Below are 72089 nucleotides of genomic sequence, written 5' to 3' on the forward strand. Positions count from 1 at the left end.
AGACATTAACTACCTCCCCTTAACCATATATTATTGTACTCCAGGGCACTTCTTCATTCAATCCTATTTTTATTTTCATTTTACCATTATATTGTGGGGCAACCCAAAATTGAATGAACCTCTCCTCTGTCTGGGTGCCGGGGCCTAAATATATGACAATGGACTGTTCCAGTGTTGGGTGACGTGAAGCCTGATTCTCTGCTATGACATGAAGACTGATTCTCTGCTGACATGAAGCCAGATTCTCTGTTACTGGACCTCTCTCCTCTGCCTGGGTGCCGGGGCCTAAATATCTGAGAATGGACTGTTCCAGTGGTGGGTGACGTGAAGCCAGATTCTCTGCTATGGGACCTCTCTCCAATTGATATTGGTTAATTTTTATTTATTTTATTTTTATTTTTATTCATTTCCCTATCCACATTTGTTTGCAGGGGATTTACCTACATGTTGCTGCCTTTTGAAGCCCTCTAGCCCTTTCCTGGGCTGTTTTACAGCCTTTTTAGTACCGAAAAGTTCGGGTCCCCATTGACTTCAATGGGGTTCGGGTTCGGGACGAAGTTCGAGTCGGGTTCGGATCCCGAACCCGAACATTTCCGGGAAGTTCGGCCGAACTTCTCGAACCCGAACATCCAGGTGTTCGCTCAACTCTACTGGTTAGAACTTAGATGGGAATGTATACTTAATATGGTTTACCATGTTGCTTAAATTAGTATCATATCCTTAATATCCCGCCAAAGTGTTCTTATTTATGGACAGAGGTGATTCAACTACTGTACGGGCTGATGTGCTTTGTATTCTGGAGTCGTTTGTCATTCAGAAGGCGCACATAAAATCAAATATCCCCATTTGCCATGTCATACAGTCCCACTTCCAATAAAAACAATGGGGTGTCATGTTAGCATTTAGGAACTCAGTGGTCTTCATGCCTATTATGACTTTTATGACATTTATCCAAATAGGAGGTATATTATTCAAGTTTGCACAATTAATAACATCAGTTACACCATATTAGCACTCTACGCATAATTTCTGTCAATCAAGTTTTATTTTTCCAGACTCTAGAATAAAGTTTTAAGAGTGAAACAAGGCCATCTAATTCTGTGTGGAGACTTCAATACTGTGCCTAATGCCTCAATAGACTCCACTGCATCCATTGACATCTAGAGACTACACCACGATACCGAACAAGACTACTCCTTCTTTCCATAGTACTTACTCCCACATTAATTTGTTCCAAAGAGTAGAGCTTGTAAAATGGTCTGATCATGCTGCTATTTCCCTCTCATTAGCAGAGACCTTCAATGTCAGAGATACTCTCTGTAAATGTAACCCCCTTCCTCCTCTCAAACCCTACATCTCTGAATGTTTGGGGTACTCCATTGCCGGACTATTTTTTATACAACGTCACTTCGGGGACCAGGCCATACAGTTTATGGAATTCTCATAAAGCATGCATTGGGGTTATATTCATCCAATAGGATAACAGCGTGAAGAGAGACAGGGAACAAAAGATACAAGCTATCTTTTCCCAACTTACTACCCTGGAATAACTTAATAAAATTAAAATTGAGTTTTCAATGCTTTTATATACAAAAAAGTGTAACAAAAGACATACAGAAATATTATGTACAACAGTTTATTAAAATAAAAGGAAATAAAGCAGAAACCTAACACTCACATAGATGGCATCATTTTCGGTGCTGGGACATAAATCCAGGACAAATCTTAACTATTTTGGTGAGCCACAAGAAATGACACCCAGCCCTGGTTTTTCATACCTTATGAACCTTTCTCTTGCTATATTCATAAACCCAATTTTTATTTCACTGTGGAGGATCTGAGTATAGCTAGATTCTTGAGGTTTATGATTGCCAGCCCTGTGTTATCAAAGACCCTAGATGACCAGACACAGATCTGCACACAAAAACATATTTACAAGACTCACCAGGGAGGGGAAAGAGCTGGACCTTCTTTATCTCAACAACAATACAACCAAGTTTCCCTCTCTTTGTCACAGATGGAATTGTCCAAGATTATTCAGTCATTGACTCTACAAAAATCCCCTGGCTCAGATGGCTTATCCAACACCTATGATAAGACATTCCAGGATATGCTCCTTCCTTTTTTGCTTACAGTTCTCAACCAGGCTTTTCATGATGGTACGTTTCCTAAGGAGATGTTGTCCACCACTATAGTTGCCTTCCCCAATCTGAGAAACCTCCTGTTAGTCTGCAAAACTTTAGTCCCATTTTGCTTCTGAATACTCATCCTATTCATGCTAAAGCTTTAGCTCTTAGACTGTTGACTATGCTTCCATATCTTATAGGTTCGGGCCATCGTTAAAATTTCAAAAAGTAGCAAAACTTTTGTGCGAGTGCAAAAAGTAGCAAAAGCCTTACTTTGCGACTTTTTAAAGCCAGAATTCTGGAGTGAAGACATGATAAATTTGCCCTAATGAGACTAAGAGGGAGATTTATCATTCCCTTTATGCCTAGAAAGTGATGTTAAAATGTTGTAGTCACATCTCCCCTACTTCGCTCTGAGCTGTTCTAGATTTATGGTTAGGCGCATGTAGTGCAGCGCTCCCAGAGGATGCACCTGATTTATGACAAGGCGGATCTTCTGGGAGCGCAGGTTTTAAAAAATCTCCCCCCAAATTTCAGGTTCTTACATTTAATTTGTCAGCCTAGTTCACGCCATGCTATCACAATTCCCATTAGATTGGCAAACTACCCAAATTAAATGTTTAGCTATTGATATTAAAGATGACAACTATTTTTCAGACGGCAGCCAAATCTGAATCTTTCTGGATTAGTTTTGGACAAATCCACAAAAATGCAATTTTCGTTGACATGTTGGTGGGAAAAAAACACTAGGTAGGAAGAATAAGGGTTCTCACATAAGCCTGAGATGAAGTGTTTTTCTGGGGGGCGAGGGCTTGCCCTGATTGGTTCCCAGGCTGACAGACAGCCTGGATGAACCAATCAGTGCTGCAGCAGGCAGGGAGGTGCCTCAGCAAAGGGAGCAGAACGTCATTTTGTGCTGGGCATTAAAAGAGGGTGGTTGGCTGTGACAGAGTCTGCCAGTAAAAGGATCTTAGGAAATCAGTGAAAGGCATAAATGAATAAATAAAGCGTGTGTGTATATATATATATATATACAGGACAAATGACGAGGCAGCACTTCCAGCTTTGAGTGATAGGGTGAAGACCCCAAAATAAACTTTAATCCCACAGCAACGTTTCGGCCTGCTCAATGAGGTCTTTATCAAGCTTGATAAAGGCCTCATTGAGCAGGCCGAAACGTTGCTGTGGGATTAAAGTTTATTTTGGGGTCTTCACCCTATCACTCAAAGCTGGAAGTGCTGCCTCGTCATTTGTCCTGTATATATCTTGGAGGAAGGGCCGGCCTCTGTGAGGACTTGCACCCAGTGCACAACGTCTGACTGTGCTGCTGCATTTTTTGCAATTTTATATATATATATATATATATATATATATATATATATATACACTGAACAAAAATATAAACTTAACACTTTCAGTTTTGCTCCCATTTTACATGAGCTGAACTCAAAGATCTGAAACATTTTCTACAGACACAAAAGACCCATTACTCTCAAATATTGTTCACAAATCTGTCTAAATTTGTGTTACTGAGCACTTTGCCGAGATAATCCATCCCACCTCACAGGTGTGACATATCAAAGTGCTGATTAGACAGCATGAATATTGCACAGGTGTGCCTTAGACTTCCCACAATAAAAAGCCACTGGGTGAAGAGGTTCAGAAAACCACTCAGTATCTGGTGTGGCCACCATTTGACTCATGCATTTCAACACATCTCTGTCGCATGTCGGAGTTGATTGTGGCCTGTGGATTATTGTTCCACTCCTCTTCAATAGCTGTGCGAAGTTGCAGAATATTGGCCGGAACTAGAACACGCTGTCGTATACGCAAATCCAGAGCATCCCAAACCTGCTCAGTGGGTGACATGTCCGGTGAGTATGCTGGCTATGCAAGAACTGGGATGTTTTCAGCTTCCAGGAATTGTGTACAGATCCTTGCAATATGCGGCCGTGCATTATCATGCTGCAACATGAGGTGATGGTCGTGGATGAATGGCTCAACAATGGGCCTCAGGATCTCGTCACGGTATCTCTGTGCATTCAAAATGCCATCAATAAAATGCACCTGTGTTCGTTGTCCATAACATACACCTGCCCATACCATAACCCCACCGCCACCATGGGCCACTCGATCCACAACGTTGACGTCAGCAAACGCTGTCTGCCATCTGTCCTGAACAGTAAAAACTGGGACTCATCCGTGAACAGAACACCTCTCTAACGTGCTAGATGCCATCCAATGTGAGCATTTGCCCACTCAAGTTTGTTACGACGACAAACTGCAGTCAGGTCCAGACCCCGATCAGGATGACGAGCATACAGATGAGCTTCCCTGAGACGGTTTCTGACAGTTTGTGCAGAAATTCTTTGGTTATGCAAACCGATTGTTGCTGCAGCTGTCCTGTAACGGTTGCGTACACAAACACAGGGGGAAGGGAAGTGACCACTGCGCTCCACCCTCACCCCTGGCCCTGCCTACTTGCCTCTCGAGTCCTAATGATAAGGGACAGCTGGACTGCAAACCCTAGCTTGGAATAAGTGCAGGGAGGACAGACCAGATAAACAACAGAATGTGAACGAACCAAGTCTATACCAGAAAAGCTACGAAGTACAAATGGAGCAAGCAGAGAATAGTCAGGAGAAGCCGGGGTCATAAATACCAGGAGAGTCGTGAAGTACCAAAGGAGTCAGCAGAGGATCGGCAGGAGGAAGCCAGGGTCAGAATACCAGGAGAGCAGCAAAGTACACAAGGGGCAGGCAGAGGATCGTCAGGAATTCAGCAGGAGGTCAGTACGCCAGGAAAGACAAAGTCGCAGGTGGAACCTAAATAACAGGCAATCTGTGGCCAGCAGACTGCCTGTTTAAATAGGGAGCCAGAGGGGTCATGTGACGTGGCCAGTGTCACATGACTCCACACAGACTGCACAGCCGAGCGATCAGCTCGGCCCTCAGCCCTAAAACCATTCTCATGAATGTGCATAGACGCGCGGGAGGCGTGCATAGCATTATCAGTAGCGCGGGCGACGCTGGACGTGCTGATGATGCGTGTGCGCTCCGGACATGCCCGCCTCCTAGACCGCGTTGTGACAGTACCCCCCCTTTTACGCGGTGCCACCGGACCCAAGGACTCAGGTGACAGCTTCTTGGGATGATCCTCATGAAATTTCTTAACCAGTCTAGGGGCATGAACCTCCCTAGCTGGTACCCAAGACCTTTCCACGGGTCCATAGCCCTTCCAGTGCACCAGATACTACAAGGAATTACACACTTTTCTGACATCCACACTTTTAGATACCACATACTCCACAGAATCCTTAACCAGAACAGGCAGAGGCGCGGCTTGTGACGGTACAACAGGTTTGATGTATTTTTTTTGTAGGGACTTGTGAAATACATTGTGAATGTGGAACGAGTCGGGCAATTCTAACCTAAATGATACAGGATTAATCACCTCTATGATTTCGTATGGCCCTATAAAGCGAGGAGCAAACTTTTTTGAAGTAACTTTAAGTATTTTGAGCTTTTTCCAGGTTCGATTGAACCCGAGCCCATACTGTGGGGGGGCGTGGCTAACTGCCGAACAGGGAGGAAGCGTCTTCACAGAGCTCCTGAGCTTGAATATCTATCTAGAGACATCCAGTGGATATAACAGCTGGAAACTGCTTAAGATCCATCCTGCTGGACGACAAACTTCAGGCGGATTATTTTAAGCCCTCTCTTGGGAGTGTAGGACCGATAACAGCCGGTTGCCATTTGCGGCCTAGCTACAAAGCCGGAGCCTCGGATCCATTTTGCAGCACTACCTACTCGGCTATCTACACAGCAGCTAACCCGATAACAGGGTCCCGCAAGCAGCGCTCGGTGATCTACCGGTAAGAGGAGTTTATTAAGCTACTCTGATATAAGCGCTACACAATCCCCGGGCCCTGGGGTTATTATCCCGCCATATAGCAGCACTCGTCTGTTACCAGCATACTACAGCCGATCGGCGCGAATCGAACAAGCGCCTTACCTTGCAGTGAGCACGAAAGAACCTGGCTCACAAGAGAGAACCGCTGTGATACAGCAGTGTCCGGAGTACCGCGCTTCCATTCACATACCCTGTGCACACCACCGCAAAGTATCAGGACTGAATATCGCACTGTCACTGGTTAACCCCAGTTTAAACAAGACCAGCGATCTTTCCTTCTTTGCCCCCCCCCCACCTACACATCTACACTTCCCCGCTACTAAGTTTCTGACATTTAAAGGGAAAATAAGAAGATCTGCCTCAATTGACATTTAAAGGCACAGTGACCCCTTTAGTGGTGAAGCATTATCAGAGGTGATACCGCATAGCTATTCTGATAGATCAACCGGAATACACCTTTAACAGCAAACTGTACCACCCACAGTCTATATAACATCTCTCTCCATCCACAAGTTTTAATTATACTAGCACCCTCATCTGGTGACATTTTTCAGCAACCTGCAATAAAGGACAGAGGATGTATTAACCGACAAGCCTTTCAGATACAGGCATAGGCGACTACTTTCACAAGTGGTTCCATTAAGAAGCCCATATGGTAAAGTTGGGAAGATTCAGAGGCACCAGCCAAGACTCCCTTGTCCCAGCAAAACCTCCACATCTATCCCAATCAGGTCTAGACAAGTACATGATGAAAAAATCGTAAACCTCCTCTGGGGCACAAGTCTCAACTCCTAAAGGAGCCACACAGAAACTCATAATACGACCCACAGAAGGAGATAGTGAAGATGAAGAAGTCTCAGAACCTGTTACTGAATTACCTTTATCCAGATCCTTCATATCTAAGGCTCTATCTGACGCCTTAAATCCAGTGCTTGAAGAACTATCCGAAATAAAAAGAGAAATGAGGCAGATTGGCAATAGAGTCGAAACACTGGAAACCACGCAGACTGCTATTACTAACTACACTAAACAGGCCTCAGAAGCCTTTTCTAAATATCAACAACATATCAACCACCTACATGATTATATTGAAGATCAAGATAACAGAGGTAGGAGGAATAATATTCGCTTTAGGGGAATCCCTGAATCAGTTGCAAATGAAGCAATTCCCAAAGCAGTGGAAGAAATATGCAAATCCCTGTTAGCAGAAGACCCTCCTAATCCCGTTGTCATAGAAAGAGCCCACAGGGCCCTACGTCCCAAGCCAAAGCCAGGTGACCCTCCCAGAGACATTATTTGCTAATTATTGAACTTTGCTCAAAAAGAAGCAATAATGAAAAAAGCCAGAGAAATGGAAAGCATTGAATACGAAGAAGCTACAATTCAATTATTCCAAGATATTGCACCAGTAACATTGAACAAGAGACGTATGTTGAAACCTCTAACAGATTACCTACGATACAAAAGGATCGCTTTCAGATGGCTGTTTCCCTTTGGGATACTAATCACATGGAGGGAAAGAAGATACACCATAAGAACACCCAAAGATCTACCAGATGTCTTAGCTGCATTGGAAATTACAGACATTGATATTCCTGATTGATCTATCACAACAGACGTCCTTATACCATCTGAAGTTCCACCCCCATCTTCATGGGAAACCGTCCTTTCCAGCAAAGCCCTGAAGAATAAAAGAAGACAAGGGAAAATGACCCCCAGACGTCTTATGGCAGATGAAGATTGAAGACATGATAGTTAGATTCACTGCAATTGTTCAGTTACATAGAGGTTGCTGACCGAGCTCTCTTAACCTTTCCACTGTTAATTTATGAGGGAGACGTACTCCCGTTTTTGGTCCCACTGTGCAGTGCGAGGTCGTCTTTCCACTCTTCCCCTACCATTAGGGGAGGCCACCTTGCGCTGCAGATTGGGATCAGGACCCAGAGCCGCTCAGTAAATCCTCTCCACCACATATGTTACCATTATACCACTGTATAATTGTTGATATCAGATTTATTAGTAGTTAGATTACTACGTATCACCGCCTATGCCGTACATGATACGTTTTTGAGAGTTTGTTTCTAAACATGTTATACCACCTTTTCTTAGGTCTTCTTAAGACCTATATTCTACGTGTTCCAACTGATTCTCCTATCCGAAATATAATTTCGGGAAAATTTTCTAAATGTTTGTTTACATTTAACCCTTATTTTAGTTTTATTTTCTATGTCCTTAGAAAAGCTTTATCCCTTCCCCTGTACCTATCCTCTCCCCCACACGTACCCAAAGTACCAATGAATGTCCTTGGAAGACATGAACATCCAGCGGAGGCTGAATGGAGTACCGCATCAGTGAGTAAATTATATGCACAAAACACCACACTTACTTCTCCCCATGGCGGAACTTAGAGTTGCTACCTACAATGTTAGAGGCTTTAAGTCTCCTGTGAAGAGAAGTCAAATCATTAACCAACTAAATAGGGAAAAGGCCAATATAATATTTCTACAAGAAACACACTATAAACACAACAAAATACCTGAACTATCCAAGACTAAATACAATCTCTGGTTTCACAACGCATCATCAACCTCCAACAAATCCGGAATTAGCATAAGAATACATAGAAATACAGATTTCCTCCATAAATCTACCAATTTAGATGACGAAGGGAGGTATCTGATTATCAAAGGCGAAATTAACTCCCAATTATTCACCTTGGTCAACATATACGCCCCTAACACTACCCAAAGAAAATGGTTAGACAATTTCTGGCCTGAATTTGAGGCTTTCCGTGAGGGTTTAACTATAGTGGCCGGAGATTTTAATCTGACAATCAATCCTCATATTGACTCTTCAACAGGTAAATCAGCTCTTTCAAACAGATCCCTGAGACTCATAAAAAGATCCTTACACAAAAACTCCCTGGTTGATGTCTGGAGAACTCTTAACCCAAAAGAAAGAGATTTCACTCATTTCTCAGCTCCACACAATTCCTATCAAAGGCTTGATTACATCTTCATACCAACTAACATCCTCCAGTTCTGTACAGAAACCAAAATAGGCTCTATTATACACTCAGATCACGCACCAGTTTTCCTCACCTTCAAAATACCAAACTCTTTACCAAAATATTTCAATTGGCACCTGAATGAAACCTTACTCAGCTCCACTGATATACATGATGCTATAAACAAAAAACTAAAGGATTACTTCATAGACAATACAGATGGAGAAACACCCACACAATTTATATGGGAAGCTCATAAAGCAGTAATTAGAGGAGAGTTCATTTCTCTTGCTTCAAACCTAAACAAAACTAGACAGAAAAAGACAAATTAACTGCTCTCTAAAATATCCAAACTAGAGTGCTACCATAAACGCCTTAAGAAAAATGATACCCTCGATAAACTTAACAAAGCTAGAGAAGAGTTAAAAATTCATCTTAATGCACAATCGGCAAAATTATACTTAGCCTTAAAACAGAAATTCTTTGCACACGGTAACAGATCCTCTAAATTTATGATCGCTATGCTACGCCAACAGAAACGCAAATCCAGGATTTCAAGTATTAAAACATGTGACAAGACATTACATAAGGATGACCCCGCAATTGCACAGGCTTTCCATGACTTCTACTCCGAATTATACAATATTAATACAGCAGATCCTGAAAGAACTAAACAAGACAAAAGTAAACTTACCTCTGACTTCCTAGGTAAACTTAACCTTCCCAATATCAGTGAAGACCACAAGCTAAGACTATGTGCCCCTATTTCTGAAGGAGAGGTAACGGAGGTTCTAAAGTCAATTGCCAAAGGGAAATCCCCAGGACCTGACGTCCTACCAGCCCTATATTATGTAACGTTCAAAGATACCCTTGTCCCCCATATGGTACAGGTATACAATGCAGCTCTAAAAGGTTCACCCTTCACTCCTCAAACTTTAAGTGCTCATATTACATTAATACCTAAACCCCAAAAAGATCATACCCTCTGTTCAAGCTACAGACCCATCTCCCTATTAAATTTAGATCTGAAAATATATGCTAGAATCTTAGCAGCTAGAATAAAACCTTTACTCCAAGATTTGATTAATCCTGACCAAACCGGCTTTGTTATGGGCAGAGAGGGCAAAGACGGTATGTACAAAATTATCAATACTATTTCCCTAGCTAAAAAGAATAAAACTCTTATTGTACTGCTCGGGACAGATGCTGAGAAGGCCTTTGATAGAGTGGCCTGGCCCTTTATCAATAGCACTCTGGAGAAATTTAGATTCCCTATTACATTTATCAAAGCCATTTTCTCTATGTATGCATCCCCTTGTGCGTACATAAAAGTAAATGATACTCTGTCCCGAGCAGTACTTATTAATAACGGAACTAGACAGGGATGCCCCCTATCTCCCTTATTATTTATTTTATCAATGGAACCCCTGTTACAAGCCATAAGACAGAACCCTGACATAAAAGGCTTAAGATGTGGTACCTTGGAAATAAAACAAGCTGCATATGCAGATGATTTACTGCTAGTTATTTCAAACCCAAAACAAGCTTTCCCTCTTATAATTGATACGCTAGATAGATTTGGAGAAATATCCAACTTCAAAATTAATATCTCCAAGTCACAAGCAATGGGCATTTTACACTCCCACAACGCCCTCAAACGTCTAGAAAAAGACTCGCCTTTCCAATGGACCCGAAACTCCTTGAAATTCTTAGGGGTTAATATTCCTCCTGACCTTAACAAATTATTCACCTTAAACTACACCCCACTTATTAAAACCATTCCAAACATATTGAGCTCCTGGAAACCTACTTTTATATCCTGGCTAGGACGAAAAAATATGTTTAATACTCTAGTTCTACCCAAACTCACATATCTTATACAGGTACTCCCAATTAAACTCCCAAAGCACTTCTTGACTTCCTTCAAGAAAATTTGCTCCAACTACATATGGGGTAATATAAGACCAAGGATCTCACATGACATTTTAAAACTACCCATAACTAAAGGAGGGATTGGCGCCCCTTCTTTAGACAAGTATATTAACGCTGTTCACTTGGGCAGAATCATAGATTGGATGAGACACCCTGAACATAAAACTTGAATCTCACTAGAGAATGAACTAACCAAATTCCCCTTAAAAGGTCTAGCGCTCTCAGACCCACGGAAACCCCCCCCCTATAAATAAGGACAATATACTAGTTCAAGCCAAACTATCAATCTGGAAAACAAAATACATAAGAGACATTTGCTCAAAATTCCTCTCTCACTTAAGTAATCTTAGTGACCTCCTCATCACAACTGGTGAAGGATATACAACACTACCAGCTCAAATACGTAATAGCAATGTGGCGCCAGCTGATCTCCTAGACTCGGATGGAGCGATACTGAACCTGCAAGCTATGAGAGAACATTTCGACACACCTAAATTGAGCTACCTCCAACATAACATCATACTAAAATCCCTGAAAATAGCTCTATCTCAAGATCATCCGAACAGAGAACCCTCTTGGTTTGAAAAATTAATTTCTCAAACACAGACCCCAAGGAAACTCACACATGATAAGCAAAAACTTGCTCCTATGCGGTACTCCAAAATCCCTCTACTTTTTAAAAGAATGGGAAAGAGACTTAAATACCTCATTCACGAAGGAAGAAACTAAAGAAATATTACTCTCACCCAAACTTTCCTCAAGATGTACTAATATACAGGAAAACACGTACAAGGTGATATCCAGATGGTATCTCACACCCGTCAGACTGAGCCAGATGTATAGCACTACCTCAGACTTGTGCTGGAGATGCCTAAAAGAGAGAGGCACCTTTTTGCACATATGGTGGTCCTGTCCACATATACAAACATTCTGGAACCGGGTGTTTAGTCACATTAACTGCATTTTAGACAAAAAAGATTCAAAGAGGATCATCAGTTGCCCCAAGAACGCCTTATTGAACATCATGCCAAGCTCAATATCCTTTTTAGAGAAAAGTCTTTTAAGACCACTTATTGCTGCAGACAGAATTATCATAGCTACAAATTGGAAATCACATGGCCCTATACCTGAGACACTCTGGTTTCTCAAAGTCGCCTCAATTTCCAGACTTGAAGAACTGTCACACTGGGAATTGAGATCACATCATAAATACAAAAAAATCTGGTCCCCTTGGCACAATTGGAGATCCTCATTACCTCAATCCCTATTATAAGGTCCCGGACTCAAAAGATCACAAACACTAACTTTAGATAAACAGACATTCCCCTTTGGACTACGAAGACATAGTTTACCCCCTCTCCTCCATCAGATACTTGCATATCTTGCTCTTTAAAAGGTACTCCCCCCCCTCCCCCTCCCCTTCCCTACCTCCCACCTGTTAAGTTTTTGTTCTTATCAATGTCAACTTGCTATTGATGTTACTGTCTCCTATCGGCTATTAACTCTATTGCCTCCTAATATAAGTTAACAGACTAATTACCCTTGCTTAACTACTCACTACGGGCGTAAAAGTCCCATGTATCTATCCTTGATAACTAGGGTTTATTACTATTATTCTTTGTATGTACACTACAATACCTCTGTTACTATTCAAAGATACTATGGAATGTGACTATTGATAGCTTGATTTACAGACTGTTTGTAACCCCTATATGTTTATCTTTGAAACCAATAAAAAGATATTAAAAAGAAAAAAAAGAACCCGAGCCCATACTGTGCACAGTTTTGAGGAGATCTCATCCGCCTCGGGATTACACGAGGAGACGTATGACCCAGAAAGAAAATGAGGATGAAAGCCATAGTTACAAAAAAAAAGGAGAGACCACAGCAGAGGAATTAACACGGTTATTCAGAGCAAACTCGGCTAACGGAAGGTATTTCACCCACAACTGTTGATCATCTGCAACATATGCCCTGAGAAATTGTTCCACCTACTGATTGAGGGGCTCAGTCTGTCCATTACTTTCAGGGTGATAAGCAGATGAAAAGGACAGAGAAATCTGGCATCTTGGACAGAAGGCCCTCCAAAACTTAGACACAAAATGCACACCCCGTCAGATACAACATTTTCTGGAATGACATGAAAAAGTACAATTTGTTCCACAAACAAAGATGCTAGGGTCTTCGCACTTGGGAGTTTAGGCAGGGGAATAAAGTGAGCCATCTTGCTGAATCTATCAACCACTAACCAAACCACAGTCTTACCCTCCGCAGGTGGCAGATCAGTGATAAAATCCATCAAGATATCAGACCAGGGTCTACTGGGAATGGGTAAGGGTCGTAGGTAGGGATGAGCGAACCCGAACTGTATAGTTCGGGTTCGTACCAAATTTTGGGGTGTCCGTGACACGGACTCGAACCCGAACATTTCCGTAAAAATGTCCGGGTTCGGGTTTGGCGCTTTCTTGGCGCTTTATGAAAGGCTGCAAAGCAGCCAATCAACAAGCGTCATACTACTTGCCCCAAGAGGCCATCACAGCCATACCTACTATTAGCATGGCTGTGATTGGCCAGTGCAGCATGTGACCCAGCCTCTATTTAAGCTGGAGTCACGTAGCGCCGCACGTCACTCGGCTCTGATTAGCGTAGGGAGAGGATGCAGCTGCTGCTGTTAGGGCGAGATTAGGCACTAGACAGGGATTTACTTAGCAAAAACACTTAATGAAGTGATCGATCTACAGCTGTGAATCATTCATCTTCTGTTATTCAATTGCTCACTGTTTTTAGACTGCACAGAGCGTTTTTCAGTCACTTTTTTCTGGGGTGATCGGCGGCCATTTTGTGTCTTGTGGTGCACCAGCACAAGCTGCCACCAAGTCCATTTAACCATCAATAGTGTTTTGTTTTTTTTTGCTATATCCTACATCAGGGGCTTGGCTGTGCTTGCTATTTTATTGAGGGGTGAAATACAATTGCCAAAATAGCAGTACCCTAAATCTGGTGTTTCAGCTGTGGCCAGCCAATTGTAAGACTGTCTGCTGTCTGGCAAAGGATATATTTTTGTTCTGGGTTGAAATACAATTCCCAACTTAGCAATTCCCTAAATCAGTGGTTTCTAAATCAGGCCAAGTTTAAATTGATCATAAAAGGGTATATTAGATTGAAGGTGTGGATAGGGTCATCCTCAATAACTTCACACGCTACCGTGCATTTCCAAGTCTAATTCTGTCCATAAACGTATACCTGTCATCCAAGGCCTAAATACTAGGCCTACAATTTATATTCAGCTAAATCTGTGGTAATTGCTGTGCCTGTATTAGTGTAATACGGTACCTAAATAGATAGCCAGATAGTGTTAGGTGTCTGTAAAAAAAAGCCTGAATTTGAATTCAATACAGTGGGCCAAATAATTTTTTTCTTATTGTGGTGAACGGTAACAATGAAGAAAACATTTAGTAAGGAACGCGGACGCGAACGCGGACATGGTCGTGGTGGTGTTAGTGGACCCTCTGGTGCTGGGAGAGGACGTGGCCGTTCTGCCACAGCCACACGTCCTAGTAAACCAACTACCTCAGGTCCCAGTAGCCGCCATAATTTACAGCGATATTTGATAGGGCCCAATGCCGTTCTAAGGATGGTAAGGCCTGAGCAGGTACAGGCATTAGTCAATTGGGTGGCCGACAGTGGATCCAGCACGTTCACATTATCTCCCACCCAGTCTTCTGCAGAAAGCGCACAGATGGCGCCTGAAAACCAAGACCATCAGTCTGTCACATCACCCCCATGCATATCAGGGAAACTGTCTGAGCCTCAAGTTATGCAGCAGTCTCTTATGCTGTTTGAAGACTCTGCTGGCAGGGTTTCCCAAGGGCATCCACCTAGCCCTTCCCCAGCGGTGGAAGACATAGAATGCACTGACGCACAACCACTTATGTTTCCTGATGATGAGGACATGGGAATACCACCTCAGCAAGTCTCTGATGATGACGAAACACAGGTGCCAACTGCTGCGTCTTTCTGCAGTGTGCAGACTGAACAGGAGGTCAGGGATCAAGACTGGGTGGAAGACGATGCAGGGGACGATGAGGTCCTAGACCCCACATGGAATGAAGGTCGTGCCACTGACTTTCACAGTTCGGAGGAAGAGGCAGTGGTGAGACCGAGCCAACAGCGTAGCAAAAGAGGGAGCAGTGGGCAAAAGCAGAACACCCACCGCCAAGAGACTCCGCATGCTACTGACTGCCGCCATCTGGGACCGAGCACCCCAAAGGCAGCTTCAAGGAGTTCCCTGGCATGGCACTTCTTCAAACAATGTGCTGACGACAAGACCCGAGTGGTTTGCACGCTGTGCCATTAGAGCCTGAAGCGAGGCATTAACGTTCTGAACCTTAGCACAACCTGCATGACCAGGCACCTGCATGCAAAGCATGAACTGCAGTGGAGTAAACACCTTAAAAACAAGGAAGTCACTCAGGCTCCCCCTGCTACCTCTCCTGCTGCTGCCTCGGCCTCTTCTGCTGCTGCCGCCTCGGTCTCTTCCTCCGCCTCTGGAGGAACGTTGGCACCTGCCGCCCAGAAAACAGGGGATGTACCACCAACACCACCACCTCCGTCACCAAGCATCTCAACCATGTCACACGGCAGCGTTCAGCTCTCCATCTCACAAACATTTGAGAGAAAGTGTAAATTCCCACCTAGCCACCCTCGATCCCTGGACCTGAACGCCAGCATTTCTAAACTACTGGCCTATGAAATGCTGTCATTTGGGCTGGTGGACACAGACAGCTTCAAACAGCTCATGTCGCTTGCTGTCCCACAGTATGTTGTTCCCAGCCGGCACTACTTCTCCAAGAGAGCCGTGCCTTCCCTGCACAACCAAGTATCCGATAAAATCAAGTGTGCACTGCGCAACGCCATCTGTGGCAAGGTCCACCTAACCACAGATACGTGGACCAGTAAGCACGGCCAGGGACGCTATATCTCCCTAACTGCACACTGGGTAAATGTAGTGGCGGCTGGGCCCCAGGCGGAGAGCTGTTTGGCGCACGTCCTTCCGCCGCCAAGGATCGCAGGGCAGCATTCTTTGCCTCCTGTTGCCTCCTCCTCCTACTCGGCTTCCTCCTCCTCTTCTTTCACCTGCTCATCCAGTCAGCCACACACCTTCACCACCAACTTCAGCACAGCCCGGGGTAAACGTCAGCAGGCCATTCTGAAACTCATATGTTTGGGGGACAGGCCCCACACCGCACAGGAGTTGTGGCGGTGTATAGAACAACAGACCGACGAGTGGTTGCTGCCGGTGAGCCTCAAGCCTGGCCTGGTGGTGTGCGATAATGGGCGAAATCTCGTTGCAGCTCTGGGACTAGCCGGTTTGACGCACATCCCTTGCTTGGCGCATGTGCTGAATTTGGTGGTGCAGAAGTTTATTCACAACTACCCCGACATGTCAGAGCTGCTGCATAAAGTGTGGGCCGTCTGTTCGCGCTTCTGGCGTTCACATCCTGCCGCTGCTTGCCTGTCTGCGCTACAGCGTAACTTCGGCCTTCCCGCTCACCGCCTCATATGCGACGTGCCCACCAGGTGGAACTCCACCTTGCGCATGCTGGACAGACTGTGCGAGCAGCAGCAGGCCATAGTGGAGTTTCAGCTGCAGCACGCACGGGTCAGTCGCACTGCGGAACAGCACCACTTCACCACCAATGACTGGGCCTCCATGCGAGACCTGTGTGCCCTGTTGCGCTGTTTCGAGTACTCTACCAACATGGCCAGTGGCGATGACGCCGTTATCAGCGTTACAATACCACTTCTATGTCTCCTTGAGAAAACACTTAGGGCGATGATGGAAGAGGAGGTGGCCCAGGAGGAGGAGGAGGAGGAGGAAGAGGGGTCATTTTTAGTACTTTAAGGCCAGTCTCTTCAAAGTGACGCATAGGGAGGTTTTTTGCAACAGCAGAGGCCAGGTACAAATGTGGCCAGCCAGGGCCCACTACTGGAGGACGAGGAGGACAAGGATGAGGAGGAGGTGGAGAAGGATGAGGATAAAGCATGGTCACAGCGGGGTGGCACCCAACGCAGCTCGGGCCCATCACTGGTGCGTGGCTGGGGGGAAACGCAGGACGATGACGATACGCCTCCCACAGAGGACAGCTTGTCCTTACCTCTGGGCAGCCTGGCACATATGAGCGACTACATGCTTCAGTGCCTGCGCAACGACAGCAGAGTTGCCCACATTTTAACGTTTGCGGACTACTGGGTTGCCACCCTGCTGGATCCACGGTACAATGACAATGTGCCCACCTTACTTCCTGCACTGGAGCGTGATAGGAAGATGCGCGAGTACAAGCGCACGTTGGTAGACGTGCTACTGAGAGCATTCCCAAATGTCACAGGGGAACAAGTGGAAGCCCAAGGCCAAGGCAGAGGAGGAGCAAGAGGTCGCCAAGGCAGCTGTGTCACGGCAAGCTCCTCTGAGGGCAGGGTTAGCATGGCAGAGATGTGGAAAAGTTTTGTCAACACGCCACAGCTAACTGCACCACCACCTGATACGCAACGTGTTAGCAGGAGGCAACATTTCACTAACATGGTGGAACAGTACGTGTGCACACCCCTCCACGTACTGACTGATGGTTCGGCCCCATTCAACTTCTGGGTCTCTAAATTGTCCACGTGGCCAGAGCTAGCCTTTTATGCCTTGGAGGTGCTGGCCTGCCCGGCGGCCAGCGTTTTGTCTGAACGTGTATTCAGCACGGCAGGGGGCGTCATTACAGACAAACGCAGCCGCCTGTCTACAGCCAATGTGGACAAGCTGACGTTCATAAAAATGAACCAGGCATGGATCCCACAGGACCTGTCCATCCCTTGTGCAGATTAGACATTAACTACCTCCCCTTAACCATATATTATTGTACTCCAGGGAACTTCCTCATTCAATCCTATTTTTATTTTAATTTTACCATTATATCGCGGGGCAACCCAAAGTTGAATGAACCTCTCCTCTGTCTGGGTGCCGGGGCCTAAATATATGCCAATGGACTGTTCCAGTGTTGGGTGACGTGAAGCCTGATTCTCTGCTATGACGTGAAGACTGATTCTCTGCTGACATGAAGCCAGATTCTCTGTTACGGGACCTCTCTCCTCTGCCTGGGTGCCGGGGCCAAATTTTATGACAATGGACTGTTACAGTGGTGGCTGACGTGAAGCTTGATTCTCTGTTATGATATGAAGACTGATTCTCTGCTGACATGAAGCCAGATTCTCTGTTACGGGACCTCTCTCCCCTGCCTGGGTGCCTGGGCCTAAATATATGACAATGGACTGTTACAGTGGTGGGTGACGTGAAGCCTGATTCTCTGCTATGACATGCAGACTGATTCTCTGCTGACATGAAGCCAGATTCTCTGTTACGGGACCTCTCTCCTCTGCCTGGGTGCCTGGGCCTAAATATCTGACAATGGACTGTTCCAGTGTTGGGTGACATGAAGACTGATTCTCTGCTGACATGAAGCCAGATTCTCTGTTACAGGACCTCTCTCCTCTGCCTGGGTGCCTGGGCCTAAATATATGACAATGGACTGTTACAGTGGTGGGTGACATGAAGCCTGATTCTCTGCTATGACATGCAGACTGATTCTCTGCTGACATGAAGCCAGATTCTCTGTTACGGGACCTCTTTCCTCTGCCTAGGTGCCTGGGCCTAAATATCTGACAATGGACTGTTCCAGTGTTGGGTGACGTAAAGCATGATTCTTTGCTATGACATAATGACTGATTCTCTGCTGACATGAAGCCAGATTCTCTGTTACGGGACCTCTCTCCTCTGCCTGGGTGCCGGGGCCTAAATTTATGACAATGGACTGTTCCAGTGTTGGGTGACGTGAAGCATGATTCTCTGCTATGATATGAAGACTGATTCTCTGCTGACATGAAGCCAGATTCTCTGTTACGGGACCTCTCTCCTCTGCCTGGGTGCCGGGGCCTAAATTTATGACAATGGACTGTTACAGTGGTGGTGTCACGGACGGTGTACAGGAAACAAGGCAAAGCAACAAGCATAAATGACTCGCTGGATCCAAAAGCTAAGGAACAAAAGGGAGACCCCCTGCAGAAGACCTGGCACTTTCCCTGGCTGCTCAGCCTATGCAAAGATCCGAATGGTGGAAGTTTGCATATCCACGTACCTTGACTATATAACCCCTGAGCACCCTACAATAGTGAGGGGACACGACCACCGGCTCCCTACACAAGATACGGAGGGAGTCAGGGTCACCTGGGATCCAGCAAACAGAAAATAACAGATAAATGTTCAACACTTAACTTTGTAGCAGACAGGAGAACAAGACCAGCATGCACACACACTCCAGGAAGAAGTATAAGCCGCCCAGAAAAGCATTCTGGGGAGGAATTTAAAGGGAAGCAATTAGTCCAACACATGACAGCTGAGAGAGGCTAACGAGATGAGGAACTGAATACCACAACAAAGAAAGTCAAGAAGGAAGTTCTGAAAGGCCTCTGTCAGAGCTTCTCAGCTGTCTGGTTGTGACAGTACCCCTCCCTCTACGAGTGGACTCCGGACACTCAGAACCCACCTTCTCAGGATGGGACCTATGGAAAGCCCTGATGAGACGAGAGGCCTTAATGTCCGTCACTGGGACCCACATCCTCTCCTCAGGACCATACCCCTCCCAATAAACAAGGTACTGAAGAGAACCGTGGACAAGACGAGAATCCACAATCCTAGAGACCTGACATTCAAGATTCCCATCAACCATAATCGGAGGAGGAGGCAAAGGTGAGGGTACAATGGGTTGAACATAAGGTTTCAATAAGGACTTATGAAAAACATTATGGATCTTCCAAGTCTGAGGAAGATCAAGACGGTATGCAAGAGGATTGATGACAGACAGGATTTTGTAAGGCCCAATAAACCTAGGACCCAACTTCCAGGAGGGAACCTTCAATTTGATATTCTTGGTAGACCACACCAGATCACCAACATTCAGGTCCGGACCAAGCACACGTCTCTTATCTGCCACACGCTTATATCTCTCACTCATGCTCTTTAGATTATCCTGAATCTTTTGCCAAATAGATGACAAAGATGAGGAGAATCTGTCCTCATCAGGTAAACCAGAAGACCCCTCTCCCGAGAAAGTCCCAAACTGCGGATGAAACCCATATGCACCAAAAAATGGTGACTTATCAGAGGACTCCTGACGACGGTTATTTAAAGCAAACTCAGCAAGGGACAAAAAAGAACACCAATCCTCTTGATTCTCCGCCTCAAAACAGCACAGATATGTCTCCAGATTCTGATTGACGCGCTCTGTCTGGCCATTCGACTGCGGGTGGAAAGCAGAAGAGAATGACAACCGAACCCCCAAGCGAGAACAGAAAGCCTTCCAGAATCTGGAAACAAACTGCGTGCCCCTATCAGAGACTATGCCTGAAGGAATACCGTGCAATTTGACAATGTGATCAATAAATGCCTGCGCCAGCGTCTTAGCATTGGGCAAACCAGGAAAAGGGATGAAATGCACCATTTTGCTAAAACGGTCCACCACCACCAGAATCACAGTCTTCCCCGAGGAACGAGGCATGTCCGTTATGAAGTCCATGGACAGATGTGTCCAAGGACGGGAAGGAATGGGTAAGGGAAGGAGAGGACCTGATGGCCGTGAATGAGGGACATGGCACGAGCGCAAGTCTCGCAGGCTGCCACAAAACCCTCAACCGACTTACGAAGCGCCGGCCACCAGAATCTCCGAGCGATGAGATCCAGTGTGGCTCTTACCCCCGGGTGCCCAGCAAGGACCGTATCGTGGTGTTCTTTAAAAATCTTGTGTCTTAAAGCGAGAGGCACAAACAACCTCCCAGGAGGACAAAGATCAGGAGCCTCTGACTGGGCTGCCTGCACCTCTGCCTCCAATTTAGGAAAAAGAGCAGAGACCACCACACCTTCAGCCAAAATGGGACCCGGGTCTTCAAAATTCCCGCCTCCTGGAAAACAACGTGACAGGGCATCTGCCTTCACATTCTTAACTCCAGGGCGGAACGTGACAACAAAATTAAACCTAGAAAAGAACAAAGACCATCTGGCCTGTCTCGGGTTCAGACGCTTGGCTGACTCCAAGTAGGCCAGATTTTTATGGTCAGTAAATACGGTAATAGGGTGTCTGGCTCCCTCTAGCCAATGGCGCCATTCCTCAAAAGCCAACTTGATGGCCAACAATTCCCTATCTCCCACATCGTAATTTCTCTCTGCGGAGGAGAGTTTTCTTGAGAAAAAGGCACACGGTCGCCAATTGGGAGGAGAGGAACCCTGAGACAAGACCGCCCCCACACCCACCTCAGAAGCATCAACCTCAACTATGAAGGGTAAAGAAACATCAGGTTGCACCAAGATGGGAGCGGAAGCAAAACTCTCCTTGATATCAGAAAAAGCCTTACGCGCCTCTACTGACCAAGAAGAAAAATCTACCCCCTTTCTGGTCATATCAGTGAGTGGTTTAACAATAGAAGAATAATTCAAAATGAACTTCCTGTAATAATTGGCAAAGCCCAAAAACCGCATCAGCGCCTTCTGATTCTCAGGAAGCTCCCACTCAAGCACAGCGCGGACCTTCTCGGGGTCCATGCGAAAACCAGAAGCGGAGAGAAGAAACCCCAGAAATTGAATTTCTGGAACCGCAAACACACATTTTTCCAGTTTTGCATATAATTTATTCTCCCGCAGGATGAGCAAGACCTGACGTAAATGTTCCTTATGAGTTTTGAAATCGGGAGAAAAAATCAAAATGTCATCCAAATACACCAATACAAATTTTCCCATCAAATGATAAAAAATGCTGTTCACAAAATGCTGAAAAACGGCTGGGGCATTCATCAAACCAAAAGGCATAACCAAATTTTCAAAATGGCCCTCAGGGGTATTGAAGGCCGTCTTCCATTCGTCCCCTTCTCTGACCCTGACCAGGTTGTATGCCCCTCTTAGATCTAATTTGGAAAAGACTTTAGCCCCAACAACCTGGTTAAACAGGTCCGGGATCAGAGGAAGTGGATAAGGGTCACGAATTGTGATACTGTTCAGCTCCCTGAAATCCAGACAAGGTCTTAAAGAACCATCTTTTTTCTTAACAAAGAAAAAACCAGCGGCAACAGGTGACTTCAAGGGTCGTATGTGTCCTTTTCTCAGACTCTCAGAGATATAAGCACGCATAGCGATCCTCTCAGGTTGGGAAAGATTGTATAAACGAGATTTAGGCAGCTTGGCGTCTGGGATGAGATTAATAGGGCAATCGTACTCCCTGTGCGGGGGCAAATCATGAACTCCACTCTCAGAGAAGACATCCGAAAATTCAGAGAGAAAAGATGGTACAGTCTTAGTAGCAACCTCAGAAACAGATGTCATGAGGCAATTCTCTCTGCAAAAGTCACTCCAACCATTTATTTGCCTCGCTTGCCAATCAATGGTGGGGTTATGCTTAGTGAGCCAGGGCAGCCCCAACACTAGAGGAGAAGGCAAACCGCTAAGGACGAAACATGACACATCCTCAACATGAGCATCACTCACAAGTAAACAGATATTGTGAACTATGCCCTTTAATGATTTCTGAGAAAGTGGAGCGGAATCGATAGCAAAAACAGGAATATCCTTTCCCAAAGTGCGCACCTGGAAACCATGAGTTATCGCAAATTGATTATCAATGAGATTGACCGCTGCTCCACTATCCACCAAAATCTCACAAAAAATGTTCTTGCTCTCTAGCGCCACCCTAGCCGGCAGGACAAAACGGGAACTACAAGCAAACTGAAAACCTTCAATCTCCGCCTCAACCCTGCCAATTATTATTACTCCCAGAAAACTGCCTGAATATCCTAGAGGGACAAATATTTGCCAGATAATTTATACCTCCACAACAAAAACAAACCCTCCCATGCGAGCTGAATCTTCTATTGTCAGAAGCAATCAACCCCAGCTGCATGGGCTCCTGCTCAGAAGGGGCTGATGGCGACTGAGACCCCTGCGCACAGAATGGGACCGCTGCACTGTCCTGGGACTGAGTATGACAGGAAGGGGACATCTCTCCTCTCTCTCTAAGACGCCTGTCAATACGAACGGCCTGAGACATAGCAGAGTCCAAAGAAATAGGCCTCTCATGAAAGGCAAATGCATCTTTCAATCCCTCTGAAAGACCATGGCAAAATTGACTTCGGAGTGCAGCATCATTCCAACCAGTATCAATTGCCCATCTCCGAAATTCTGAGCAGTATATTTCTGCGGATTGTTTAACCTGGCATAATAGACGTAGTCTAGACTCAGCCAGAGCAATACGATCCGGATCATCATATATCTGACCCAGGGCTAAAAAGAATTCATCCACTGAACGGAGAGGCCGTGCCCCCTCCGGCAGCGAAAAGGCCCAGGACTGAGCGTTACCTCTGAGCAGCGATATAATGATCCCCACCCTCCGTTCCTCATCACCAGAGGAATGGGGAAGAAGGCGAAAATGGAGTTTGCAAGCCTCTCTAAAACGCACAAAATTCTCACTACCCCCGGAGAACGTATCCGGGAGCGAGATCTTAGGCTCAGAACAAACTCCATGAACGCAAGCTGAACCGGTCACTTGAAGCTGAGAAAAAGTCTTACGGAGATCAGCTACCTCCAATGAAAGACCCTGGAAGCGTTCAGCCAAAAGTGAAACCGGATCCATGCTTGAGACGGTTTTGGCGGCTTATAATGTCACGGACGGTGTACAGGAAACAAGGCAAAGCAACATGTATATATGACTAACTGGATCCAAAGCTAAGGAACCAAAAGGGAGACCCCTGCACAAGACCTGGCACTTTCCCTGGCTGCTCAGCCTATGCAAAGATCCGAATGGTGGAAGTTTGCATATCCACGTACCTTGACTATATAACCCCTGAACACCCTACAATAGTGAGGGGACACAACCACCGGCTCCCTACACAAGAAACGGAGGGAGTCAGGGTCACCTGGGATCCAGCAAACAGAAAATAACAGATAAATGTTCAACACTTAACTTTGTAGCAGACAGGAGAACAAGACCAGCATGCACACACACTCCAGGAAGAAGTATAAGCCGCCCAGAAAAGCATTCTGGGGAGGAATTTAAAGGGAAGCAATTAGTCCAACACATGACAGCTGAGAGAGGCTAACGAGATGAGGAACTGAATACCACAACAAAGAAAGTCAAGGAGGAAGTTCTGAAAGGCCTCTGTCAGAGCTTCTCAGCTGTCTGGTTGTGACAGGTGGGTGACGTGAAGCATGATTCTCTGCTATGATATGAAGACTGATTCTCTGCTGACATGAAGCCAGATTCTCTGTTACGGGTCCTCTCTCCTCTGCCTGGGTGCCTGGGCCTAAATATCTGACAATGGACTGTTCCAGTGTTGGGTGACGTGAAGCCTGATTCTCTGCTATGACATGCAGACTGATTCTCTGCTGACATGAAGCCAGATTCTCTGTTACCGGACCTCTCTCCTCTGCCTGGGTGCTGGGCCTAAATATATGACAATGAACTGTTACAGTGGTGGGTGACGTGAAGCCAGATTCTCTGCTATGGGACCTCTCTCCAATTGATATTGGTTAATTTTTATTGATTTTATTTTAATTTTAATACATTTCCCTATCCACAATTGTTTGCAGGGGATTTACCTACATGTTGCTGCCTTTTGCAGCCCTCTAGCCCTTTCCTGGGCTGTTTTACAGCCTTTTTAGTGCCGAAAAGTTCGGGTCCCCATTGACTTCAATGGGGTTCGGGTTCGGGACGAAGTTCGGTTCGGGTTCGGATACCAGGTGTTCGCTCAACTCTACTAGAGTGCCATCCCTATACTCACACACTATAGAATACAGTGCTAAATATTCGTCATTTTTTTCCATCTGAAGTAATGATTCCTCCCTGCTTAACCGCCTCCGGACCGCCTAATGCAGATCTGTGGTCCGAAGGCGGCAGCTGTGCGCTCAACGACGCATCGGCGCGTCATCTCGCGATAGCCGAGATTTCCTGTGAACGCGCGCACACAGGATCGGAAGGTAAGCAAGTGGCTATCCAGCCTGCCAGCGACGATCGTTCGCTGGCAGGCTGGAGATGCGATTTTTTTAACCCCTAACATGTATATTAGACGCTGTTTTGATAACAGCGTCTAATATACCTGCTACCTAGTCCTCTGGTGGTCCCTTTTGTTTGGATCGACCACCAGAGGACACAGGTAGCTGTGTAAAGTAGCACCAAACACCACACCACACTACTCCCCCCCTGTCACTTATTAACCCCTTATGAACCCCTGATCACTTCATATAGACTTCCTGATCACCCCCCCCCCGTCATTGATCACCCCCCTGTCATTGATCACACCCTGAAAGTCTCCATTCAGACGTCCGTATGATTTTTACGTATCCACGGATACATGGATCGGATCCGCAAAACACATACGGACGTCTGAATGGAGCCTTACAGGGGGGTGATCAATGACAAGGGGGTGATCACGCATATAGACTTCCTGATCACTTCCCTGTCATTGATCACCCCCCTGTCATTGATCACCCCCCTGTCATTGATCACCCCCCTGTAAGGCTCCATTCAGACGTCCGTATGATTTTTACGGATCCACGGATACATGGATCGGATCCGCAAAACACATACGGACGTCTGAATGGAGCCTTACAGGGGGGTGATCAATGACAAGGGGGTGATCACCCATATAGACTTCCTGATCACCCCCCTGTCATTGATCACCCCCCTGTCATTGATCACCCCCCTGTAAGGCTCCATTCAGACGTCCGTATGATTTTTACGGATCCACAGATACATGGATCGGATCCGCAAAACACATACGGACGTCTGAATGGAGCCTTACAGGGGGGTGATCAATGACAAGGGGGTGATCACCCATATAGACTTCCTGATCACCCCCCTGTCATTGATCACCCCCCTGTAAGGCTCCATTCAGACGTCCGTATGTTTTTTACGGATCCACGGATACATGGATCAGATCCGCAAAACACATACGGACGTCTGAATGGAGCCTTACAGGGGGGTGATCAATGACAAGGGGGTGATCACGCATATAGACTTCCTGATCACTTCCCTGTCATTGATCACCCCCCTGTCATTGATCACCCCCCTGTCATTGATCACCCCCCTGTCATTGATCACCCCCCTGTAACGCTCCATTCAGACGTCCGTATGATTTTTACGGATCCACGGATACATGGATCGGATCCGCAAAACACATACGGACGTCTGAATGGAGCCTTACAGGGGGGTGATCAATGACAGGGGGGTGATCACCTCATATAGACTTCCTGATCACCCATCTGTCATTGATCACCCCCCTGTAAGGCTCCATTCAGACGTCCGTATGATTTTTACGGATCCACGGATACATGGATCGGATCCGCAAAACACATACGGACGTCTGAATGGAGCCTTACAGGGGGGTGATCAATGACAAGGGGGTGATCACCCATATAGACTTCCTGATCACCCCCCTGTCATTGATCACCCCCCTGTCATTGATTACCCCTCTGTAAGGCTCTATTCAGACGTCCGTATGATTTTTACGGATCCACGGATACATGGATCGGATCCGCAAAACACATACGGACGTCTGAATGGAGCCTTACAGGGGGGTGATCAATGACAAGGGGGTGATCACCCATATAGACTTTCTGATCACCCCCCTGTCATTGATCACCTCCCTGTAAGGCTCCATTCAGACGTCCGTATGATTTTTACGGATACATGGATCAGATCCGCAAAACGCATACGGACGTCTGAATGGAGCCTTACAGGGTGGTGATCAATGACAGGGGGGTGATCACCCATATAGACTCCCTGATCACCCCCCTGTCATTGATCACCCCCCTGTAAGGCTCCATTCAGACGTCCGTATGCGTTTTGCGGATCCGATCCATGTATCCGTGGATCCGTAAAAATCATACGGACGTCTGAATGGAGCCTTACAGGGGGGTGATCAATGACAGGGGGGTGATCACCCCATACAGACTCCCTGATCACCCCCCTGTCATTGATCACCCCCTGTAAGGATCCATTCAGACATTTTTTTGGGCCCAAGTTAGCGGAAATTGTTTTTTAATTTTTTTAGTTTTTTCTTACAAAGTCTCATATTCCACTAACTTGTGTCAAAAAATAAAATCTCACATGAACTCGCCATACCCCTCACGGAATCCGAATGCGTAAAATCTTTTAGACATTTATATTCCAGACTTCTTCTCACGCTTTAGGGCCCCTAAAATGCCAGGGCAGTATAAATACCCCACATGTGACCCCATTTCGGAAAGAAGACACCCAAAGGTATTCCGTGAGGGGCATATTGAGTGCATGAAAGATTGAAATTTTTGTCCCAAGTTAGCGGAAAGGGAGACTTTGTGAGAAAATACAAAAAAAAAATCAATTTCCGCTAACTTGTGCCAAAAAAATATATATTCTATGAACTCGCCATGCCACTCATTGAATACCTTGGAGTGTCTTCTTTCCAAAATGGGGTCACATGTGGGGTATTTATACTGCCCTGGCTTTTTAGGGGCCCGAAAGCGTGAGAAGAAGTCTGGGATCCAAATGTCTAAAAATGCCCTCCTAAAAGGAATTTGGGCCACTTTGCTCATCTAGGCTGCAAAAAAGTGTCACACATGTGGTATCGCCGTACTCAGGAGAAGTTGGGGAATGTGTTTTGGGGTGTCATTTTACATATACCCATGCTGGGTGAGATAATATATTGGTCAAATGCCAACTTTGTATAAAAAAAATGGGAAAAGTTGTCTTTTGCCAAGATATTTCTCTCACCCAGCATGGGTATATGTAAAATGACACCCCAAAACACATTCCCCAACTTCTCCTGAGTACGAAGATACCAGATGTGTGATACTTTTTTGCCGCCTAGGTGGGCAAAGGGGCACACATTCCAAAAAGCACCTTTAGGATTTCACAGGTCATGTTTTACACATTTAGATTTCAAACTACTTACCACACATTAGGGCCCCTAGAATGCCAGGGCAGTATAACTACCCCACAAGTGACCCCATTTTGGAAAGAAGACACCCCAAAGTATTCCATGAGGGGCATGGCGAGTTCCTAGAATTTTATATTTTTTGTCACAAGTTAGCGGAAAATTATGTTTTTTTTTTTTTTTTCTAACAAGTCTCATATTCCACTAACTTGTGACAAAAATAAATAAATTCTAGGAACTCGCCATGCCCCTCACGGAATACCTTGGGGTGTCTTCTTTCCAAAATGGGGTCACTTGTGGGGTAGTTATACTGCCCTGGCAATTTAGGGGCCCTAATGTGTGCGAAGTAGTTTGAAATCAAAATCTGTAAAAAATGGCCGTGAAATCCTAAAGGTGCTCTTTGGAATGTGGGCCCCTTTGCCCACCTTGGCTGCAAAAAAGTATCACACATGTGGTATCGCCGTACTCAGGAGAAGTTGGGGAATGTGTTTTGGGGTGTCATTTTACATATACCCATGCTGGGTGAGATAAATATCTTGGTCAAATGCCAACTTTGTATAAAAAAAAAATGGGAAATGTTGTCTTTTGCCAAGATATTTCTCTCACCCAGCATGGGTATATGTAAAATGACACCCCAAAACACATTCCCCAACTTCTCCTGAGTACGGCGATACCAGATGTGTGACACTTTTTGCAGCCTAGGTGGGCAAAGGGGCACACATTCCAAAGAGCACCTTTCGGATTTCGCCGGTCATTTTTTACAGATTTTGATTTCAAACTTCTTCTCACGCATCTTGGCCTCTAAAATGCCAGGGCAGTATAACTACCCCACAAGTGACCCCATTTTGGAAAGAAGACACCCCAAGGTATTTTGTGATGGGCATAGTGAGTTCATGGAAGTTTTTATTTTTTGTCACAAGTTAGTGGAATATGAGACTTTGTAAGAAAAAAAATAAAAAATCATCATTTTCCGCTAACTTGTGACAAAAAATAAAAAGTTCTATGAACTCACTATGCCCATCAGTGAATACCTTAGGGTGTCTACTTTCCGAAATGGGGTAATTTGTGGGGTGTTTGTACTGTCGGGGCATTGTAGAACCTCAGGAAACATGACAGGTGCTCAGAAAGTCAGAGCTGCTTCAAAAAGCGGAAATTCACATTTTTGTACCATAGTTTGTAAACGCTATAACTTTTACCCAAACCATTTTTTTTTGACCCAAACATTTTTTTTTATCAAAGACATTTAGAACAATAAATTTAGTGAAAAATTTATATATGGATGTCGTTTTTTTTTGCAAAAATTTACAACTGAAAGTGAAAAATGTAATTTATTTGCAAAAAAATCGTTAAATTTCGAATAATAACAAAAAAAGTAAAAATGTCAGCAGCAATGAAATACCACCAAATGAAAGCTCTATTAGTGAGAAGAAAAGGTGGTAAAATTCATTTGGGTGGTAAGTTGCATGACCGAGCAATAAACGGTGAAAGTAGTGTAGTGCAGAAGTGTAAAAAGTGGCCTGGTCATTAAGGGGGTTTCAGCTAGCGGGGTTGAAGTGGTTAAGTTGCTTGTAGGCCAATGACTTATTGGCCTACAAGCAAGAATCAGGGAGGAATCATGTGTTCAGATGGAAAAAATGATGAATATTCGAAAAACTAATATGTAGCACTATATTCTAAATATTCACAAATTCTCAAAGTTGAAATATTCAAGGTAAAAATTTGCGTATCTCTACAGGCTCAATGTGAAGACCTCTAGATTTCTATTTTGCATCACATAATTTAGTGTAGCTCTGCAAGATTAACCCTCCCTTTCTCCTTTTGTTATTTGTATCTTTTCTGCCTGGGGAGAAACAGGAAAATGTGTCCTAATTATAATTTTGCTTCCTTCCAGTCCAACAGGCAGCACATACATATCCTCCTAATAATACTTGCAGCTAATTGTCTCTATTTTTTTACTCATGGGTGAGCTATGAGGCCCGTATAGCACCAGCAGTTAATTATGCTAATGCTTAATTTATTATTCCAAGTGGGCTGGTCCTGAGGTGTAGTCTGGGGGACAAAATGGCCAGCTCTTCACTACCTATCGGACTGAAGGAAAACAAATATACAGGTACAGATGTATCCATTCGTATTTAGTCTTTTGATACAATGTTGTGTTAAATACACTCTTTCAAAGGCTTTTCAATGGCTTTTGTTGTCTTTCATGAAGAGATAGTACACTACACTGACTCACAGAAACTGATTAAAAATGGATGCATCTATGAGACAAATTTCCTTAGTTTTTTTGGTACGTTTCACACTTGCGTGAAATAGATCTGGTGGGCTTTTCCGGCCGGGAACTGTCACGGCCACGGTTATGGTCGTGACTCCTCAACCGCATGCGGTTGCCTGCGGTTTGGTTTTGGTGTTCAATCACAGGTGAGGGCCGCTGGTGTGTGGCCTCACTTGTGGTTGCCGCGGGCAACTAGTTGTATGTGTTGGTTTCAGCAGAGCAGCCTGAGCGGTGCTGGGCAGCTTGCTGCATGGCATGCGGTTGCACCTAACAACCTTCATGTTGGGTGTTGTGTTTGTTTGTCTGGTGTGCACTGCGTTTTGTGTTGTGTGTGCACTAGGACTCTTCCCTTCACTGTGGCTGCCCGTGGCAACGTTTGGTTGGATGTGTACATGTGGTGGCAGTGTCCCGGCCTTCGGCTGACTCCCAGGACATGGTTGCCACCCATGTCGTTGCCTGCGGCAACAGCCACAGTGTGATCTTGGTTTGGACACTTCCCCTTTAAGTGGTGTTTTCCCTTCCCTGTTGGAAGGGTTATCTCCCTTTCTGTGTGTGTGAGACACTGGGTGTGTTTGTGTGGGTGTGGCCTCTTAGGCCTATAAAGCCTCAGTGTTTGGCATGTGTCAGTGGGTTGCTTCAGCCATGCTTAGCTGGAGCAGCCTCCTGTGTATATAATTTGCCAGTGGGGGCCACCCTTGTGGTCATAGGTTTATCTGTGAAGTTTATGTCTTGATGTTCAGTTGATGTTTTCCTTTGTCTCTGTTTATTTGCTACTACGGATGTCCTGGTTACCTGTGTGTTATGTGTGCTGTGTCCTCTAGTTGTTCTGTGGACATTAGTAGTGCATGCATGGGTTCCAGTCAGCGTGGCTGTGACAGGTACGTGTGGAACTAGTAGTTCGCCTGTCATATCTGCATGTTGTATGCGTTTCCCCATTCCTTGTAGCTTGGCCAGTGAGACCCCTGTTCCTCCGTGTCCAGAAGGAACAGGCCGTCTTACCTTAACTCCTAGTTCAGGGACCGGACGGAGGGTGAGTTAGGGATCCGAGGTTCCTGAGCATGGGCCCTCCTACCTTCAAGGTCGGCCCATGCAGCTAGGAGTTAGGGTCAGGTTAGGGACGCTTTAGGAGGTGACCTGCTCCCTAATCCTGTCGCCTTGGCCGAGCAGCCTAACATCTTCTGGCATCGCACGGCTGAGAGTTTTCCCCATCCTCAGCCGTGATAGGAACAGCCTGTCGGATCCGTCTTATCTGATCTGTACTGCACACTATATTCTGCTGATGATGCTAGGAAAATGCATTTAAAACATTTATGAACTGTAAATGGTTTGCAACAGGTTTGTGGAAAAATAGACAGGTTCATGCACAGAAAAAAAAAAAACACTGTCTCTTTAATTGATCTGCGTGGTCAGTGCACAATATTTGTTGTGTTTTCTTTAATCAAGATGGCCGTGATGGCCTCTCCACGAGCAAATGGATGAGTTGAGTATGTAAACTCTATAAAACACATCACTGATTTTATGGGGACAAGTGCTGCGTGAAAATCAACGCACATGTACGCAGCACCATTGAAATAAATGGGTCCGGATTTCATGCGAGAGCAATGCGGGAGCATCACGCATTGCACCCACGCGGAAATATTACTCGTGTTAAAGGGGCCTCATAAATGGTTGACAATTATTTTATTTTTTTCAATAAGAAACAGTGGCCCAATTACAATTACACATCTACTTCTATAAACACACTGTACACTGGTATTGACACACTAACATAAGATTATTTGTACACTTATAAACAGTATAAAACTTTCAGCAGTTTTTTTTTTTTTTTTTTTAAGTGGCAATATATTCTGCTGGTGATGCTGGGGAAAATGCATTTAAATCATTTATGAACTGTAGATGGCTCATGTACAGAAGAAAAAAAAGCAATGTCTCTTTAAATGATCTGTGTGCAGTCACTACAAGACATCAAGTTATGAATACCTCCAACAAAATTAGAATTTTTGTCCATGTCGGGTAACTGTTGCTCATTTCCCAATAAGGGGAATGGTAGTTGTGCTGCACTAACCAGTCACAACCAATACACTTTAAGCAGAGCTGTGCTTGATGTTCCTCTCAGTGCTACAGGGAACAAAGGTCAGTGCGTAATATTTGCTGCGTTTTCTTTAATCAAGATGGCTGTGATGGCCTTTCCACAAGCAAATGGATGAGTTGAGTATGTAAACCCTATAAAACACATCACTGATCTTATGGGGAATATTTAGTATTTTAACATATACATCTTTACTAGCTAAAATGACATTTCCCTGTTTTATTTCTTTGTTTGGATTATTTTAAACTTTCTAATGTGTATATCCCCATCCTAAGCCATATATCCCTTTTATCTTTTCCAACGACCCATCTTTTATTATACCTACTGTATATTTACAGTATATCCAGTTGGACAGCAGATGTTTCTTGACTTAGTGTAAATTTAATATTGACATATAACAGTCCCCAGATCAGATTTTTCTTACAAATTAATAAAGCACAGGAGAATAATTATGAGTTTCTCATATTCCCGAGTGTTAAATGATGTTCTGCATTACAATATAAATAATAGAGGTAAAGGCTGAACGGGAAAAGCTAACACGTTTGTCAGAGCCGTCACATCAGTTTTCTTCTACAGTATGTATATTAATCATAAAATAATTTGTTTATAATTTGGTAAAATGATCTAAAAAAAATAATATATGTATTCTAATCAATTTTTTATTCTTTTCTTTGTTTTGTATACTACATGTTTTTTCTCATGTTTTTTTTCTCTCTCTTTAAAAAAATAAAAATAAAATTGTTCTTGTGACTGAGCTACATAAAGCTCAAAAGTTAGAGAGAAAACATAAGGATCGCACAGCCAGATGCCATGAATTGAACTACAGCTTCTTTGAGCGCAATTTATAAACATCTCTATTGAGCCACTTCCTATATGTTTTGATCAAGATGCATACAGTAGACCCACTCACCACATCAAGGTGATCTCTATGGACCTGGTCCCTATTCTAATTTGACAGAGTGCCACATGGCATCCACTGACGCTTCAACACAGCACCTGCAGGCAAAGAGACCCAGCATGCCAACAACACCAATGCTATCAAGCTCAGCCCTCATGGAACTGGGCCCCACCATCATAGCAGCAACAGCCACCACGAAGCACTTCACAGAAAAGTGAACAGATCTTAAAATCTCTCCTCTCCATGTGGTCTCAAAATCCAAACTGAGGTTGAGAAGGACTTTCTTAACCATTAGGCCAGTGTTTCCCAACCAGTGTGCCTCCAGCTGTCGCAAAACTACCACACCCAGCATGCCTGGACAGCCTTTGGCTGTCCGGGCATGCTGGGAGTTGTAGTTTTGCAACAGCTGGAGGCACACTGGTTGGGAAACACTGCCTTAGGCAGTCTCCTCAATACAGGTGTTTATACATTGTGCTTAGAGAAGAAATAGATCAATGCATCACATGTGGATATAGAATGTGTATATCTCTCTCCACATCTAATTATGTTTGTAATTTGTTCCTCATTTATTTGTGGTATTTGCATTCCTCCCATTCAACCCAGGTCCTTTAATTAGCAGGAGGCTGCCCAAGGGTTGATAAGCTCCTACCCTGTCTCAGTTTAGGTTTCTGAGACCTCAAGGAGAGACAAACCTTTGAGCCATGTTCACATTGTGCAGTGCTGCATGGTGGCTGTTGTTGCTATGCTATATCTGTGGGTTGCTGGGGCCCAGTGCCATGGGGGCTTGGGCTGATAACAGTCAGCATTGCTACCGTTGAGTTGGCCGCACAGCAAATTTTTGAATGATCCCCCTTCCCCAGCAACTTCTTCACAAATCCCAACTCACGTGTAACCCCCACTCCTGTGACTAGTTATAATCAAGCTCTCAGATGAGGCCCGGCAGCCGCTCCATCCATTTCCTACAGTGTTTATGTATATAATGTTATTGTATCATAATGTTCAGGGGGCCCTGAGACTAAAAACTTTTAGTCTTCCTCCTGAGGGGGCCCTTTGTGGGTCTGGGCCCTAAACTAGCCGCTTCCCCTGCATCCTGTAATAGCTACAACCCTGGCTGCTGGGTCTCGCCATTTGCAGAGACAGTGTTGTGGCAGAGATGGTCACCATGTGGCTCTGTGCCAAATTACAGTGGGGACCTAGTCAATAGAGGTTACCTTGATCAAAACATATAGGAAGTGCTTCAATAGAGATGTTTATAATTTTTGCTGAAGGAAGCAATAAATCAATGCAAGGCAGGTCGATGTGCGATCCATCTCTTTTTCTCCATATTTGAAAATGGGCTAAACAATATTTACAAAAAACAAGGTCTGACATACAAAAAATTATACATTACCAGGTTATTGCATCAGTTTATATGTGTTTTCGTTCTTTATGTTGTAATGTTTAATTTCACATTTTTATTTTCACATTATGTCTAGTTTTAGCCAGCATTATAGAAATATTTGTCCATGGAAAGATATTTGATAGGACTTCCTTCCATTGTCTCTCATTTTCAGTTCCCACATCTTCTGTGTGTATTGATTTTGCTTTATTTTAAAATATAAAATGCTTAATTCATTTTCAGGCCATGTTCCGACCAAATATTTCCATGATTACTAAAATCCATTTGTTAGGATTTAAAAGCTCACAAAATCAAAATTACATTCTCTTTACCATTTTCCTTATTGTCTACTGTCTGACGTTATGTGGAAACCTCCTCATGGTAACCCTGGTGACACACATCAGAGAACTTCACCAGCCCATGTACTTTTTCCTCACACAACTGTCTATAGCTGACGTCTTACTGACCACAGTCATTGTCCCTAGTCTGCTCCATGTTCTACTGCATAAAGTTGGGATCATTTCCTTTGACGCCTGCATTGCCCAGTTATTTATATTTGCCTTCTGCGAAGGTTCAGAGTGTTTTCTTCTGACAGTAATGTCTTATGACAGGTATTTGGCCATCTGTAACCCATTACGTTATACCACCATCATGAATCAAAATTTGTGCCTGAAGCTGATCGTCATCAGTTGGTTGCTGGGTTTCTCTTTGTCGACGGTTGAAATTACATCAACATCCTTGCTAGAATTTTGTGGACCAAACACAATCGACCATTTTTTCTGTGATATGCCTCCAGTACTCGAGCTATCGTGTTCAGATACCAGTGGTGTCCAGTTGGAAATTATATTAATAGCTGGACCAGTTCTTTTCAGTGCTTTCATAATAATTATCATGTCCTATAGTTGTATCATTATTGTCATTCTAAAGATTCCTTCATCTACTGGTAGACAGAAAGCCTTCTCCACCTGTAGCTCACACCTCACTGTGGTCTTCATATTCTGTGGAACTTTATTTGGTGTTTATATACTTCCAACCAAAGGAAAATTACTGAATATGAAAAAGTTTTTGTCATTGCTATACACTGTTGGGACCCCATTGATAAATCCAGTGATATACAGCTTAAGAAACTCACACATCATTAAAGCATTTGGGACATTTAAAAGTCAATTCTCGTAGGAGATCCAAAAAAATGTGGTTTGACATTTAATACCAGCAAAATTGAAATAAAAAATATATCTTCAAAAGCTTCAATCTCCTTACTCTTTGTTCAGCATTACATTTTCTCTACCACCCTGCCATATTTGTATTTCTCTTTGTGATTAATATTAAAAGACATAGAGTTGAATCAATTATTCTAATGTAACCATATAATCAAAAGTATCATGTCTATATGTCATAGGCCACAAAATTGTTAATTTCTGGAGAAAAGGCAACAAACCTTTGCATGTGTGATGATCAATATGGCCAAAGCTGAGGGGATTTGTATTTTGGCCAATACAAAGTGCAAGGTGTAACACTTAACAGGGTTATCCAACACTGAACAAGCCCCCTCTACAATGCCCCGACCCACAATGCTGACAAGATGGCCGTGGAGCAATCTAGGAAGGAAACCAGCATCAAGGACCAGGTAAGTACTGTCAGTATTGTGGATCCAGGCATGGGGTGGGGGGAGGGTCAGTGTTGGTTTACATAAACGTCTATGAATGGCATATTTTGTCTATATCCCCCAACTTATTAATGTGGGGACATTTAGTATTTGTGGACTCCCCCATTATTATTCACTATCTATTATTATCTCAGGTTTTGCCTAATACAAACCAGATTCCAAAAAAGTTGGGACACTATATAAATCGTGAATAAAAACTGAATGCAATGATGTGAAGGTGCCAACTTCTAATATTTTATTCAGAATAGAACATAAATCACAGAACAAAAGTTTAAACTGAGAAAATGTACCATTTTAAGGGAAAAATATGTTGAATCAGAATTTCATGGTGTCAACAAATCCCCAAAAAGTTGGGACAAGGCCATTTTCACCACTGTGTGGCATCTCCCCTTCTTCTTACAACACTCAACAGACGTCTGGGGACCGAGGAGACCAGTTTCTCAAGTTTAGAAATAGGAATGCTCTCCCATTCTTGTCTAATACAGGCCTCTAACTGTTCAATCGTCTTGGGCCTTCTTTGTTGCACCTTCCTCTTTATGATGCGCCAAATGTTCTCTATAGGTGAAAGATCTGGACTGCAGACTGGCCATTTCAGTACCCGGATCCTTCTCCTACGCAGCCATGATGTTGTGATTGATGCAGAATGTGGTCTGGCATTATCTTGTTGAAAGATGCAGGGTCTTCCCTGAAAGAGATGACGTCTGGATGGGAGCATATGTTGTTCTAGAACCTGAATATATTTTTCTGCATTGATGGTGCCTTTCCAGACATGCAAGCTGCCCATGCCACACGCACTCATGCAACCCCCATACCATCAGAGATGCAGGCTTCTGAACTGAGCGCTGATAACAACTTGGGTTGCCCTTGTCCTCTTTGGTCCGGATGACATGGCATCCCAGATTTCCAAAAAGAACTTCGAATCGTGACTCGTCTGACCACAGAACAGTCTTCCATTTTGCCACACTCCATTTTAAATGATCCCTGGCCCAGTGAAAACGCCTGAGCTTGTGGATCTTGCTTAGAAATGGCTTCTTCTTTGCACTGTAGAGTTTCAGCTGGCAACGGAGGATGGCACGGTGGTATGTGTTCACTGACAATGGTTTCTGGAAGTATTCCTGAGCCCATTCTGTGATTTCCTTTACAGTAGCATTCCTGTTTGTGGTACAGTGTCGTTTAAGGGCCCGGAGATCACGGGCATCCAGTATGTTTTACGGCCTTGACCCTTACTCACAGAGACTGTTCCAGATTCTCTGAATCTTCGCATGATGTTATGCACAGTTGATGATGATAGATGCAAAGTCTTTGCAATTTTTCGCTAGGTAACACCTTTCTGATATTGCGCCACTATCTTTCTGCGCAACATTGTGGGAATTGGTGATCCTCTACCCATCTTGGCTTCTGAGAGACACTGCCACTCTGAGAAGCTCTTTTTATACCCAATCATGTTGCCAATTGACCTAATTAGTGTTAATTGGTCTTCCAGCTCTTCGTTATGCTCAAATTTACTTTTTCCAGCCTCTTATTGCTACTTGTCCCAACTTTTCTGGGATTTGTTGACACCGTGAAAATTTGAATCAACGTATTTTTCCTTTAAAATGATACATTTACTCGGATTAAACGTTTGATCTGTCATCTACGTTCTATTACAAATAAAATATTGACATTTGCCATCTCCACATCATTGCATTCAGTTTTTATTCACAATTTGTTTAGTGTCCCAACTTTTTGCTTGGTGGTTCTCAAACATTAACCAATAAATGAAATTATAAAACACATTAAAAACAATAAATTGACTTTTTTATGGTCAGCCAAGACTGAGTGTGTCCCATTATCCTCAAGAATGAAGAAGAAGCTGTAACTTGTAAGTGTAAAGTACATTGTTATTTCTCTTGTTTATTTTATGATGACAGTTCTTTATAAATTGTTTTATTTTTGTACTTTTTTAAGTGCTGACCATTTTGCATAAAACGATAGCATTGTTTAGTCTTTGTGCTGTAAGAATCCATAGCTATTCATAGAATAGTTAACTGTTTGACTGCTGGGGAGCAGATTATGTGTTTTTCATTACCTTGAATTAAACAGGTGGCGGCAGTATGAACTTGGGGCGTATGGACTGATTTGGGGGTGCGATGTATGCTTAATTTCAATCTGTAGCCTGGGGTAAAAGTTTGAGCAAGACTGATTGAGTGGAGATAGATTATATTGGGGTCAAAGGATGTTTGTGAGGCTGGAGGTCAGGCAGCATAATGTAGGCAGTTGTAGGTGTAGCAGTGAGAGACTAATGGGTGGCTACAGTAAACGGCAAGAGCCACTAAGTGGCAGCCTTACTATGTCTAATGCAGAAGTCAATTTAGAAGTGAATTTTGTTCCAAAAAGTTATGTATACAGGATATTTGTACTAAGCCAGTATTCCCTCCAGGCAATCGCTTGCTAGATAGCAGAGGAGACTTTTACATGCAGCGATTCCCTCCACAGCATGGAGAGGAGCGATCGCTATTCTGTCGCTCATCCACATACTGTCTAGTGGTGCGCCCGAAGTGCATCGCTATTAGCACAATCTGCCACCGGCAAGCACTCATTTTTAAGCAATCGGAGGCAGCATTACATTTCAAGATGATTCAACATGTGAATGCTCTTTAGCGATTATCGGCCGAAATATCGCCCAGTGTGATACAGCGTTCAGAAAAAATTCAAAGATAAGAGGACTGCTTTTAGTAACTAGTCCCAGACCCAGCGCCATGTGCCTCTCTTTATCTAAACCTAGCTGAGGTGCAGGATGTCATCTGATTATACAGATTGTTCCTGTGTTCTGCAATCCATACTGTTCATCTCAGTTCTGCTACATTAGCTTTGCTACGTCATCTCTCCAAATCTCTGCTACGTTGTCTCTCCAGCTCAGCTCTGCTAGAATAGCTATCTCGCTCTACTACACCAGCCATCCAACTTTGCTAAACCAGTCCTCAAAGCTCTGCTACAGCACTTCTTCAGCTCTTCAATGATGGCCCTTCATTTCTACTATATGACTTTGCTACATCCTGGAGTTCAGCTTAGCTACATCCAAGCTTGCAGTTTGGTTACTACAATACTTTTTAGAGCCCTGCTATATGGCACAGCCTATCTGTGCTACTGCAAGACCTACTTTCATGTGATGCTATAGTTGACAATGTGTGCTCCTCCACGCAGTCCAATCATCAGTATTAGGCAGTCACACTGTGTGCTAGGTGCCATACTTAGAGGTTAGTGCTCATGTCCTATATTACATCATCCGCAACACATGTTCTTTAATAGAGTGAAAGGGGAGGAACCTGCTGCCTGACTTCTGTGGCCAAGTCTTTATCTTCCCGAGAACAAAAGGATCAGGTACGTTAAAGTTCAAAAACCCCATCCTTATCTCCTCTGATCGCAGACCTATAAACTTTAGTTTTGGGAAATTTAAAATTAAAGTTTTTGCTTAATATTTCCCCATTTTAGCAGACATGTTTTACGCAGAGAAAGAAAAGATGAGAAACACATACTAGTAAGAAGTAAAACAAAATCGGTACTCAGAAGTACAGTAGCTCATCTTCTGAACAGACAGACCCAACAATTTGGCGTATTTCAGGTGCAGATAGCGACATAACATTTAGTTGCTCCGCTATCTGCGACTTTGCCCCACTGACGCCAGGTCTAACATTTTCTAAGCCTGTTTTAGTCTCAGAAAAAAGGTCTAAATGTAAGACAGTTAGGAAGCGTCTTAAGTTTAGAACTTTCTCTGGATGTGCCGAAGTTATGTAGAGACTGGCGCCTCAACAGATCCTCCGCTAGTTTAGGGCTTTATTAAGACTGGCATCTAAAACGCGGGTCTTAATAAATGTGCTCCTAAGAATCTAAGCCCTGGAAAAATCTATTGTGCTAAATTCAATTTGAGCAGATTCCTGCCAGGACGACGAATGTGGCAGGTGTTATTTTAGATATGCAATTTTAATATCACTATTTTTACGTGATATATGTAATATGTGGCGCACAGGACTGGCAAAATCTCTGGTGGAGGTACTCACAGTAAAAGAGGAATCACCCTTCCTCAGTGGGGTATTAACACCCCGAAACGCGTTTGGTGCAAAAGACCCCCTGACGGATGTTAACTATATCTGCGGTGATACCTTTAGTGCTTATCTAAATCCCGAGACGCGCACTTATACAGGACTGTTACATAGAGGCACGAGCTACACGTGCAAACGAAGTCCAGCGCGGAGTGCCGGCTCTTATATCTACGGAGCGGCAGTCGAAAAAAAGGGATCGAGAGGAATCATAGAAGCACGAACGAGTGTCGGACACAGGCATCAACTGTACCGGAACACCAGCAAAACAAAGTATCCGTGGAAAAAGTCAACTAAGCCCCAGCAAAACAGTGAGTATAGCGGGACGCCGCATATTTATCACTGCAACCAAGTCACAAACCAATACCCTTTGAGGGAAAGAGGACTGAACTTTTTGAACTGTATGCACAGATTTTGTCAGCAGCAAAAGGGCTTTTGGACTTAAACCATATAGTGGTATCATATCGATTTTAGAGCCATTATTCTGGATTTTATACTGTATGTTATAATGTATTTTTAGGTACTATATTAATTTTATGTAAAAATATTTCTGTTCATAATCGCTATCTTATAATAAACTATGTGGTCTCATGGATAGTGAGAGTGCCCAGTAATCTTTACTTCTATCTCACTATTTTTAAGTATATTAAAGTATTATGGAAATATTGCAAGTCATTTTTTCCCATTGAAGGCATATTTCCTTCTAAGCTTACAGAATACTCTGCATTTCCAGTTATGGTGGATTTTGATTAGAAAAACAAATTATTGGTACACACTCAGGGGCGTAATGATCGTGGTCGCAGATGGTGTGACTGGCGGGGGGAAGGGGCCCGCTGCACTCATATGTAATGGGAGTCCTCTGACGGGGTCCGGCATGAGGTACAGTGAGAATTCTGGGCCCCGTCAGAGTGCTCTTCAAACATGAGGGGGCACAGAGGCAAGGAGGGAAGGGGGCGCACTCACCTTGCCCGGGAATTCTTGTCACTGCCGGGCTGTTAGTTTTCAGAGCCCTCTCCGCTCCCTGCTTCACTGTTCTCCAGACCTCAGGTGCTCCCCCTGCTGGCCGCACATCGCGCTGCTGGCTGTGGGAAGAGCGCTGAAGGCCCGGGAATCGGCCTCCAGCACAGCCAGCAGCACGATGTGAGTGTGGGAGCGTGTCTCAGGGAGGAGGGTAAGTATGTTTTTTTTTTTCTATAAAGCTGCAAAAGGGGGCAATCAACTAGAGTGAGGTCACACAAAAGTTGGCCTCTTTATTGAGGGGGCGGTCTAATCTGGAATAACTACTGTGAGTCGGCACATATATGGCATAACTACTGTGAGGGGGCACATATCTGGCCATAACCTCTGTGAGGGGGCATGTATCTGGCCATAACTACTGTGAGGGGCACATATCTGGCCATAACTACTGTGAGGGGCACATATCTGGCCATAACTACTGTCAGGGGCACATATCTGGCATAACCACTGTGAGGGGGCACATATCTGACATAACCACTGTGAGGGGCACATATCTGGTATAACTACTGTGAAGGGGCACATATATGGCTATAACTACGTGAGGGGGCACATATCTGAGCATAACTACAGTGATGGGGCACAAAAGTAGGCTTAATTACTGTGACAGGAACAAAGGTGGGCATAACTGCTGTGAAGGGCCACAAGGAGGACATAACTATATTGAAAGGACCACAGGGTGGGCTTAATTACTGTGAGTGACAACAAGGTGGGCATTGGAACTGTGAGGGGCCACAATGTGGGCATTAGTACTGTGTGGTAGAGCTTAGGGGAAATGTCCTAGATTACCCTGTTATACATTGGCATGGCTGAATCTTACAGGACTAGCACCGCACCCCCTGCTGGTGATTTCACAGGGGCAGTTACCATCCCTTCCTTATGTGATTATTATTTTTTTCTCTATCACCACAGGAACCTTGTTCTGGATCACGCCAACACCAGCGACACAATAGATGAGGTAGGACCAGATTTTATTAGAACTGGGTGAGTGTAGCCATGCATTGGGCTTAGGGCTCTTTAACACGAGTGAATTCTGTACGAGTAATCCGCTGTGTGAAAGCGAGCCAAGCCCAGCTCCGGACAGCAGAGACGCAAAGCATTAACATGGTTGATAATGCTCTTTGCTTCTCTGTGATCTTTTTGCTACAAAATCATGGTGACAACTTTATCTCACTGATCACAGAGAAGCACTGAGCATTATAATGCTCTGTCTCTCTGCTGTCCAGAGCGGGGCTTGGCACTCTTTCACGCAGCAGATAACCCGTACAGCATCCGTTCATGTCAAAGAGCCCTTAGTGTAAAGAAAATCTTCCGCCTCTTTGTAAAAATGGGGGGGCCTGATCCAAAGTTTGCACTGGGGCCCATAACACTCTGGTTAAGCCCCTGTACCTACTAGAGATGAGTTAACCACTCGAGATTCAGTTTGGTTCAGGTTCGCAAATTTTTTAAAAAGTCCAGTTCAAACCCAAATTGGTTCGGGCTGGAGATGTCACGAGGGTGTCAAGAACCACGCCTGACTCCGTTATACCCGGTGTCAGGAAGTCGCAGCGGTTGGCTGCACGCTCTATGTAGTAAGATAGGGCTGTTTCCTTATGGTAGCTTTCTGGGTTTGCTTTGCAACCCTTTTTGGCTCACTCAGGGATCCGTAGCTCCTTCTCTTCAGCTGTTCCTTGTCCAGCACTCCCAACCTCCTTATATTCCCCTCTCCCACTTCTCTGGTTGCCAGATATAGAGCTTCCTGCCTGGACATCTATACTGACCCACTGGAGCTGTGTTGCTGCGTTCTCTGGTTCTTGTTCCAGAACGTTTCCCTCCGCATCCCTGTTAGGCCTTTGTGGTCTGCTGTTGTCGCCCACCTGGGTTTATATGTTTGTTTGTATTGTCTGTCCTCTCCTTGGTGTTTTCCACTTAGTGTCAGTGGTGCGGACTAGCGATCCCACCGGCCCGTTCACTACCTAGGGCTCATTTTAGGGAAAGCCAGGGTTTAGGCACGTGATCGCCGCACGGGTGAGGAACCCGTCTAGGGACGTCAGGGCAGTCAGGTGCCAGCCGCAAGGTGAGTCAGGGGTCACCACCTTTCCCTCTCCCTTGGGCAGGGCTTTCCCTTTTCCCTCCCTGTGCGTGACGCCAGTCATTACATTATATCTGGCCCTTATTTTGTGTAGGTAAAAAAAAAAATGAATTTACCTACTTAGAATCCAGTATGGATCCAATTGCTGCTTTGTCAAACCAATTTCATGGCCTGTCTTTGGAGGTGGCAGGATTGAAGGCGTCGGTCCTCCAGCAACAGCAGCAATTACAACTGACTGCAAGCCCAGCGGTTGCTACAGGTAACCGGGTTGTTGCGGAACCCGAGGTTGCTCTTCCTGACAGATTTTCTGGGGGAAGGGACAAGTTCCGTGACATTCCGTGAGGCCTGTAAATTATATTTTAAACTACGCCCTTACTCCTCTGGTAAGGAAGAACAGCGGGTGGGTGTTGTTATTTCCCTGCTGCAGGGGGACCCGCAGTCCTGGGCGTTCTCTTTACCCACTGATTCCCAGGCTCTCCAGTCAGTGGATGAATTTTTTGGGGCCTTGGGTCTCATATATGACGACCCTGACCGAGTCGCACTGGCTGAATCAAAATTACGGAGACTCCTACAGGGAGAGCGGTCAGTAGAGGAGTATTGCTCTGAGTTCCATAGATGGGCTATGGATACCCATTGGAACGACCCGGCTCTCAGGAGTCAGTTCTGCTCTGGGTTATCCGAAAGGGTTAGGGATGCGCTTGCGCTGTACGAGACACCCTTTTCCCTTGATGCGGTTATGTCCCTTTCTATCCGAATAGATAGACGTCTTAGGGACAGATTGAAAAACCCGGAGTAATTGGTAACTCCTCTCAAGCAGCAGTTAGTCTGTACGGACTTAGACAAGCCTATGCAGCTAGGAGGAACTACTTGTCAGGTCCATCCTCCTGAGGTTCACCGTAGGCGTGGGGTTTGTTTTTTCTGTGGGGAGAGGGGTCATTTCATTAATGTCTGTCCTTCTTTCCTCAAAAAACAAAAGACCGTCGGAAAACTATATACCCCAGGCTGTGTGGAGGATGTCAGCCGGGGGGTATATGTTTCCTCCATACGAACATCACAATTTGTGTTGCCAGCGGTTGTTGTTTTTGGCGATAAGACAGAGACTATTTCTTTCTTTCTAGACAGTGGAGCAGGAGTAAATTTGATTTATGCCCATTTTGCCCACACTATGGGTTTGTCTCTCTGTACGCTACAGAGACCAATTCCCATTTTCGCTATTGACTCTGCTCCTCTGTCTCAGAGAAACCTCACTCACATTGTCCATAACTTACACCTTCGGGTAGGGGACCACCATAACGAGATGCTTTCATGTTATGTTCTGGAGGGGCTTCCCACTCCGGTGGTGCTGGGCCTTCCCTGGTTAGTAGTGCACAACCCAGTGGTGGATTGGCAGGCCAGGGAGATATTGGAGTGGAGTGAGCCTTGCAGAGAAAATTGCTTAAATAGCAATTGCTTAGTCACCTCCATAGCTACCCTACCTATATTTGTGTCGGACTTTGAGGACGTTTTTTCTGAAAAGGGTTGTCAGAAGTTACCACCTCACCATCCTTATGATTGCCCAGTTAACCTTATTCCTGGCGCAAAATTACCCAAGACCAGGTTATATAATCTTTCGGTATAAATATAAAACCTACACAGAAAAAAGCCAGACCGCTTATACTAATCAAATTCTTTATTACAAAAATCACAATATGTCTGCATGATTAAATATAGACATAATTAAAACAAAGTGCAGGAGATAAAAACGACATCACTGGAGGAGATCTACAGCGGATCTGGTGTGTAGTCTTCCGTCGTATATCAAAGATACGACTGATTTTTTTGCGTAAGATCGATGGTGTCCACCTTGGGGATGACACACTGATGGTGACGTGTGACGTTGAGTCACTGTATACGAGTATCAGGCACCCAGATGGTATCCAGGCAGTGGATTTCTTTTTGATGCAGGAGAATGTAGGCAATGACAGGAGAGGGTTCCTGTTAGAACTCTTATCCTTTGTCCTGACACACAATTTTTTCTCCTTTGGAGGGTCCTTCTACCTGCAGCTCCAGGGCACGGCAATGGGGGCGCCTTGTGCACCGTCATATGCCAACCTGTTCCTGGGGCTGTGGGAGAGGGACCTATTCCTGTCAGATCGGTACGCGACGATGTATTTATGATCTGGCAGGGAAGCACAGAGGAGCTAAGTGATTTCTTTGGGGTACTGAATAGCAATTGCAAGAACATCAAATTAACATATAAATATAGTAGGGAATCTATTGAATTTTTGGATGTGCAACTGGAAAGGGGTGTTGATGGATCTATAGTAACGAATATATTTAGAAAACCGACGGCAGTAAATTCATATTTACATGCATCCTCATCTCATCCGCCACAGATGATAAATTCGATCCCGACGGGGCAATTTCTTCGGGCCCGGAGGATATGTTCAACAGATGAAATTTTCGAGCAACAAGCCCAGCAATTAAAAGAGAGATTCACTAAGCGTGGATATAGTCAACATGTGATCAAGAAGGCCTACAGGAGAGCAAAGACATGCTCTAGAGAAAATCTTCTGTTTTCTGGGAACCAAAGGACCAGTGATAGTAGGACACATTTTATCACAGGATATCATGGAAGGTGGATGGAGATGAAACAGGTCCTGGGGAGATCGTGGCCTATATTATTGACTGATCCTATTTTGACAAAGTATCTCGCACAGTATCCCATGGTAACAGCCAGACGATCTAAAAATTTAAAAGATCATCTTGTACGCAGTTTATTTGTGAAGCAGAATCAACCACTGTTTCCGGGAATTGGAAAACCTAAATGGGGCTTTGTTCCATGTGGAAAGTGTATAGCGTGTCCAAACATGGAAAGAGCGACTTCTTTTGATGATTCGACCCACACGAAAACTTTTAAAATAACTCAGTGCCTCTCCTGCACCAGTACAGCAGTCGTATATTACGCAAAATGTCCTTGTCCAAAAATTTATGTGGGTTTGACCACGAGAGAACTAAAGGTGAGAGTACGAGAACATGTTAGGGATATAAGAGCGGCAGCCAGTGAAGAAGATCTGTCCAATTTAAAACCTGTGGCAAGGCATTTTAAGGCATATCACGACTGCAGTCCATCACTTTTAAAGGTGCGGGAGATAGACTGTGTTATGAAAAATATCAGGGGTGGTAATATTACCAAAAGATTGGGACAACTCGAATGCAGGTGGATTTGGAAACTGGGCACACTGCATCCGAGCGGTCTCAACGAATCCACCGGTTTCTCCTCATTTCTTTAGTATGTGGTTCACGGGTCTCCACACCCAAAGGGTTTTTTTGTTTAGTTTTAATGTTATTTTAGAAATCATGTTTAACCCTTATCTTCTAGGGTCATCACTGATCGACCGTATACAATTATCTCTCTACAGCATACATCTGAGAGAGACGGGAGAATAGGCTGTAAAAGAGATTTTGGGTGGGCAGAGGACAGGTGTTGTCCATTGCTCTCTTGGTGTGGACTTGGAGAGATGGTCTCCATTTTTGATTTGGCATGGGACAGATCACTATTCTAGTAGAGTGATTTCACTTATTATATTTTCACTTTTAATGGGCATATTTTCACGTTTGAGTTGAGATCATTTTTTGTCATCAATGTCCTGGATAATGATCTAGGACATTGATGATATTGATCTCTCCAATAACATCAACTAATTATTTATCATCAATTTTCCTTTTTTCATTTTTTCACTTCCTTTTGTATATGCACATAAGCACTTTATGAGACATTACCGTTTGGTATGGATTGGGATTTAGCACTAGCTGTCCTTTGTGTCTTTTGTGTCCCCTTTTTTTGACAAATTGACACATATGTAATATATGATTTTTTGTGTAATCAATCATTGATATTGAATAATGTTTACAATCACTGGTATAATTTATATGTCACATAATTTTTTGTATTGAGTACTAGAATATATGCAACTATCTTATAATGTGATCTACCCTATGTCTAAAGTTTTGAACTTTTAAGTTTCTGATTTTTTCATATCTAATGAAGGTGGCCACCTGTCTATCTCTCTTCACTCCTATATTCTGAAAATCGTAATAATTGCTGTATATTCAGATTACCGTACATACAAATATATTTATGTGCTCATCTTTCTGCGACTTGGTTTCGAGATGTAGGATGACGTCACAGGGTCGCGACAGTCTGTACGCGGCTATGTGATACGTCAGGACCATGTGACCGCGGCAAGGTCATGTGACCGGCCGGGATCACATGGTTCTTTGAACGCCGGCGCTCAATATGGGAGTTTACTTCCGGCGCGATCGCAGTGATGCGCGTAACCAGCAATGGATGGTATGTACTGATTGGGCAGCATCTGTATTTAATCTGGGTCCTCCAGTGATGACGCTACCCCCAGACGAAGGTACGCCGAAACGCGCGTTGGGGTTGGCGCCATCCTGGAGGAGAAACAGCATGGGTAAATGTCCAAATGTTTACTATTTATAATATATTCATCATTCTGTTGTACATGCACTTGCACTTTAGTGAATGAGAATCATGTTGAATAATAATGGACTTGGATCCGCTGTAGATCTCCTCCAGTGATGTCGTTTTTATCTCCTGCACTTTGTTTTAATTATGTCTATATTTAATCATGCAGACATATTGTGATTTTTCTAATAAAGAATTCGATTAGTATAAGCGGTCTGGCTTTTTTCTGTGTAGGTTTTATATATATATATGATAGCTGCCATAGGCTTAACCAATTACTTGGACAAATATTTAACCCTTGGTTGGGGTGGATATCGGATGATATATAATCTTTCGGGTCCGGAGAGACAAGCCATGAAAGATTATATCTCCGAGAGCTTGGCTAAGGGACACATCAGACCCTCTTCTTCACCCGTGGCTGCAGGTTTTTTTTTCGTTAAAAAGAAAGATGGGGGCCTGCGTCCTTGCCTAGATTTTCGCAAATTAAACCGGATAACCATCCGAGACCCATACCCTCTTCCTCTCATTCCTGACCTGTTTAATCAGATTGCGGGTGCTAGGTGGTTCTCCAAACTTGATCTTAGGAGGGCCTACAATCTGATTCGTATCAAGGAGGGGGATGAGTAGAAGACAGCTTTTAACACCCCTGAGGGGCATTATGAAAATCTAGTCATGCCTTTCGGTCTGACCAATGCTCCTGCTGTCTTCCAACATTTTGTTAATGACATTTTTAGTCATCTTATCGGCAGGTTTGTGGTGATATATCTAGATGATATTTTAATTTATTCGTCGGATCTGAAAGCACATGAGGTGCATGTCAGACAAGTACTGCAGGTCCTTCGGACGAATAAATGATATACTAAAATTGAAAAATGTGTCTTCGCCGTTCAGGAGATACAATTCCTAGGTTATTTTTTTATCTGCTTCTGGTTTCCGTATGGATCCTAGGAAGGTCCAGGCAATTTTAGATTGGGATCTTCCTGAGAACCTCAAAGCTCTACAACGGTTCTTGGGCTTCGCAAATTTCTATAGAAAATTCATTAAAAATTATTCAGTTATTGTAAAACCCCTTACTGACATGACTAGGAAGGGGACTGATTTTTCTAAATTGTCTGACGCCGCTAAAATTGCTTTTTCCTCTCTAAAAGAGAAGTTTACCTCGGCACCTGTACTAGTCCAACCTGATGTCTCTCAGCCTTTTATTGTTGAAGTGGATGCGTCAGAGGTGGGAGTGGGGGCTGTGCTGTCTCACGGTCCGTCTCCTGGCAAATGGCGTCCTTGTGCTTTCTTTTCTAAAAAACTATCTGCAGCAGAAAAGAACTATGGTATTGGCAATAGGGAACTATTAGCTATTAAACTAGCGTTTAAAGAATGGCGTCACTTCTTAGAGGGGGTAATCCACCCCGTCACTGTGATTACGGATCACAGAAACTTTCTGTACCTCGAATCAGCTTAGCGTCTCACCCCTAGACAAGCTAGGTGGTCGCTATTTTTTTACCAGGTTTAACTTTGTTATTACCTATCGTCCTGGGGCAAAAAATACCAAGGCTGATGCATTATCTCGTTGTTTCCCTGGAGGGGGTAATGTGAGTGATCCGGTACCCATTCTACCAAGAGGAGTGGTTGTCTCTGCGGTACACTCTGCTCTGGAGGGAAAGGTGTTAGAGGCCCAGGGGGACGCCCCGGTCTCTTGCCCCTCAGAGAAATTGTTTGTACCGTTGAACCTGCGTTTCGAATTATTAAAGGAACATCATAATTCGGCACTTGCTGGGCACCCGGGTAGTAAAGCAACTTTGGAGCTACTGTCTCGTCGTTTTTGGTGGCCAAGATTGCGTCAGGATGTAATGGATTTTGTGTCTTCTTGTTCTACTTGTGCGCGCGCGAAAGTCTCTCATACACGTCCTGCAGGGTCTTTATTGCCACTTGTCATTCCCAATAGGCCATGGACACATCTGTCAATGGATTTTATCACTGACTTACCTTTGTCTGCGGGTAAAACAGTTATTTTGGTAGTAGTGGACAGGTTTAGCAAAATGGTACACTTCATTGCGTTACCCGCACTACCTAATGCTAAGACTCTTGCTCAGGTATTCGTCAGTGAGATCGTGAATCTTCACGGGGTCCCTTCCGATGTTGTTTCAGATTGGGGTACCCAGTTAATTTCTAAATTTTGGAAAGCTTTTTGTTCCCGTTTGGGGGTACACTTGTCGTTTTCCTCAGCTTTCCATCCTCAGTCGATTGGACAGACTGAGCGTACCAACCAAAACCTTGAGACATATCTAAGATGTTTTGTGTCTGAAAACCAAGAGTTGTGGTCATCATATTTACCGTTAGCTGAGTTTGCCATAATCGTCGTCAGGAATCCACTGGCAAGTCACCATTTCTTGGTGCATATGGTTTTCATCCCCAATTCTGTACTGTCAAAGAGGGGGGGTCTTCTGGGGTTCCCGAAGAGGAACGGTTTTCGTCATCTCTTTCATCGGTATGGCAGAAGGTGCAAGCTAACTTGAAAAATATGGGAGGTAAAAACAAATGCATGGCTGATAAGAGACGGTCGCCAGGTCCGGACCTAGGAGTGAATGACTGTGTGGTTGTCTACTAGAAATATTAAATTAAAGGTTCCCTCTTGGAAACTGGGTCCTAGGTTCATTGGCCCTTACAAAATTGTAGCCATCATCAACCCCGTGGCTTTTCGCCTGGAGCTACCTCAGACTTTTAAAATCCATAACGTCTTTCATAAGTCGTTACTCAAAAAATATGTTCCACCTCTAGAACCATCACCGCTGCCACCCCCTCCTGTTGTTGTGGATGGTAATCTAGAGTTTCAGATATCCAAAATTGTTAATTCTCGTCGGGTCCGCCGCTCTCTTCAATATCTGGTGCATTGGAGAGGTTACGGTCCAGAGGAAAGAATGTGAGTTCCTGCGTCTGTGGTAAACGCCGACAGCCTAGTTCGGGCTTTTCATGCCTCTCATCCTGAGAGACCTGGTCCTGAGTGTCCGGAGGCCCCTCGTAGAGAGGGGGGTACTGTCACGAAGGTGTCAAGAACCACGCCTGACTCCCTGGCTGCGCGCTCTATGTAGTAAGATAGGGCTGTTTCTTCATGGTAGCTTTCTGGGTTTGCTTTGCAACCCTTTTTGGCTCACTCAGGGATCTGTAGCTCCTTCTCCTCAGCTGTTCCTTGTCCAGCACTCCCAACCTCCTTATATTCCCCTCTCACACTTCTCTGGTTGCTAGATATAGAGCTTCCTGCCTGGACTTCTATACTGACCCACTGTAGCTGTGTTGCTGCGTTCTCTGGTTGTTGTTCCAGAACGTTACCCTCCGGATCCCTGTTAGTCCTTTGTGGTCTGCTGTTGTCGCCCTCCTGGGTTTATATGTTTGTTTGTATTGTCTGTCCTCTCCTTGGTGTTTTCCACTTAGTGTCAGTGGTGCGGACTTGCGATCCCACCGGCCCGTTCACTACCTAGGGCTCATTTTAGGGAAAGCCAGGGTTTAGGCACGTGATCGGCGCACGGGTGAGGAACCCGTCTAGGGACGTCAGGGCAGTCAGGTGCCAGCCGCAAGGTGAGTCAGGGGTCACCACCTTTCCCTCTCCCTTGGGCAGGGCTTTCCCTTTTCCCTCCCTGTGCGTGACGCCGGTCATTACAGGAGATGACTGATCTTGTCAAGATTTGTTTCGGGTCTGGTTTGCAGAATTTATTTTAAAAAAAGTTTAAATCCGACCTGAATCGATTTGGGCCAAACCGAAGTTGCTTCAATTGCCCTGAAAGTTTGCATATAACCCCTTCTAGCCTCCTAGGACTCAAAGTTGTCTGGCTCGGCTATTTCCGTTGGCCCCATAGAAATGAATGGGAGCGTTGGCCACGCATGCCCGGTGTGCTCCCATTCACTTCAATGGGAGAGGCGGGAAGCTGTGCCTGGTGGTAGATGGACCCTGGGAAACCCGGGGTCCTCCAGCCACAACTCTCCTCGGCTCCGTTCTCGTTGTAGGTGCGGGTCCCAGAGGTGGGACCCGCACCTATCAGACAATGGGGGCATATCCTAGCGATATGCCCCCATTGTCTAAGATGGGATAAACCCTTTAACATACAGCGAGTTTAAAAACACACTGAGTCAGTATATGTGTCATGCCTTTTCATATTTCAAAAGCTTAAAAAAAAATGTAGTTATAGTAGTAGTAGTAGTAGTGATAGTGACTGCAGATGCATTGTGTTAATGGTGGTGGCAGTAGAGGATTAAAGGGGTTGTCTCATGACAGACAACGGGGAATATCGCTAGTATGTGCCCCCATTATCGTTAGTATATGCCCCCATTGTCTTATAGGTGTGGGTCCCACTGCTAGGACCCGCACCTATATCAAGAACGGAACCCCAAAAGTGAAGGAGGGCGCACTGCGCATGCGCAGCCGCCCTATATTCATTTTCTATGGGTCTGGCGAAAATAAAAGTGAATAGGAGCGGTGTCCGGTCATGCTATGTGCACTCATATTCATTTCTATGGGGAGCCGGCTTGGTGGTGGCCGGACTGGAGACCTCCAACCACAACCTTGCGGGGCTCCGTTCTTGATATAGATGCGGGTCCCATCGCTGGTGATATGCCCCCATTGTCTATGATGAGACAACCCCTTTAACAGTGAGGAGAAGCAGCAGCTGAGATGTGGTGGCTGCAGCAACAGAAATATGGTACATGTTGTTGAAAAGGCAGAAACATGATGGAGGAAGCAGCAGCCTTACAGTAGAGGTTGCAGCATTGGCATGATGGTCATGGCAACAGCAGGCATAGAAACGTGATGGTAGGCAGAAAGACAGCAACAGTGGCATGCAACCGCCAGCAAGGCTTGATGAATTCATCAGACTGTTGTTAATAACCAAGGGAAAAAAAAGGAGGGGGGGGTACCTCTATTATTACACCTGGCCCCTCCCATACCAGCCCAAAACAAAGGACACCGACAACCATTCTTTATCTTTAACTCTTTTATTGTTGGGTGGTGAAAACACCATAAGAACCATAAACCATAAGAACACCATAACCACCAGAGATATGACTGCGGCTAACATCACCCTTATTCCTAAGGAAGGGAAAGACGCCAAATTATGCCCCAATTATAGACCCATCTCCCTCCTAAACATAGACCTCAAACTCCTGGCCAAGATGTTAGCTAACAGATTAGCTATCCTCCTCCCCCAGTTAATTTATGGTGACCAGGTCGGCTTTATCCGCAACAGAGAGGGCAAAGATAACACCACCAGGAGTGATCAATACCCTCTGCCACGCCAAACGGATCTCCTCGCCCTTGCTTTTACTTAGTACGGATGCGGAAAAAGCATTCGATCGGATCAACTGGTCTTACCTAAAACATGTTTTGTCGAAATTCGGCATACCTGACCCCTTCATTCAAGCGACCTTTTCAATGTATAAATATGCAACTGCCTCGGTCCTGGTCAATGGCACCCTATCCTCCCCATTTTCCATTGGAAATGGGACGCGCCAAGGTTGCCCCCTATCACCCCTCTTATTTATACTGGCTCTCGAGCCACTGCTTGCCACTATAAGATTGGACCGGGAGGTGGTAGGTCTAGGTTTGGGAGGTAGGGAACAGAAGTTAGCCGCCTTTGCAGATGACGTTTTGATAATGACGGTTAATCCGAAGGTCTCCTTACCTCGAATTCAGACTCATTTAAACATATATAGTTCCTTGTCAGATTTCAAAATCAACGCCAGCAAGTCATTGGTCCTCTGTTCAGGCATATCACGGGCAACCAGACACAAACTGATGTTGGACTCCCCGTTTAACTGGTCCTCTCCTAACATAACATACTTGGGGGTAAAGATCAGTTCTGAGGTAGCTGAACTTTTTTCTCTTAACTACACCCCCTTAAAGCAATCACTTTTTGATTCAATAGATAATCTGGCCCGATCCAATCCGACATTGTCCTGGTTTGGTCGCAAAAACCTCCTTCCCTCGACTTACTTATCTGCAGCAAGTCCTCCCCATCCCTGTCCCTAAGCATTATTATGACACAATCATGCAAAAATTCCGATCCTTCATTTGGAACGGAAGGAAAGCGAGATTATCATCTGCTCTTCTCACCAAACCCAGACACGCAGGGGGAATAGGCTTACCAAGTCCCAAGCTGTATGGAAAGGCCGTTCTCATCTCACGTGCAATTGCATGGCTACGCCCTTCCCCTCCTTCAGTAGCGGTGCAGGTAGAATTAGACATCCTGAATAGATCAGCTAGAGCACTTCTTCTAGGTCATAAACTGGTTTTCCCGAGTTTTATGTCTCACTACCCAATTCTTAAGGCCACGCTCGAGATATGGAGGTGGACCTCCTCCACACATTGCCATATCCAATTTCCCTCTCCTACGCTAACTGTATCGGATATCCTACACACTGCCCCTCCTGCCCTGAGAAGCGCAACTTCATTAGAGCTTCTATCTTCTGTTACCCCCGTGTCCTCTCTTGCCCTCCCAACTGGAGAGTGGATGGACTTAGAAAATACCAATGCTTTACTAAATCCTCATCCACGGGATTTCCTCTCAGTTACTTACATCAGGGCCTACTTGAAACAACATGTTACATTTGGGACCTACTTCGCCCGCAAGTATGGCTGGAATCCCAAATATACCTACGCTCACCACCCAGAAAACTCGTCTCACAGGTCTACAATAAACTGCGGTTACCCCCTATGCTAGCTAAACCATCCTTTGTGACGCAATGGGAACAAGACCTAGATATTATAATTCCTTATGAATCCCTACCCAAACTGCTAGATTCCCCTCACAGGGCCTCCCGCTGTGTCAGAATCCAGGAAAATGGATATAAAATCCTTACCAGGTGGTACAATACGCCAGATAAAACATCAAGATATACCATGTCTGCTTCTGACGCATGCTGGAGGTGCCTTGAGGAGAAGGGTTCTTTCCTGAACATCTGGTGGACCTGCCCCCTGATGCTGGAATGGTGGGGCGAGGTCTTCTCAGTTGCAAATAAAGTCTGTGGAACCTCAATTCCTCCCTCTCCCCAAATTGCCCTTTTATCCTTTCCCTGTAACAAGGGCGATGAAAAACCCCCATTGGTGTTCTCACAGATGCTTCTCGCTGCTCGGCTACAGCTCCCGAAATACTGGCTACAACCAGTAGTCCCGCCTATAGAACAGTGGATTCAAAAAATCGATCAGATCCACAGGTTTGAGGAATTGTCATCCTGGGAAACACGCACCCATGTAACCTTCCTCAAAAAATGGTCCTTGTGGTCTAAATTTAGATCTCCTAAATCGCAGAGCGACCTACTGGAGTGTCATTAGAATAGAATACAAATACGCAACCATTTAGCAATGCCACTTAATGTCCTAGGGCTCTTATGTGAAAGACATCTTTCCGTCCTTCTGTTTAGTCCTGATTGACCTGAGGGTGACCTCTTTCGCTTGTTATATATCACATACACCTCACTGAGTCTACTCCCCCTAGAGTTCGATAGTGATTGATTTGTGTACTGAACCATGAATGGCGCTGTAGGGTCGTTTATACATTCTATCTGCTATGTCATTGTACCACTCTAATATGGCCTGCGAGCCGAAACCTTGGTATCCCTGTTACCTGTTGTTCTATTTGAAACTTATAATAAAAATATAAATCAAAAAAAAAAAGAACACCATAACCAAACAGGGCGGTCTGCCAGCCGCTGGACTCCCAGCGGGCAGATACCCCAATTTGTCTCTAACACCTCTCCACTGTATTCACCTGCCGCTCGTTGTGACTTCATGAACTTGACCAGGGGATGCCACAAACCGCAGATATGAGCCCAACTAAATCCAAAACATGAGAAACCATCAAAAAGAAAAAAACTCCATCCAATGCCTAAACCATAAGGGGGGAGGGAGGGCCAAGGCCTTTCCGATAAAGACAAAGTGAAGATGCGGGGGCAGAGGTATTTATGCCCTGCTTGGCTACCTGCCCCCCTTAACCAGCACAGGAAGATCCGGCCATTAACCCCTAACCTCCCTGACCACCCCTTTCCATGCCACAAATGGTGGCCAGGACACACCCCTTAAAAGAGGGATAGGGAAAGGGGGAACCACCAGTCCCTGCTCACCCTCCCAAACCCGTCGGGTGCCCACCAGAATCATAATTGTTGTTTTATTGCACTTGGTCAGTACTGATAGTATGCATAATTTGCCATTACATACTTTCATAGCGCCATATTGTGCCTATAATAACATATATGTGTCACATTATGCAGTTCTTTAGACTGTAATCACTAGCGCTTTACTTCTGTTGATTCCCCTTATTCTTGTACTAGTGAGCACGCTAGCTGGCGTCCCTGGCAACCTATGGATATTGCCATTAATCCTGGAGGAGAACGTGTAGCTCCCTCTCTGTGACCTTACACAAGCGCGATTAACACTTTAATATTGTGATTATTACAACCCCAGTTATGCATATACTATATAAAGTCCACAGCAACTCTCTGACATGTGAAAGAGAACGCACCGCCCTTCTATACCCAGTACAAGCGCAATCCTCTCCTGAGCTGCATCTCACTGTGTGCCACAGCCAGTATTTCGTCCGGGCCTGCTCCCCTCTTCCATCAGCAGCGCTGGCCGCGTCCTGCACGTGCAGCCTCCATCTTGGAATACATCCTGAGGCTGGGAGGGGCTATGTAACGGCAACATACCACACCCCATGAGCCATTTTTTTTTTCAGTTTTATCTGATGTATTTGATGTATCTTTAAAATGTGATGTGTGGTGAGGAGATGAAGAATTGGGTATTTTCCTCCCAGCATGTGCTGCTGGACTGATTAACCCCCAGGTGAGGTCAAGCACCGGACCGGATCTCATAGGTCGGTCCAGGCTTTGCTGACAGCTGACTGTCTTAAAAGGCTAGCGGGATAGCAGTAGGTGGTGTGTGAGGCCTGTGGCTGGATGTCGGATTGTGGCCTGTCTGGGAGGACAGTTTGACGAACACCTGGACTTGTCCCTGTTCTTCGGCACCCACGGCACAGTGTGAAATAAACACCTGGACTGGACCTTCTTAAGCGGTACCCACGGCATGACGTGAATTGAGCACCAGGACTAAAAACCTAAGGTGACTTTTGTTTTTGTTAACCTGCTTGTGTGAATAAACACTGAACTTGTGTTTTGTGCCTCAGTACTGCGTCCGCTTACCCTGCCTACCAGAGCGAATCCCCACAGATGACACATGTGAATAATAGACGACACCTTTATTTATTGTTGATCTGACCTCACCTTTGATCTCAGTTATGTCATCAACTGAGGGGGTGGGTCAGCACACTGTGATGATGTCACTATCAGGGTATCACGAATAAATTCGGATCAAATCAACTTTTTGGGGGAAATTCGGTGGACCATCCGAATCAAATTTTTGAGAAATTTGCTCATATCTAGTTACAGATACAGCACCGCTAGCGTTCCCTTCAGAATCGCAGGAGCGCAAAGCGATTTCCAATTCAATTAGCAAATAGCCATTGAGAAAAATCAGGGTGCCATTTTCTTTACTGTCAGATCTTTTTATAGCTGAAGAAATGTGTTTTTATTGGCTGCTGGAGCCACGTGCCCTTCTCTGGCCAATCACATCAATACAAGTTCTCTTTATTCAAGAATATGGCATATTCATCCAATGATATGAGAGTTCCCACGGTCATAGGAGCCAATAGCGGTGAAGTTCCCACGGTCATATGAGCCAATAACGGTGAAGTTCCCACGGTCATATGAGCCAATATCGGTGAAGTTCCCACTGTCATATGAGCCAATAACGGTGAAGTTCCAACTGTCATATGAGCCAATAACGGTGAAGTTCCCACTGTCATATGAGCCAATAACGGTGAAGTTCCCACTGTCATATGAGCCAATAACGTATAAGTTCCCACTGTCATATGAGCCAATAACGGTGAAGTTCCCACTGTCATATGAGCCAATAACGGTGAAGTTCCCACTGTCATATGAGCCAATAACGGTGAAGTTCCCACGGTCATATGAGCCAATAACGGTGAAGTTCCCACTGTCATATGAGCCAATAACGCTGAAGTTCCCACTGTCATATGAGCCAATAACGGTGAAGTTCCCACTGTCATATGAGCCAATAACGGTGAAGTTCCCACTGTCATATGAGCCAATAACGGTGAAGTTCCCACTGTCATATGAGCCAATAATGCTGAAGTTCCCACTGTCATATGAGCCAATAACTGTGAAGTTCCCACGGTCATATGAGCCAATAACGCTGAAGTTCCCACTGTCATATGAGCCAATAACGGTGAAGTTCCCGCGGTCATATGAGCCAATAACGGTGAAGTTCCCGCGGTCATATGAGCCAATAACGCTGAAGTTCCCACTGTCATATGAGCCAATAATGCTGAAGTTCCCACGGTCATATGAGCCAACTGCGGTGAAGTTCCCACGCTATTAAGGTCAATTATTTGTTTTGACGACCTGTCATAATCATAACCAATTGACGTTAATAGTGTGGGAACTTCACCGTTATTGGCTCATATGACCGTGGGAACTTCACCGCTATTGGCTCATATGACCATGGGAACTTCACCGCTATTGGCTCATATGACCGTGGGAACTTCACCGCTATTGGCTCATATGACCATGGGAACTCTCATATCATTGGATGAATATGCCATATTCTTGAATAAAGAGAACTTGTATTGATGTGATTGGCCAGAGGAGGGCACGTGGCTCCAGCAGCCAATAAAAACACATTTCTTCAGCTATAAAAAGATCTGACAGTAAAGAAAATGGCAGTTCTAATTAATTATCATACTGGGGTGCTGTCATATATATATATATATATTTTTTCCCCCCTTTATATTAATTAAATACAATTGCCACAAGAAACGCTCCACTAACCGCCTGTCGATTTGCCTTCCCTGTATTACTGTAGAAGAGGTCTGTGATTTACAGTATGGTTCCGCATAGCGATTATTTTTTTTTTTTCTGGATTATTCTTTTACTGTAGTGTACAGTACCTAATACTGTACATCAAATTCATTTGTAAAACAAATTATTTGAACGTTGCTTCGCCCTGACCTCCTAACATACTGTACTGGTGCCATTCTTATAGCGGCCAGCTCCTGTGCAGTGTCCGCATGTGCCCAGACTGCCGAGGGTGACTATGGGCTGTATCGGGAGCCGGAGCTGTCTGTTTGGTACAATTTATATACGGTACTAGCAGCTGTTATTTACAGAGGAGCAAGTCAAAGGGGCATAGTATAGTGTAGTGTCATTAGTACTTTAGGTTGACACTGCCATCTACTGGCCTTTATGTGTATTGCAGATATAGTTCGGGGAGAAGTAGGAGAACTCGCGCTTCGTAAGCAACGATATGGAAAAAATAGGAGCTGTAGCGATGGTACAACTGTATCGCCTCTTCCACAGCTGCATCAGCATTTTCATCTGCAAATTTGTTCTGACATGTTTATTTGTAACATGTTCCGCAGTGCGACTGACCCGTGCGTGCTGCAGATGAAGCTCCACTATGGCCTGCTGCTGCTCGCACAGTCTGTCCAGCATGTGCAAGGTGGAGTTCCACCTGGTGGGCACGTCGCATATGAGGCGGTGAGCGGGAAGGCCGAAGTTACATTCCACTGCAGACAAGCGAGCAGCAGGTTGAGAACGCTGAAAGCACGCACAGGCGGCACATTCTGCAGCAGCTCTGACATATCGGGGTAACTTTTCAGTAACCTCTGTACCACCAAGTTCAGCACATTCGCCAGGCAAGGGATGTGCATCAAACCAGCTAGGCCCAGTGGTGGTATGAGAATTAGTAATTTGTGCTCGGATCGGCTATCAGAAAGGTGTCCCTAACCTATCTAACCCTATCTTGCAACAAGCAGTAGAATTGTGCCATAACTGCTGCGATAGGGCAGCCTAAAGGGGGCCACCCCTATATGAAGTGACTGTAAGATGGCGTGGGTGGGTGGGTGAAATCAGCTGAATCATCATCAGCCTAGGCCTGCAGGAGCCTATAAATAGCCTAGTACCCACCCAGCCTGGCCTCACAGGTGCAAGTAAGTAGCCGTGTAATCAGCCTCTCCTCTCACAAATACAGCAAAATACTTTTGCTTAACACTTGTGCTCGGATCGGCTATCAGAAAGGTGTCCCTAACCTATCTAACCCTATCTTGCAACAAGCAGTAGAATTGTGCCATAACTGCTGCGATAGGGCAGCCTAAAGGGGCCAAAAAGCATAGACCTTATTTAGAGTAAACATATACATACCATTACGACACCCGCTTTGAACGCAGAAGACTCTACCCGATGAAGGTGCGGAATATACCGTACATATCAGAGACTTCTATATACCTTACCTCTTTGTCACGTGCCGTTGTTTTTGGAGGTAGCTAAAGTTGATGTTTTGAAAGAGCGGTCGGTAGTCAAAACTATTTACCCCTATGTTGACGATCATATGAACATATTACGAGAAGGTCTGAACCCGGGAGCTGCAGACTGAAATAACAATGGTGAATGTGATGGAAGACTTAATGAAGTCCAACCATTCGCTAAGGGCCCTGCTCGGACACCAACTATTGCTGGTAGCAAATACTTCACCTATACTTCTTCCCCAGGCCACTGCTTAAATTATTTCTTATTATTTATAAAGGACCCAAAAGTTAGAAGATGGCATATGCCGCTTAACTCTGATAATGGATCGGGACTTCGTAACCGCCTGTAGTCGTGACCGGACTTCGTAACCGCCTGTAGTCGTGACAGGACTTCGTAACCGCCTGTAGTCGTGACAGGACTTCGTAACCGCCTGTAGTCGTGACAGGACTTCGTAACCGCCTGTAGTCGTGACAGGACTTCGTAACCGCCTGTAGTCGTGACAGGACTTCGTAACCGCCTGTAGTCGTGACAGGACTTCGTAACCGCCTGTAGTCGTGACAGGACTTCGTAACCGCCTGTAGTCGTGACAGGACTTCGTAACCGCCTGTAGTCGTGACAGGACTTCGTAACCGCCTGTAGTCGTGACAGGACTTCGTAACCGCCTGTAGTCGTGACAGGACTTCGTAACCGCCTGTAGTCGTGACAGGACTTCGTAACCGCCTGTAGTCGTGACAGGACTTCGTAACCGCCTGTAGTCGTGACAGGACTTCGTAACCGCCTGGCGCGAAAGACCCTAATGGCGGGGCCAGGCGCCAGTGAGGGAAGAAACGTAAACCTGAAAGAAAGCTGCTATGTTCATCAGGGGAACGGTATCAGAGCGGTGCACTGACTCCCCCAGAAAAATACTGAGTAAACATGATGTAGCAATGAAAAGGAAAATGCAGCCTTAAGTGGAAGCCGAAGTGATGTATGAACAGGTGGGTGAACGCAGCTGTGGATGTGAGTAGTGCCTAAAACATGGTATGGGCCCAGCTGTGAGCATGAAGAGCACGGTATAACGCAGCTGTGAATGCAATCTGAGATGACAGGGTATCAATGTGATGCAACAGCAACGCATGAACGCAGCTCTAGTGGTGAACAGAGTATAAATTGGGAATGCAGTTGTGATACACCATGTATGCTGCTCCTGTAGTTGTGATAGGATCTGTCGTGTCTGTAGACGTGACAGACTTTGTCAATTGCGCCTTATTACTGTACCTCCTACTGGAAGACAGACCGATACCCAGGCCGGACACCAAACCCTCAGCCCGAGTTTGTAGATGAAGTAAGCCTGCCTTGGGAGAAGGTGATGTCCGCAAAGGCAGGCTTGAGATGACTGCTTAAAAAACCCAACAACCTAGAAAATAAAAGTCAGAGAAAACGACAATGTGAGAGAGGCTCTAATGGCGCGAGACACCACAAGAAAATTGTATTGCGAGCCAAATATGACCGAGCCATGCGAGCGGGTCTGAGGGCAGAAAAGACATGGAACCTACTTGTGGTGGGACCACGCAGCCGGCCTCGAATGGCGGAGTTTATGTCTGTAAAATTTAACTGAGAAGCCATGCGTGGGAGACTAAAGGTGGAGTGATGCGTGAGGGACTCTAATGGCTGAGTCATACGTGTAAACTGAAATGGAAAAGCCATGCGCGAGACTCTAATGGTGGAGTCATATGTGTAAACTAAACGGAGAAGCAATGCGTGAGAGACTCTAATGGCTGAGCTATGCATGAGAGACGGATGGCAGAGTCGTGTGTAACTAAAACGGAGAAGCCATGCGTGAGACTAATAGCGGAGCCATGCGTGAGACTAATAGCGGAGCCATATGTGTAAAACTAAAACAGAGAAGCCATGCGCGAGAGACTAATGGCGGAGTCGTATGTGTAACACTAAAACGGAGAAGCCATGCGTAAAAGACTAACAGCGGAGCCACGCGTGAGCGACTAATGGCGGAGTCATATATGTAAAACTAAACAGAGAAGCTATACGTGAGAGACTAATGGCGGAGTCGTATGTGTAACACTAAACGGAGAGCCATGCGTGAGAGACTCTAATGGCTGAGTCGTGTGTGTAACACTAAAACGGAGAAGCCATGCGTGAGAGAGTCTAATGGCAGAGTCCTATGTGTAAAACTAAACGGAGAAGCCATGCATGAGAGACTAATGGCGGAGCTGTATGTGTGACACTAAAACGGAGAAGCCATGCATGAGAGACTCTAATGGCGGGGTCATACGTGAGAGACTCTAATGGCGGAGTCGTATGTGTAACACTAAAACAGAGAAGCCATGTGTGAGAGACTAATTGTGGAGCCATACGTGAGAGACTCTAATGGCGGAGTCGTATGTGTAACACTAAAACAGAGAAGCCATGCGTGACAGACTAATGGCGGAGCCGTACGTGTAACTAAACCGGAGAAGCCATGTGTGCGACTCTAATTGCAGAGTCATGCGTGTGAGACTAATGGCAGAGCCCTGTGTGTAAAAGTTGAACGGAGAAGCCATGTGTGAGCGACTAATGGCGAATTATTATTATTATTTTTTTTACCACTTATGCAGCACCAGTATGACTTGTGGACTCTCATAACCATGACCCTCTCCGACAATAAACCTCAGACGCTAACCAGCCTACAACCGTATTGTACCCCTAACGAACAACATGAAGCACGGTCATCGGGCCCCCGAAGCCATGTAGCCCCCCGAAGCCAAGAGACTGACCTGGATGACCTTACAGTGATGATAAGTAATTAAAACGTGAGCCAGACCTAATAAAAAATGCATATACATTAATGATCTGAACCACGTGCCTAGATGAAACATTAAACCAACCGCAAAATTGAACCAGATGGGAGAAAAATGAAGAGCCAGAGGCATTACGGTTCGCTAAGAGAAGACCCTTTGTCGTGACAAACGAATGAACAACTGTGAAAACATAGTAGGAACTTACTCCTATTGGCCCACAGTCCGCTAGGGAGCTATTTGGTTAACTGGGGCAGGGGACCAATCTGAGTAACTGCAAACCAGAAGTAAAGGAGACCAGTCTGAGTGAATGCAATCCAGGACTGAAGAACACAATTTTTTTTTTTTTTTTTTTTAAAGAAATGCAGCTTTAAGTGGAAGCAGAGTATAACACATAATGTAAGAACAAGTGAGTGAACGCAGCTCTGAATGTGAGTGGTGCCTAAAACATGGTATGGGCACGGCTCTGAGTATGAGCATGAAGAACATGGTATGAAGCAGCCGTATGAATGCAATCTGAAAGTGCACAGAGTATTAATGCAATGCAACAGCGGACGCATGAACGCAGCTCTAGTAGTGAATGGTGTATAGGACAAAACGTAAATGCAGACACCTCGACGAAGCTGTGCGTGAGAGACTAATGGCGGAGCCATGCGTGAGAGACCTATTCTAGGCACATGCTACACCAATAACAATATGCAATAGCCTCCAACAAGCCCCTAAACAGCCAGGCAAACTATACTAACAACAGTCATTTTGACCATTAGCGCCCAACTCTGCTTCGTCCAAGCATATGCGCATACCGCAATGTGTGTCTCGTCCAAACAAGTCTGATTTGCCCTTTTTTTTTTTTTTTTCCTCCGCCATTGATCCACATTTACCATCACTTAAACACAGCACGCGTGCTTGAGCCAACTGCAGACACGCTCCCCGCATGTAAACCAGGTACCAGAAAACATACAACCATGCCCACTCTAAGCACATGCTACCCCAATACTGTATGCAATGGCCCCACCAGGCCTCTGAAATAGCCGGACAAACAATACAACCATCGTTCAACCCTTGGCGCCCAACTCTGCTTCATCCCAGAGCACTACATGTGGTGGACCGCAGCGTGGGTCCCGTGCAACAACTCCGATCCTACCATGAATACCAGCGCCCTCCTGAGACATTCTGCCGTCGCCCAGCCGTAAGGAGCCTCCACACCATGCTGCTGTATCCTAGAACTGACTCAGAGGTAGTGAAATCAGCTGAATCATCATCAGCCTAGGCCTGCAGGAGCCTATAAATAGCCTAGTACCCACCCAGCCTGGCCTCACAGGTGCAAGTAAGTAGCCGTGTAATCAGCCTCTCCTCTCACAAATACAGCAAAATACTTTTGCTTAACACTTGTCGCACACCACCAGGCCGGACTTGAGGCTCACTGGCACCAACCACTCATAAACTGTTCTTCCATGATCACCCATGGCTCCTGCGCGGTGTGGGTTTTCCCCCAAACAGATGAGTTTCAGAACAGCTTGCTGTCGTTTCCCCCTTGGGTTTCGTTAAAGGTTGTGACTTGCAAAGGAGGTTGGACTTATGACTGAAAAATTCTGCACAGTGCGTCACACTCTCCAGTATTGACACGTATGGTTCACATGGCGGCAGTGCGCATAGGCCAACACCTTTACCTATAGTGTACAAGCACGGCCACCGCTGCTGGATTACACTGTGGTAATAACGCTGGATATGTGCTGTGTATAATGTGATGGAAAGGAGGCAATATGGACAATCACAATACATTAGTAAGTGCCTTGTGTTCACTTTCACTACATGATACCGGTAAATGCCAATTGCAGAAGTGAGACGACCCCTTTAACCCCTTTTAGTCTGCTAAACTTAATAGGGTTAGGCATAAATGTCTTGGTGTGTGCATTGTGTGTTTCCTATGTGTGATTGGTGTGAGCTATATATGTTCTATGTATCAGTGGTGTATGTGCAGTATGTGACATGTGCATCAGTGGCATGTGAGCCACGTATACGTGTCTTGTGTGCCACATGTGTCCAGTGAGTGATTGGTGTGCGCTGCGTGTGTAAGTGCAGGATATCCATTTGTGTGTAACTTCTGCCACATGTAAGTTTGTGCATGTTGCTGTGAATGTCCGCCATCATACTTCATCTGTAATATTCACTGTAAGGGCTCATGAACACGACCGCTAGATGTTTTGAAGTCTGTAAATAGCGGATCCGCAAAACATGGAAACCGGCTGTGTGCATTCCACATTATGCGGAACAGAACAGCCGGCCTCTAATAGAACCGTCCTGTCCTGGTCTGTAAGGCCGACAATAACAGGACATGTTCTATCATTTTGCAGAACGGCCATGCGGACATACAGACACGGAATGCACACCGAGTCACTTTATTTTTTTTATGCGACCCTATTGAAGTGAAGGGACATGGAAAAAAAATAAGTTTGTGTGCCGGAGCCTTAAGGTGGGCCCCCAGAATCAGTTACACTGGCGGGCCCTAAGTACCCCATTCCGACACTGCTGGTGCCCCTGTCGCTCCAGAGGGGAAGGAAGAGGCCGAGACCGCAGCAGAAGAGGGAGCAGGAGGAGCCAGAGACCTTTCTTGGTTTTTGAGGTGTCTACTCCACTGCAGCCCGTGCTTTGCACTTACCGTAGATGCCTGGTCATGCAGGTTGTGCTCAGGTTTAGAACACTTATACCTCGCTTCAGGCTCTGACTTCACAGCTTGCAAACCACTCGTGTCTTGTCATCAGCACACTGCCGGTAGAACTGCCACACCAGGGAACACATTTACGCTGGATTTGGTGTGCTATGTTTTTTGGCACATTGGGCAGCAGCAGACGTATTGGCTGGGTGGCGGCCGCTCTGCTTTTGCACCCTGATCCCTCTTTTGCTGTGGGGCTGGCGCTGCGTGACCACCACCTCTTCCTCTGAACGTCACACGTCACTGGCATGACCTGGAAGCCATGTCAGGTCGGACCTCATCCTCCTCCATATCATCTTCTGCCCACTCATCACCCCTGTCCTCTTGGCCGGTCTGCAAACTGCAGAAAGCCCCAGCAGTTGAGTCATCATTATCAGAGACATGCTGTGGTGGTTTTCGCGCGTCCTCATGCTCAAACATAAGTGGTTGGGTATCAATTTCTTGTACTTCGGCGGCAGGGCTAGGTGGAGGGCCCATGAAAACCCTGCCAGTAGAGTCATCAAAAAGCATAAGTGACTGCTGCATGACTTGGGTCTCAGACTGCTTGGCTGATGTGCAAGGGGTTGAGGTGGAAGACGGATGCCCATGGACCGCCGGTACCAACTCTGCGCTTTCAGCAGTGGACTGGGTGGAAGACAATATGAAAGAACTGGAGGCACTGTCAGCCATCCAATGTACTACCGCCTCTATAGTACTTGTTCTGGCCTTATCATTCTGAGAGCCGTATTCACGCCTACAAAATGACACAGAACGCCCTGTTGCCTGCGTGCACCAGAGGAAGGTGTTTCATTTGGGCGCATAGCTGTCACAGAGTCACACACAATAGTCCTTAAAAGGAATTTTTGGTCTCTGAAAAGTTTTTTTGCATAAAAATCTTCCTATTACACTCCCTACACTGTCTGTCCCTTCCTATGCACAGCTCTCCCTAAGGCCTCATGCACACGACCGTTGTTGTGTTCCGTTCCGCAAAATGGGGTTCCGTTGTTCCGTGATCCGTTTCCCTTTTTGTTTCCGTGTGTCTTCCTTTATTTTTGGAGGATCACCAGACATGAAGGAAAGTAAAAAAAAGTCTAAGTCATAATGATAGGAAAAAAACGGACGCGGATGACAATCTTGTGTGTCTCCGCGTTTTTTCACGGTCCCATTGACTTGAATATTTGCTATTATTATTAACCACATTGTGAATCCAACTTTTATAAGGCACTTTTCTGACATACAGTACTATATTTGTTTTATTAGTTAATTCTACCAATACCACCTATAGCAAAATCTCCAAAGCTGGAATTGCAATGCAATAATATTAGTTGCATTTCGAATTCAACACTATTGCTAAAATATTCGTATTGCTGGTATTGTTATAGTTAACAAGTGACCACCACATCTTATGGGTTAAATGTCCACCATCGGTATTACTGACAGTCACGGACATTAGCCGTGGGTTTATGCAGCCACACAAAGCATGTGGCCACGGCACCCGCATAAGGATTGATCCATGTTTAATTATTCTGCTGGATGAAGTATAGCTACGTCATTGAGTGTGAAGCGGTAAATGATTATGGCACAAATTAAAGTGGTTACATCACACTACAATGTCTGTAACATGCATGTATGGATAGCAGACAAATGTCTCTCATATGCACATCGCACCTCTATTTACGTGCTACACACTGTATATCCCACGCTATAAAACCCACACCAACCTCCCCTCCCCCTTAAACCCTCCACCACCTTAAACCCCCTCCATCATGTCCCCCCCCCCCCACCTCCTCACTCACACACAGTTTATGAGAAGTAATGATTGACCTCCAGTATTTCAGTATTCGCTGGTTCATTTACCATAACCCAGGGTGCACCACGTGGAGGCGAACCAGCTGTACACCCCATACCATACCGTCACCTCACTACACAGGTACACCTCTCCTCAGATGGCCATTGCCCAATACCCCATTGCCCATACCCCACACACATGCAATTTAAATACAATGTAATCTTATAACGGTAACCTAAAATCAATTTTTTTTCCATTTATAGCCATAATTTTTTTTACATTTTCATGACATGATCACATTAAGTACAAATACTTGTATTTTCAAAGTTTTGGATTACATGTATGCATGTTGTACAAGGTCTATGATTGGACCTGGTCCCGTCACGCATGCTGCTAAGAGCGCCACAGTCCGCAGTATTCGGTTTGAATTGTGGCACACACATGACCACCGGCACAAGAAAATAGTCATAGTGAATAAGTGGTGCGACCATAAGCGGCGCCATGTCTATTACCCTGTTTCCATGTAACGGCGGCTGCTGTATGTAATGATAATGAATTATTACTTTGGCCCAGACTAAATTGTCCGTACTGTAACCCCATTGGTTACAATAAAACAAAACACAACCAATTTTATATAACAATAAAGTTTTATATAACAATCTTTAAATAAAGAAAAATATTAAGAATATAAATAACCAAAGCCCCCAAAAAACAAAGAAAAAAAAATAATTAAGGTGTTTTTTGAGCTTTTGGAGCAGTCCATCCAGGGCCTTTTGGTTGGCCTCCTCCGTTAGGGTCAGCTCATAGGAGAATTGGAGTTTCAGCTCCCTTATCTTTCTCATGTGCAGCTCCCTCAACTTTTTCATCCTTTCACACTGCTCCCGCTGCACTTTTTGAATTTCCTTAATCAAGTTGTTGGTCGCTGTAAAAGTAAAGGAAATACAAATTTAAAATGTACTTTAAAAGGCAATCATTGTTTGGTGTATAAAGCAGATGAAGTCCTGTCTGACCCAGGAAGAAGTACATCAGCGACTTAAAAAGATTAAAATAGACAAACCGCCAGGACCGGATGGCATACACCCCCGTATCCTAAGGGAATTAGGTAATGTCATAGCTAGACACTTATTTCTGATATTTGCGGACTCTATACTGACAGGGAATGGCCCACAGGATTGGCGCATAGCAAATGTGGTGTCAATATTCAAAAAGGGTCCAAAAACAGAGCCTGGAAACTATAGGCCGGTAATTTTAACATCTGTTGTGGGTAAACTGTTTGAAGGTTTTCTAAGAGATGATATCTTAGAGCATCTCAACGGAAATAAGCAAATAACGCCATATCAGCATGGCTTCATGAGGGATCGGTCATGCCAAACTAATGTAATCAGTTTCTATGAGGAGGTAAGTTCTAGACTTGACAGCGGTGAATCAATGGATGTCGTATATCTGGACTTCTCCAAAGCATTTGACACTGTACCACATAAAGGGTTAGTATATAAAATGAGAATGCTCGGACTGGGAGAAAACATCTGTATGTGGGGAAGTAACTGGCTGAGGGATAGAAAACAGAGGGTGGTTATTAATGGTACATAGAGATGTCGCAAACATAAAATTTTCCGTTCGTGAACGGGAATTTCTGCAAATGTTCGCGAACAGGCGAACAGGGCGAACCACTATTGACTTCAATAGGCAGGCAAATTTTAAAACCCACAGGGACTCTTTATAGCCACAGTAGTGATGGAAAAGTTGTTTCAAGGGGACTAACACCTGGACTGTGGCATGCCGGAGGGGGTTCCATGGCAAAACTCCGATGAAAAATTACATAGTTGACGCAGAGTTGGATTTTAATCCATAAAGGGCATAAATCACCTAACAATCCTAAATTATTTTTGAACAATGTGGTTTAAAACATCCAGTGTGTGTATACGATCAGGTAAGATGTTGTATCGATCAGGTAGTGTAAGGGTTACGCCCACTTCACAGACATTGACAGACCAAACCCCCCTTTTAATGCACCGCAAACAAACGCAAACAGTCCATTTGCCCAACCGCAAACTTCCCATTTGCACAAGGTTGGATACCAAGCTAGCCATATCCCGTTGATGTCATTGAAGGTTTCTTCCTCCACTTAGCCACGTACAACACCAAGGGTCCCCGAAAGGTGAATTGTATTGATTTTTCGAACGGGGAGATTGCGTCTGCGCCGTGCAATTTACTGTCACACCCGATATGAGTGCTATTTTCTGTAGTACTATTCTCATCGGTTTAATCCCTGTTACGTCCTATATCAGGGATTGCCGTTTGTGAAAAAAAAACATTAGGCCGGGTACCTTCGACTACCTTCACAGTGACACACCAAACTCTGATACACCAAACTGAATTGATTTTAGGAATCGGGAGATGGAAAAAGCAGCTTGGTCGGTCCTCTTACTCCCAAGTTGGGGCACTGCACGTGCACGGAGCAATGTGCTGTGACACCCTATATGAGTGGTGTCTTAACTAGTACTATTCCTATCAGTTTAATCCCTGTTACGTCCCCTATCCGGGGGCGTGTGTCGAATTGATTAATCATTGTCGAATTAACGAACCATTACGACATCCTGGAATAATTTAGTTCTGAGCTTTGTACTTGATTTGTATTGGAATTGATGGGGTTTTTTAAATTGTCTGCATTATTTCTAATAAACTATTAAGAGACTTTATTATGATTTTTTTTTTATTTTATGTATTAAAAACCCATACAACTTAAAAAACAAATAATAATGTTTTTTCTATGTAAAATTATCCAGCCGATCGCTTTTAGTCTGATCATAATGACGTAACAGCCTTATCTGGGGTGTGGCAACATTGCCAATACACTCATAGAGGTGATGATCGCTTCATTGTGATACGCAAGCACCTTCACCACAACAAGGTAACGATCACGAAGAGGAATTGACACTTGTATGTGCCTTTTTTTTTGTTTTGTTTTTGCAGCCACAGTGCAGCACCAGAGGCCAGAAAAATTAGGGATGTACACATGCCTGAAAAACTAGGTATTGTTGCAGCCGCTGTTGTAGCAGCGGCCGGAAAAATTTATGTTTTCCAGGCAGAAAGGTGACTAAAACATTGCGGCTTGAACCCTAGTTGGTGGCGGAGAATTCACAAAAGTCATCCGGTATGCAGACATTAAATACAGCAGCATGGGGACCATTTTGAGGCCAAGGCATGTCATCAGGCCTTTTGTTAGTCAAACGTATCCCCCAATGTCAGTCCCTTCGGGATCCATGCCTCATTCATCTTAATGAAGGTGAGGTAATCAACACTTTTTTGACCGAGGCGACTTTTTTTGTCAGTGACAATGCCTCCTGCTGCACTGAAGGTCCTTTCTTTTTTTTTTTTTTTCTTTTTTTTTTTTTTTTGAAAAATAATGGAAGCTTTAATCATTATTTTTTTTTTTTTTTTTTTTTTTTTTTTTAACTCTTTTATTGAGTAATATCGCAGTTACAAGAATAAGGTATCATGATAGTAGAGACGACAATAAGTCTCCAGCAGATTACATTCAGTACTGCAAAGAGCAATATTGCAAAAGACATTACATCAATAAAGGGGATAGGGGAGAACATCTGGTCACATGTTAATGTGTTAATTTAGGAGAGAGTCCACTGACATGTGGGTATCCCTTCCTTAAGACAATTTTATCACCTGAGGCGGGTTAGGCAAGCGATCTCTTGTAGTCGCGAAACTGCAATGTAGTATATAAATGGTTGAAATTGACATACTTTCTCAAAAGCTTTATCTCCCGTCAGAGGGAGTAAGCCCTCATGAGTTTTGGGTCGTATATCCTCTAAAGGACTTCCACTCCTTCCATGTCTTGTCGAATTTATGGTGAGATCTTTCTTCCCAGGAGGAAATCTCCTCAAGACGAAATATCTGATCGATCTTAAGGAACCATTGCTCCATAGTTGGGACCTCAGGAGAAAGCCACATAGTTGGGACCAAGAGTTTGGCAGCACTTAGCAGGTATTTAAACAGTTTCAAATTGGGATTAGATGAGGTTGAAGGGAATAGGTTCAGAAGGGCTATTTCAGGAGAGGCAATGGTAGTTGGATCCACAGATCTGGTTACCTTGTCTGAATATTTTTTCCCACCAGGTTAGAATTTTAGGACACCTCCACCATATATGTATGTATGAGCCCCTGTCCTCGGAGCACCTCCAGCACGTATCAGAAGCCGAAGCAGTGTATAGACAAGTTTTATCCGGGGTTTTGTACCACCTTGAGATTATTTTATAATTATTCTCTTGAGTCCTCACGCATCTGGACGCTTTATGTGGGGAGATATAGATTTCATGGATTTCGTTCCCTTGAAAGGTTTTGTTTAGATCTTTTTCCCACAAGCGTATAAAAGCAGGGACTAACAAGGAAGGAGGGTCTCTTAGTTTCTTATACAGTTGAGAGATGATTTTACGTGGGGTCTGGGCTTGAGAAATAACACTCTCAAACCACGTAAGAGGTCTGAGAAGGTTGCTTAATCTACCATGTTGGGCCATGTAAGCTCTGAGGAAGTATATTAAATTAAATCTTGAAGAGGGAATCTC

At 44.8% G+C, this 72089-nt stretch overlaps 1 protein-coding gene across 1 annotated transcript; it reads left to right on the forward strand.

Moving 5' to 3' along the window:
• Positions 1 to 9566: 9566 nt before the first annotated feature.
• Positions 9567 to 35779, forward strand: LOC122925454 (olfactory receptor 11L1-like). The gene is made up of 2 exons (XM_044276812.1): positions 9567 to 9824; positions 34847 to 35779. Exons 1-2 carry the CDS (start codon positions 9567 to 9569, stop codon positions 35777 to 35779), a joined length of 1191 nt encoding a protein of 396 aa, XP_044132747.1.
• The last annotated feature ends 36310 nt before the right edge of the window (positions 35780 to 72089 follow it).

Source organism: Bufo gargarizans, chromosome 2 (genome assembly GCF_014858855.1).
Source record: "Bufo gargarizans isolate SCDJY-AF-19 chromosome 2, ASM1485885v1, whole genome shotgun sequence".
NCBI lineage: Eukaryota > Metazoa > Chordata > Amphibia > Anura > Bufonidae > Bufo > Bufo gargarizans.

Bases quoted from the DNA above. Each gene is read 5' to 3' on its own strand.
- LOC122925454 (XM_044276812.1), top strand. From the start codon at position 9,567: ATGCTACGCCAACAGAAACGCAAATCCAGGATTTCAAGTATTAAAACA. The intron at 9,825-34,846 runs GTAACGGAGGTT...ATTCATTTTCAG, and splicing joins CCCCTATTTCTGAAGGAGAG to GCCATGTTCCGACCAAATAT.